Below are 72,089 nucleotides of genomic sequence, written 5' to 3'. Positions count from 1 at the left end.
AGACAGTCACCAGCAAAGATTTAGCTATTTTGAGTGAAGACATGCAACGCCACTTTTTCAGTTCACTTCAGTTCTCTTTTTATTTTTCCATCCAGCAAGGAGTTCAAGTTATTTTCATTTCCATTAAATAAACAGTAGAAATTATATTCAATGCATAAACAAAACAAATTTGTAGTAATTTCGATAAACGTACATCAACAAGATACATGTGAAACAAAGCAGGCGAAAAACAATCACATAGCTTGAATAATTCCAATCAAGGAAAAAAAGAAGTACAAAAAAGAGTGAATGGCATAGTATATAATAAGACATGATATAAATAGTATAACCAAGTACACCTCAGGTATGCTATAAAGGATAAGAATAAAGTAGGTGTAGAAAAAGAGTGATCCGCTCAAAAACTGAAGCGTGTAATACATGGATCACTCAAAAAAAAAAATGATAAATAAGTAATACATCATCGTTATTCAAACCTTGATTACAGTGCATTTCAAACTACAGAAATTACAATTATTTCAGGCAAATCTTCGCGTAAAATGTGTAGATCGAAGGTGCAGATGAGAAAGACTGGCCAAACTAAAATATTGTCCCATAAGCTGCGAGTGAAAACTAGCAATACTGAGAATAAGGGTTGCCGTAACCGCAGTAACTTATTTGGATCGACAAGAATTCACATGGCATCTCTATAACTGTCTGACAAAACTTGATTACTTTGCTGATCTCCTCTCACTCTCCAATAGAAACCCAGTGATGATAGCGGTTCAGAAGGAGAGAGCAGCTCAACAGGCGAGAGCAGCCACGAAGCAGGACAAGGTTGTGCTCAAGAACACTTAAAAGCTCCCGACGAATCTTAGACAAACGGCTATGGAAGTATGTTACTATTCGAGGAGTGGGTTTCTTGAGAGGACCAGGAAAAGAAAGGTCTCGTGAAAGAGGAAGAAGAGAACAAGCAAGAGAACAAAATAAATGCTGGAGAGGAGAACTAACTAAGACTGATCGTCATAGAGAAGAGTTACAAGGTTCTTAGACATTGATAGACAAGACGCCACAAATTTAACGCAAACCATTTCAATGGCAAATTACCCATTTGTATATATGTATTATCATGTTTCTTATTTCCTTTTTGAGATTCGGAGGCTGCCATCAATATCAAACATGTGCTTATAGACGGCAGGCTCCTGCATGGTTTTTCTTCCACTTTATTCTCAAACAAGTGTATCCTTGATTCCTTTGATCTCATTGTTGTGTTTATATTTTAAAGATTGTGACTATGATACTAAATGTAATATTGCTTTTCTTCCTATTCTATTGTCGGATACTCGTGTTGTTATTTTTCAATATATGTTTTCCTTGAAAAGAAATGCACAAATAACATCGAAGTCAACTGAAGAACCGAAGGGGGTTGGCAAAAAAATTAAGGGAAGGAAGTGAGGAAGGAAGAAAATGAGAACATGGACCAGTAGAACGAAAGGACACTAACCATGCTAACAGAAAGACATTAAAGCAACATTTGAATCAGGAAAGAAATCGAAAAGGGATAAGAATGAGTAAGAACGGGGACGGGACATAAAGTGAACATTACAAAAAGTCAAGTGAGGAATGCTGGACAACTTCACAACCAGGATTCCGAGAGCCTCAGTGAGCTGAACTGAAATTGTCGACTCCCGTTGTACCGAAGTCCTCATCCCGGCAGTTTTCTTTCGTTTTTTTTTTTTTTTTTTTTTTTTTGAAATTGTGTTATAATCTTACAAATAAACAGTTAAAAGAAAAAAAAAACATATAGGACAAATAGTGTTCGTTTTAAAGGCTTTTTACCGGAGGCATGTGCCTGTACACTGACCAAAGTTAAAAAAAACGCACATTCAGAAAACGCTAAAAACTTATTAAACACGACGGATACCGTCTTGAGTCCCTGCTCCAACATTATGACGGTAACTTGTGAAGACTTTCTTTTATGGCTGAAATATATACCTTGTTGACCGGTCTTGTTGATACAATAATTATTATTGTGTTCTGCTTCCAAAGACGTTGTATTTGACTCATGCACAATACATTTTATCGCCTCCTGAGGAGCAGGATTACGAACAGCTAGCAAGAGTGTAAGCATACATTATACTGAAAAAACAAAGACACACACACACACACAAAACAAAAAACGCATGCACTCATGCACACACGCTCACACATACACGGGCAACGTGCTTAACAATATTGTGAAGAAGAGCAATGAATTTGGAAGACTGTCTTGATTTCACTATGTTCACACGTGTCCACCTGTGGATACAAGATCCATAGTAAAACTTTCTACATTGACATCAAGAAGCGATATCAATACTCTCACAAAGTTGTAACAACGTTAACAAAGATTTAAATTACCATTGAGTCATGAATTTATAGTGCATTTTGCACAATAATTTGAGTTTGATTTTAAAGGAATCTTCAAATTATTTCTGATGAGATGAATATTGTGTTTAAAAAACAACAACCAAAAATTCAATACGTCATAGACCCTCGATGGAGATGAAGAACGAGGACGTGACGTAAAGATGATTATATTACATTGCACATGAAGTTTTAGCACAACATTCGTTTGGCACATAAAAAATAGGAATATAAAATCATCATTCCACTCCAGTCAAAGCCGACTCATGAATAGTATTCGTCTTACCAACATTAATGCATACCGGTAGATTATTTTGAAATTTGCTTATCACAATTGTCGCTCTCATAGTAAATGGATTGACATTGAACTAATGCGATTAATATTTAGTTACGATACATTTCGTGGCAAGACAGTTTTGATATTATAGAGGCATTTGTAATTGAGTTACATAATAATGCATGTACAGTGTGTATATATATATATAAAAATGTTGTTGTTTATAGAAGACCGAATACTGTTTGTACAGATTAATTACTATAACAGATGTTCATTGTAAGGATAAACACAGTTCTAGTGTCTTGCAACGTGACTCTTCATTATCACTCTGTAGCTTATAGGATATTGTCGCTTTTTGTCTACTTCCGCAATCATTAATTTTGTAATCAGTTAACCTACTTATATGTACTTACACTCACTATGTATTATTGAAGGAAATTGACAACGTTTTGGAGGGTCATAGGGATGGTTTCCGTGGTGATGAGCTGCCAGTCTTACTGCTTTGCGATTAGACTTGCTCTTGAGTTGGTTGACACTAACTATAATATTAAAAACTGTGACTTGAACTCGAATCGAATCGAATCAGCCCGACCATTGTTATCTACATGGTTCACGATTCACGGAACACTCCGGCATTGTGCAGTCTGCTCGAGCAGTGGAATTGGGGTTATACACACCCTCATCGAGAAATGATATTGAGCTGGCACCTTTCTCGCTTCATGAATTTAAGTTTCGGGCCTTGGCCGATTAATGAAATTAGGTTTGCACCCTGCTTGGAAAATGAAGTTGGGTTTGAGCCTTTATCGAATATGTAGATAATATCTAATCGTGAAATTTAATGCTAATACCCGTCAATCATATAAAAAAAAAGAATAGAATACACAATCTTAATCTCAGTGTTGCACTTATGGTTCACCATTCCGATCACATACAGTACTATATTCTACATTATGCGTCGTTGAATAAGCTTTGAATAACTTGTTCGAGAACGCCTGGGACGTCCACGTTTCTGGAATTTACCGTTGGTGCGATGGTAATACATGTAGTAAGTTTGTCTATTTTGTATAGTTTTGTTGTTTAAAATGTAGAGGAAATAAAAGTTCGTGTAGACATTTTATGTACGTGTGTATGTCTGTTATATAATGGGATTTGTATGATTTTCATGACAGCCTGTAAACTTTTATCACATGCAAAATTTACATTGTCCCTTATTTTGTCGCTACAATCTTATTTCCCGACGTAGCGTTATCTCTCTTCAATGTATTTCCGAAATTCCTTCATTTTCATTTTCTTCTGCATATCCAAAAGCACATTGCACAACTACTTCCTGATTAACATTAGCCTGTACATTTTTATCACATGCAAAATTTACAATGTCCCTTATTTTGTTGCTACAACCGTATTCCCGAATGCATAGCGTTGTCTCCCTTCAATGAATTTCCGAAATTCCTTGATTTTCCGTTTCTTCTACATATTCAAAAGCATATAGACTGCACAACTACTTCCCGATAAACATTTGCAGGTCACTGTTTCCATACCTACCCCTCCCCCTCCCCCGCTCTCCCTCCCTCATAAAATTGTTTCCACGTAAATACGCCATGCCTTTAATTTGACCAATAGCAAGCTATGTTAGATATTAATCTTTTGTCAAAATCGAAGTTGCGCCATATTACTAGAGCAGAATTTATCTAGTTATTGTTGCTTTTTATGAGATGCAAGACAATACCAAAAAGCTATCCATGAGTTATGAGAATGGTCGTGTGATAAATATTGTCAATTACTGTATTATACTTCCGATCCGAAAAGGCAGTAACAATCTTGTTGACCGAATGATTCCAAAAGGGACATGTGCCCTCTCGTGTTGACGATAGGAACACTGAAGAGTGGCAGGAAAACATAACAATTCTGCAACAAATTTTTGGCCTTATGGGTACGTACCAAAAATAAAGAAAGCTAGCAAAAAAAAAAGTGCATAGGACTGTGTGATTCATGCAAAGATGTTCCTATTATAGAATTGGTCGGTGTTTACAGTATTTTGATAAATTTTGATCGTGTGATCATTTACTAAAGCCCCTTTTACACTTTCACGGATTACTACACGGATGACCACGGATCGTCATCCGTGGTGATCCGGCATGCAAAATATCGATTTTCCTCTCAATGCTGGTGTGAATACGATGCCAACTGGATGTCTACACGGACAAGTACTGATGCTACAAGGACAAGTACGGTGCCTACACGGACAGACAAGGAACGAACGCGGACCACAGCGGAAACGATACGGAGCTAACACGGCCATATCAAGGAAGAGCACGGATGCAACTTGGTCCCTTCGCGGTCTTTACACGGATATCTAAAAAATGTTGACAGATAACATTTACTTTTGCTTTTGATACTTTATCATTCTCAGGCAACATGCCTCCAGCGCTAATAACAAGCACATCAGAAAATCTACAGCAGCCATGCCTCGGCTTGTCGACGTCAGGCAAATCTCTTTGTTGCAAACTCTCATTTTGCGGGAACATCATCACATAAACAAAGCAAAGCAAAGCAAAACAAAACAAAACAAAACAAATCAAAATGCACACATATACACACAAAAAAAAAAGGTCAAGGAAATGTGTGGGTCACTGAAGGTTTTCGTGCGACCATTATACGAACAGAGTATGAGGGGTTGCTGGCTGTACTGATGGGAGAAGATGTGAGCAAATTTAATGGACTTCATGAGCTTGTATTTACAAAATACACGAATTTTTCATCCCGGATGGAGCCGATGCTAGTACGGACGTCCCGATGTCTTCACGGATTGTCCCGGAATGAGTACGGAGGCAACACGGAATAGCCGGTGCCTGCAAGGAAGGAATACGGAAGCAACACGGAGTAGACGGTGCCAACAAGGAAGAGTTCGTATTGATTTTCGTCCATGATGTCCGGGATGAAAAATTAAGCAAGCTTAATTTTTTCCGCGGACATACCGGATGATCAAGGATAATGCCGGATGACTTCACGGAGTCAACACGGTCATGCCGGAAACAGTACGGATGATCCCGGATCGACGATCCGTGGTCATCCGTGATGCGATCCGTGAAAGTGTAAAAGGGGCTTTATCAGAATTGAAGATAACTATGGGGAAATCAAAATGATACCAAAAAAAAAATCGAAGTCAAGTTTTGATAAAGTGGACTCGGGCCATGGTACAAAAAAAAAAAAAAAATGTGGAAAGGCATTACTCTGTTAGATAATCCATAAAATATTTCATGATTATGTCTACTTCTTTCTCTTTTTCTTTTGAATTTGTATTGATTAGTATATTCTTTCTCTATTCATCTATTTTGTCTGAATTCAATCATTCAGTAACTTACCTACCTTTCTGTGTATTTATTCATTTGTCTACCTAATATCTATCTATCTGTTCTTTCATTCATTCATGTCCTGAAAAACAGACCTGTAAAACATTTGTGTTATCAAAAGATAACATTGTGTTACCTGCATGTTATGATATACAGCTGTACTATCATAACTCACATAATGTACGTGAAGCATCTACTGTTAAAACTGTGATTTTTCTTCTTTTTCTTCTTTCTGGTTCATCAGAATTCACTTTTGCTTTTGAAGCCATCTTGAGCATGGTACAACATCATTTCAGTTATCAATCAAAAGAAAAGAAAGGAAATGTAATTTAAGGGGGAAATTTATTGCATGAATTTTGCTCACTGTTGTTTTGCTTTGTTCTTGTTTCGTTTGTGTTTTGTTTTTCATTGCTTTACAGGGACAAGCTTACCTTCAGATAGGGCAGAGTGGGAAAAAGTGGGACAAAAATTGTGATTTCATGAATTTCCTCCTATAACTTTTCTGATATCAGAATGGGGCTCTCATGCCTCCGATCCAAATACTACTGATGCTAGGCCACATGATGGCTTGTTACTTCATAAAATATTCCTAAGAGTCTCATATTTATGCTATTATTGATTTTTTTTTTAAAGGCTTCTGATTGGAGTAAAATGGGACACCCTATGGGAGAAATGGGACAGTGGTCGGGGTGAAGTGGGACAAACAGTAGGCTAGACGATTATTACAAGCACTATCATAAAATGTGTGTGTGCGTGTGTGTATGTGTGTGTGCGTGTGTGCGTAGGCCCTATGTGTGTGTTTGAATATTCATACATGAAGAGTTTCATTGCAAAACATGAAATAATATCCATTATGGTCCATCAGAGACAGTTCCATTTAAAGCATCCAGGTTTTAAAGAAAATGATGACAAAATCTGTAATATTTTCTCATAACTTTGAATGCAGGAAGAAGTGGGAGGGTGATTCTGTCCCAGTTCACCAGTCCTCAGCACCCCAAAAAACTTAAAATGGCGGCCAACATCACAATTTTATCCAATTTTTTGCAAACGGATTCGAAAGTCATAATAGTGGGGGGCGCAAGGGATTTTTGGTTCAATTTTTTCCAAAAGCACCAACATTTGGCACACATGTAGCCCAAACCATACTATTTCGATTTTTGATGGGCGCCAAGAAGGGCGCCCTCTGGGGCGGCCATATTGGCAAAATCCAATATGGCCGCCATATAGGTTTAAAGGTCACCTGAATTTGAAAACATAAAAGGGTTACAATCAATTAAAAAGTCAGGTTAAGAGGTTTTCTGGGTCAAGGACTTCGAATCTGAAGTTGTTTTTGTGGTTGAAGTCAATTTTTTTCTTATAAGGTCACGTCAAGGTCATATCGGGGTCAAGCCAATGTATTCATAACAGTTTATTGAAAAAAATGGCTTGCCCATGGTCAATATTCCAGGAATGCCAGCCTGAGTAATAGAATTGCAGTTGTCGACGGCTGAAAAAAGGCGTATTTCTTGTGAAGGGCGCCCTCCAGGGCCGCATATTTGCAAAATCCAATATGGCTGCCACCTACGTTTAAGAGCCAGTATAACAATTAAAAACCTTTAAAGTGTTACAATAATTCGAAAAGTCAGCTCTAGCGGTTTTATGGGTCAAGGAATTCGATTCTGAAATTATTTTTATGGTCTGATGTCAACTTTTCCCTATAGGGTCTCCCTAAAGGTCATTTGGAGTCAAACCATTATATTCACAATAGGTGATTTAGAAAATGGCTTGCCTATAGTCAATATAGGAGGAATGCCAGCCCTGCTAATAGAATTGCAGTTGTTGAGGTCTGTGAGAGAGGGAGAGGTGGGCTTTCTCACGAGTAACATCAATATCAATTATCCGCTTTCGTGTTAAGATTTCAAACACTAGGTATACACTCATGAATTATAATAAGAACCCCTTTCTGAGAGTAATTAGGTTTAAGGGATCTTACTCAGATCCTTATTTCACAATTAAATTTGAAGACTTGGTAACCCTTCAATTTCATTTTTAATGATTACTTACGGTAATTTTTTTTTTCTGCATCATTTCAATTATGGCCTGTTATAATATGGCAACACAAGCTTTGAAGTAAGGTTCTGTCCAAAGCTATTGAATATCATAGTTCATGCCACAATCATTCCAATAATTATTTTTACATTACAGGCGCTGAGAAGAAATGTCCTCACCGACTGGTCATATTTGCGGAATTCAATATATTTGCATTTGCTTTGATGACAACCAAAAGAGCTAGTTAGAATTATGGGTAATGCCCTTTCAAAGAGTTTTCAAGATTTGGTTATTGGATTATTATTTCCATCTTCATCTGCAAGGAATGCAATAAAAACATACATATATGAGAAATAGATTCCTATTGCTACCTAATATATTAATAGTTTAGCAATAAGGGGAGGGGGCTACTTTCTATATTACCAGCGTTCTTGACGTTGCCACTAAAAAGAGAAGTGTTTTTATTTCTCTGTTGCAGTTCAGGGATCCTCAATCACAATAGATATTCATAATTCAGATTTAAATTCAGTGGAATAATAATTATGAAGATTACTCCTAATCTGGATGAAAAAAGAAAAACAAATTCTGTCGTGTTTAAGGGATTTTTAGTACATCAGGTAGGCATCAATTTGCTATTTTCGAACTTGTGTAAGAAAGTTCGACTCCAAAGTCCTTACAGGAAATTATATGTGCCTCCACAGCTAAATATGCCGTTCAGAGAACATGAAGGTTCTGGTGACGCCATGTAGGGAACAAGCATATTTCACAGGTGCCACAGTGACACCATTAACAGGGCACGGATTAGATATGCTATAGTACAACTTCATGACACCTTCTAGGGTCTATTGAGATTCGATCCAAAGTGCTTGGACGCAAATTGGTATGATATCACAAGACTTTATTAGTTGGTATCTCGTTGGTCTGAAGACTATAGGTTGCAACTCTACTCTCCGCAACATCTCTGCGACGCATTTGGAGACGAGCCCAATCTCCAGGAATTGCCGGAGAATCGAACATTTTCGAATTTTTGCAGAGACTATTTTCGTCTTCCAGCTTGTCTCCGAGACGTCTACGAGACGTCTCTGAGAAGTCTCCATTACTGTGGTCATGTCGTGGGGACTAAATTTGTCTGCAACATCTTCGAGATGTCCCCGCATATTGTGGAGGCCGTAATAACGTAATGGCGACGAGATGGAGAAGTCGCTGAGAAAAGACGTCTCTGATAAGTCCCTGCGACTGCAAAAGCCGTGCCAACATCCCCGTGACTTCCAAGCAAATAAGTTGTCCCTTTGTTTGAAGACGTCTTGGACATCGCCCTGTAAATCGGTTTAGTTGTGATAGCGAAAATAATTTCTTCGAGACGCTGGCATTGCGACAATGTATCCTCCCGTCAGATAGGCCCTCAATTCCCTCCCCCCATCCCCACTTTAAGTTTGCAGTAATATCAAACTACTGACCATGGCTCATCTGACAACTGCTCTACATTGTGCATTTTCACATTCATTCATTTATTCATTCATTTCATTTCATTTTTTTTTCCATTTCCATGTTTTCCACCTCCCAATGCATGACTTGAAACAGCTGTGGTGCAGAAGAATGAAATTTGGTACTGTAGCATTGCGGAGAGTGGCTGATAGTACTAGTAATTGCCATGTACCTGTGCCATCTTTCCTCCAACTCCACTCCCTGAAGTCAGGATCACATCATGACCCATGCTGTCATGATTCCAGTAGAAACTCACTTGCAGCAGCACTCATCTTCGAAATGTTGATATAGCGCCTCTTGAGCAGATAGGGTGGTTTCTGATGATCTGCTCCCACGTTATGACGAGATGATGCCTACCCTCGTTGACGCTGGCTGCCCCATAAACCTTGTTGCTCATCAGTCCTTGCTGGACATGAGCACGATTACTAAAGTAGTTAATGTGTCAGTGAGCTCTGGTTTCCTGACCCATACTACTTAGGCATTTTGCATTCCACATTAAAGCAAGTCTGAAGTAATGTCGCACCGTGTCAGTGCCTGGTGTTGTGCTGTGGAAGAGAGGTATGCTGTACAGGAATGACCACGACCCACCGGTAACTCCCTCAGATCAAAGGGATTAAAAAAAGCACACTACCGAAAATGTGATGTTATGCTCATCCGTGCGATTGTATACTGTTTTTTCAGAAAAGGCTTTCAGGAAACATGTCATCCTTTGTAAGGATATCTTTGCGTAGATCGCATCTAAGATGTTGGAAAGCTGAAGGGTTGTGAGATCACAATTCCTGTTGGATATTTCCGTCTCGAATCAGGTGCTCAGGATAAGTTGTCCGTCCAATTTATTCTTGGATATCTGTGCGCTGATAAATGAGGGCAGTTCTTCATTTTTCAATCGTAATTTTCAGGAAGACGCTACGCTCCTCCAATCATAACTTGAGATTTGAGTAGTGCCATCACCATCTCTTGTCAGAGGACTGCACAGTGTTGCTGCACAAAAATGTTAAGATTATTTTCTTCAGGATCAGTATTCCATACAACATCAATAAGTGTTCAGTTTCCCTAGTCATTTGCGCTTTCAGTAAAGAAACAGTTCCGTTTGATAAAAAAGATAAGAAAAAAAAAGATAAGAAAAAACCTTCAGCTGAATTGTCTTCACCTGCTCTGATAAGATACTGCCATTAAAGGACTTTAGTGATCGAATTTAGTTAACTGCCCTTAGAATACTGGTCTGACCTGGATTGAGGAGCCCCATTCCCTGGGAGCTTCGGCCATTGCTTCTTTCACTGAGGAAGCAGACGCTGTCTTGTCAAGAGAGTCTGTCTTGTCAATTTCAGCAGGAGGAGAATCATATCGCTTGCCAGCTGGAAACTTATGTAATTGACCATGAAAGGTGACGAGGTGGCTCAGTCGGTAGCGTATGGCTTGCGGTCTAAAGACTTGTGTTCCGGCGCAGGTTCGAATCCCACTTGTCTCAAGTCTAGCTGAGCAATGGTGTGTGTAGTAGAGGCACAATACTTTGCACCTCATCACTTGGATATAAAAAGTGGAAGTCCCTTGTGTGTAAGAATCACAAACCCAGACAGATGAAAAGATCCCGAATCGGCATTCCGTTATCGGAAAATTCAAGGTGCATAAATCGGTAAAGTGGTCCACCCCAAGTACATACAACTGACCAGCTAGATGTATACGGACTATCAAGCTATCTCGTCAGAAGGAAAACAGAAGACAAAATAAGATTAGGCGTGTTATTACCCTCTTTGCCATTGCACTCTGATTCGGCACCTTGGAATAGGATGGCGGCCGTATTTAAGCATGTATATTATAGACATATTTGTATATATATATATATATACATATATATATATATATGTATATATATATATATATATATATATATATATATATTGAAACAAAGAAAGGAAAAACTGACCAGAAACAATTGATAAGTAGTGAAAACTTTGAGCACAGAAAATGAGAAAAGAAAACGAAACCAATGGAAGCCCGTTTTCTGTGCTCAAAGATTTCAATATATATATATATATATAATATATATATATACATATATATATATATGTTTATTTATTTGTCATAATCATTATTGATATGTAGGGGGGATGGAACAGCTCTTGGCCCTAATTGACCATTGAAAGAGTATGGAAGAGGTGACAAATGGACAAATAGGGGTACCAGTGAATTGCAGTTGAATGCTCACAGACACCATTTCGAAAAATGCACAAAATGCCTGATTTGACCCTTATTTGACCTTGAAAGTGACCTTGAGAGGTGATAGTGACCTTGAATTGCAGAAATGATATTTAGAATCACATTCTCTAACCCCGTAAAATCTTCCACATGGGATTCATAACATTAATCAACCTTTTCAATTTGTAACTGCAGTTGACCTTTAACCCGGATGGCGGCCATATTGGATTTCACCAATATGGCGGCCCCAAGGCTTTTTAGTCTTGGCGCCCATCAAAAATCGAAAGAGTATGGTACAAGGGACCTATGAGCCAAATTTGGTGCTTTTGGAAGAATCTGAACCAAACCGCCCATTTTGAGCCCTTAGGCCCCCAACTATAAGGCTTACAGTCATATAACATGCTAAGTGCCTGCCAAAACAAGGGTTTTGGGGGTTGTTTTTTTTTTGTTTGTTTGTTTTGTTTTGTTTTTTTGTATTTGGGTTTTTTTTTTTTTTTTTTTTTACTCTGCCGACCTGATCATGCAAGATACTGGTTAGGCCCTATTCATAACCCATTGTCTCATTCTCCGTTTCAAAGAACTGCCAGATCACAGACGGCATGCGACATTTCGTACGCTGTCTGGCAACCCTCGATGAAGCGGGCTGCGGGCGGTAATTATTCAAGTCAGTCTTACGCGGTTTCGCTCGTCGCACCTTGAACACGACTCGGCAATGTCCCTTAGTTCAACATGCACGTAAAGGCCCGGTCCCACTGCACTTACGGATGCAAAGAGGATGTAAAGCGTACAAAAAATCTTGCCATCCGTTGGAAAACGCTACGAATCCGCTGTGTACCCATCGCATACGTGTTTCATCCGCTCTATCCATCGAGCATCCGTCCACTGTGATTTCATCCGCGCAAAAAGTTTTAAGCTGCTTAAAACTTTTAGAACGGATGAACTTTCCGCTGTGTACGATGTAAATCCGCGACATACGAGCAACAAACGTTGTATGTCCGTGCGGCATCCCTTAAACGTCCGCTGCATCCTCTCTGCATCCTCTGGGCATCCTCGCAACTCACATCCGCTGCAGCTAAAAAACGGAAAGAGGGAGGAAAGATATGGTACGTGGAACGTCTTTACATCGTTAAGAGCACGTTAATAGAAAGGATGTAAGCGTATGCATCTCGTATATAAAGCATTTCGAAAGCATCCCCTCTACATCCGCTCTGCATCCGCTCTGCTTCCACTCTGCATCCGCTTTTTCTGCTATGCGTCCGTTTCGCAATTATCTCCGGTAACCCCTTTGGAGCTGTCATCCCCTTCCATCCGCTTTCATCCGCTAGGCTTCCGATGAACATCCGTTTAACATCCCCGCTACATACTACCTACGTCCGTTCTATTTCCGTTCTGTTACCGCCAATTTTCGCCAATTTTGTCAATTTCTGGAGGGGATGAAAGCGGATGAAGCCATCCCCGAAATTTTGCTCGTCCGCTGTGTCCTTTCTGCATACGCTTTGTGTCCGTCGGCCAGTGGGACCGGGCCTTAAGGACACTAGATATGCTCCACTGGGTGTATATATATATATTTTTTTTTTTGTTAGGTTTTTCGAAGTGATTGTTTCTCTCCAGGCTCCAGCAGCAGCACTGTCAGCTGGAGAAAACTCCCGGGTCGGGGGAAACTTATCATTCTAGACAATACCAAAGTACTAGGAATCCATTATAAGTAAAAACAAATTTTACTTGGCCCAATACATATATCCGTTTGGTATATATCCGTCGGGAATATGTAGTTTGTTGAGGATTGAAAAGTGCTCAATGCTGTAAAGCAGAGGTCCGAGCTCATATCCAAATGCAGACACCGGAAAAGAAAAATCATCCATGCGTCAAACCGATCCACCGCGCCACATGAGCACAGAAACACACCACTTTGTCAGTCTGCCTGAAGATCGCGACAACGTGAAACCGCCGGTAGCAGACAAAGCACCAAAACACAGGTACGCCTATATATATATATATATATATATATATCAGTATATGAATATAAGAACGACCCAAGTCCATGAAAGACCATTTCGAGTAAACTAAAATAAAATAAAAAGCTTCATATCTTTTTTATTTGTCCAATAATAACTGTGATGGGAAGGCAACATTGTATATACAAATTAGAACATAATTATTATGACAATTAACATTTACATTAATTGTGGAGAGGCCATTTTGTGGGGTGGACTTGGGTCGTTCTTTGATTCATGGAGTTGGGCCGTTCTTTGATTCATATACATGATATTCTGCTATAGAGATGAGGGAAGGATGAGAGAGGGCGCTATAATATGAATGTAAGAATGACCCAAGTCCTTCATTCTTACATTAATACAAGATTTAACTCATTCATTTCAGGCACTTCCGGGGGTAATTAGGATTTGTCATTTATACACAAGATGAGTCCATGCATAAGCTACAATTTCCCATGTCAAACTGAATTTTGCCAAAAAATTGGACTTGCGTCGTTCTTATATTCAGGTCTTCATATTTGATATGTAATATGTATATCTATATATATATATATATATATATATATATATATATATATATATATATATATATATAATATCCATATTCCCATCATTTATATTCCATTTCCGCATTATGCAGAGCGATACATGTTACGTTTTGAAAGTGGAGGGGATGTCAAAATTGTCTGTAAACCAGAAAGAAAAAAGAAAAGAGAAACAAAAACAACAACAACAAATTCTTCATATTTTTGCTGCCACTTCCCTACGACCTACCACCATTTATTTTTTTTCGTGCCAAAAATAACGTGGGGGATGCAAACATTTGATCCCTGTAAAGTGTGTGTGTGGGGGGGGGGGCAGCCCTCCATCAAGCTCTTCCCCTTAACCCCCCCCCCCCCCACCCTTCCAAAAAAAAAAAAAAAAAAAAAAAAAAGGCTGCGTCGGTCCGGTTATAGGCTTGTAATCGCGATTGTGTGTATATTGTAATGGTGACCAGGCCGATCATCCGGTCATGGTAATTTGTCAGTGTTTATAAGAGACATGTTTACACATCATACATGCTAAGTGCTTATATATCAGACATACTTACAGTTACACAGCATACATTTATACATTGTAATTTCTAAGTGTTTACATGAGACATCTTACTCATCATACATGTTAACTCCCATGTGCTTATTAATGTAAAGTGGATTTTTTCCACTTCTGCATGGAATGAGATAAACGCATGACACTTAAATAATCACGTAAGTTCGAGATTTGTCGTCATCTCGGGAATTGTTTGGGGGGGGGGGGGAGACAATTAAATGACTTGTTTACCCCGGGCCCACATTTCTATGGGGGCGGGGCAAATGCCCCTTTACACCCCCCCCCCCCCCCGTAGGATCAACGCCCCGATCATCCCAGTGTATGCCCATGATGTATCCTGACTGAGTCATTTGTGTCATCATCGTTTGGTCAATGATTCAGAAAATGGGGGGGGGGGGGGGGTTCAATTATGATGGCAGTTTGTTTGTTTCCTTGCTTGTTTATATTTTTGTTTGTTTTCGTACGTAATTTCCAGAATATGATGGTCCCGAGTTTCGCGCGTCTTAACATGTGTACATGTAGGCTGGTACATACCACTACCAGCAACCCCCCCCCCCCCCCGATTTACGTCCATATTGTCAACAATAATGTCAAGAAATGTAAAGATTGATACACTTTCTAGTTTAAAACTGTCCTAAACTATGGTACAACTCAATACATCGACAGTGTTACTGAAAAATTTTGTGTTTGAACATTTAGTGATAATTTATTAGCCTTGACCAAATCAGTCGGACAAGAACATCAACATCATCATGAAAAAAAAAAAAAAAAACAGTCGTATCATCTGCAAATAATTGTATAAAGGAAATCACTTCAGAAACAAGAAACAGAAAAAAAAATCATTGATTATTTTGTTATGAATATTTTAACAACGGTCCTGAAAGACTAAAAGACACCAGACTTTACATCTCTTTCAACTGAATTATTGTCTTTGATTGTAAAAAAAAAAAAAAAAAAATGTTTTCTATTACCTAATTAACTCTCGAACCACTGCAAACCATTCCCACGTATTTCATAATGCGATATTTTGTTACGTAAAATTTCATGATTAATTGTATCGAAGGCCTTGGAATAGTTAAAAAAAAATACTAATTAGATGCGAGTAATTGTCAATTACACTAATAAACTACTTTGTGAACGAAAAAGTGAACTGCTTGAATAGTGCTATGATTTTCTGAGAAACTGAGAATTTGTAAACAATTATGCAGATTTAAAAAAATGTATATAATTCTAATCTAAATCATTTCTGCTAATACGTTAGACTCTTTCCCCATTTTTAAGTTCGATTAAGACAGAACTGAAATCCTTTCCGCTTGATTTTTTTTTTATTAAATGCTCCAAACCTGTGAACTATATGTAATAATATGGTATATCGTATTATGTAGTCACAATGTAGTAATGTATGTACCGTTCTATCTGTGTTTGTGTTATATTCTATTCTATTATCAGTCTCTGGTTGTGTGAAATTTTTGTGAACAGGGTCCCATGAAAGACTAGAAGTGACTATAATTGTCACTACTGATAATGGGCTACCCTCCGTATGTTTTTCTTTCCTTGACCTTTATGTATTGATTATGTTGATTTTATAGTATGAGAAAAAAACAAACAACAAACATACAAAAGAGACGATGGAGATAATAAAGAAATTGGACGATGATTAGATTAATAATTAGAATTAGTTTAGCCAGTTTCACTTTATCATGAAACATATACACCATTTGAAATTGATAAATTGAAAGTATGAGTCAACGGATCTGCAATAATGGATAAAACTCCTTTGAAAATTCCATTATCTACATAATCATAACCGTAACTTAACTTCTTTCTTTTTCACAGAGGAAATAATATCAATAATCCGGCAGCAGTTGAGCAGTTAACCACCTAACACGTTTAAGCCATTTGTCGTGATTGTCAGTACCATCTTGTATATAATGGGTCACACAGTGTCGTAAAACGAAGCGCAATATGATATTTTTTTTTTCACAAGAATCATTGGTATTACACTATTTTATTCAAGTAACAGAGGCCGTAAACAGCGCGAGTATAAAGCGGATTCATGAGAATTTCATTGTAGACATATACAATTTTGAACCTTCAACATTTCATTCATCACAACAATGTGTGCTGCAGTACCATGCCCTACATTGAGGACTGCACAAAATCCAATTCTAAAGGTAATATCACTAGTTTCGTTTCAGGTATGCCTTTGCGCGAGGGAAAAGAATGCGTACACATTTGTACTGCGTTGTATGAAGTTATTGTCATGCAAGTTATGAGCAGAAGGGTAAATCTATTCCACAATGAACTTGGACTATGTGTCCTGTGAACTGTGTCGACAATAATGCTCTATGTGATATAACGTGCGAATTGATAGCTAGCAAACGGCTGCGTCGCCATTATTTCCATGCGCCCACTCAACGAAAGAATTCCATTGGTCTCGGAAGGGTGCAAGGCATTGGGTGTGTGCGACTATCATATTTAAAAGATGTGATATTCATTTATCTAGATTACTTGACAGTCTTTCGGGACATACCTGGCAAAACGTGTATTCAACTTATTCCTGGTGAACTATCTCAGTCTTTGACTACATGTGATGGATAAAAGATACGACCTCGTTCTCTTATTAAGATTGGCCATTGCTTTGTTCTGTGGCCACGTTGGAGAAGGTAAGCCCAACTTTATTTTTCCGATCCTGCAGTCAGCATAGCGTTGTCAAGTCCCAGCCGAGTGATGCCAATAAATGCGTTCAAAACGACAAAACTACCAATAAATTACCGATTTTTATACCTGGAATTCCTGTGTACGAGGGAACTCTTTTTACTGGTCGTTATCTTCTTTGACACCATTTGAATATTGGTCTATAGTCAACACATGCCATTAGACAAAACCAAATTGTGTTTATCTCAGCTCAATGATCAAAAGTAGTATAAACATTGAGTGTGTTAACTTCGATTCTTTTCAATGGAAAAAAATTCACCCCTAGAGATGAGCTCAAAACCTTTTTCTTAATTCACATGTTCACTTCATTGGAACATCAGATTGCCTTTGATAAAAAAGAATTATTTGAAGCGTAGGCTGTATGAACGAATTGCCCCTGCCAATTCCAATATCCATGCCTGCTGGAAAGGACAATGTGTCCCTTAGTCCTGTTAGTGGAAAACAGAATGTTATGAAACACATCGTGAACAAGATGTGGAATCTCTTCACATTGTTAAATTCCAAAGATTTTAACATTGTGAACACATTGGGAATCACCAGGTTTAAGAATATCACTATATGTATACACTCTATGAAAAAGTACACCATAGTGTGAAAACAATTGACTATGTGAACATAATAGTATATTGTGAACACACTGTGGAATACTGTGCTCTTCCCAGCAGGGACATTAAAAAGCTATTTCTTTATTTCTTTCTTTCTTTTACTGGTCAGCACTCATTGTGTTGCTTCAAAGGAGAATCATGACGTCACTGATTTTCGTTGGGGCTACATGCCAATTACATTTTGTGCTCACGTACATTTTGCAAGCAATATAGATATATCACTCATTAAGGTTATTGTTGGTTCATTTCAATTGTGCAAGTGCAACATCCGTGTTTGTGATATAAATAAAATCCGTTCTACTGTGATGAACTTCGAAATATGGAGAAAAGTTTATAATAGAGTTTAAACTGGTGGTTGTTAAGTTAACATCACAAGTATTCGATTGCCAGTTATCTTGGATAAAAGTTATGCTGGACCGTCAATCTTAGACTAAACGTATCCAAAGCCTCGACCCACAAAATTCGTATGTGGAAGAACAATGCTACAACTCTTAATGAAAGCGTAACAAATAAATAGGGTATTCCACTGGTTATTCTAGAGAAAGGAAAGCACCAAGATCGGTACTTGCATGATTGCATCATAATCTTGAGGAGGTAACTCTGGGAAGACAATTTAGTGTATGTAGCTTGGTAACTCTTGCATGCAGGACATGAACCTACTTTGCTAATATTTTCATGTTGTAGCTTCAGTAGTAGGCACTGCCCCCAACGTTCAAGGATGGAAAGGAGAAGACATCCGATTGCTGTGTGACATCCAGGAGGAGCCTCTCGCTGTGGTCTGGGTCAAGGGGAGTATCTTAGATCCGGGAGAGAGGACGATCAAGGCTAATTTGTTTGATGGAAGGATACTGGACAGAGAGGAACGGTTCGACATCGACAAGAACTTTAGCCTCGTCATCAGAGACTTGGAGGTGGAAGATGAGGGTCTTTACTATTGTCAGGTGCTGCTGAAGAATACCCAAAGTTTTGAAAATACCACGGTCATCACAATTAGTTGTAAGTAAGGTTTCTTTTTCACCATGTCATATTAGTGGGGGACGATCCTTATAGACTGGACAAGATGAAAGTCCTCTCATTGATTTAGTTTAAATAGACAAAAACAAATATTTCGTACACACGCAAGGTAAATGAATCCAAGAGCGATAAAATAATGCCTTGTCAACATTATTCAAATCATCTGTCATTAACGGGGTCACAGGTAACTTATGATACAAGCAGTACAGCCACTTTCTATTGTAGCCGTGATTTTGGATAACTGAGACTTGATAGGTTTCTCATTAGCAACGGAACTGCCAAGGCAAATTTCTGACAGTTTCAACATTTGACACGACATTCACGGGAATCACGGCCTGTTACGTGTGTCCGTCCCGTCCCATCGTGTTGTCACGCATCCATCACATTTTGTCTCCGGTGGCAAGAAACCCGACTGTCGTCGGTGGGCACCGGGAACATGGTGTACTGTACTGTACAGGCATTAATAGTCAGTTATAATGTTTTAGTAAAGATATGCTCGATTTTTCCTCCTTAAGCAGCGATTTATAGAAATGTGTTAAAAAGCAGCAACAATATTTGGAAGGAACATTCGGAGGCATTTTCAGCATGTTTTTTACATTGTTTCATTCAGATATGATTGTTACTTTCGGTACATTCAGGAGTTCCAATGGAAATTACCAATATTCGAGCATTCCAGTGACCTCTAAATAAGCAGGAATTCAAATAAATTTGATTGCGTAACTTGAAATCCTTACATTGAGCCACTTAATATTGATATTTTGATAACGTGTGATTGAAAATATGTAATTAAAAAGGTAATGCGTTTTTCGCCTAACTTATCAAAAATATTTTCTTGGTATTTAGAATTAATTATCCTTGTTACTCTTTTATTTCTACCTTAATTATATGATATCTTTCTCTTTATCACTTTACCGATTTTCTAAGAGTGAACATTCTTAGGTTCTAGTTTCATTTTTGTAATTAAGCAAATCGCGTGGGAAAAATAGAAAAAGGTTTTGTTTTCCATGAAAAAAAAAATTGAAACTGCAAAAATATTTTTAGATATTTGGTAATGCTGAATGAAGTCTGGGTTGGAATACAAAATATAATGATATGTCAATTCAAAATATTTTTTGTTTTATTTCTGTAGCAATGGCAACCGGACATACAATCGAGGAATGCGTTGATAAGAGTCAATCTCGTCAAAGCCGATTCACATACCAATATCCCTCCAACACCCCTTCTTTTAATCTTACGTGTGTCGTGAGTGGATTCAAATCTAACGTTTCCATGTTATGGACGGAGGAATCGGGAAAGAGACTGGATTCCGTGGTTTCACAACAGAACACACTTTCTGACGGCACATACGAGAGGTTCGAGACAATCACTGTTTCAGCTAAACGTGGGACAGAGCAAACCTTCATGTGCATGGCTACCGGTGACTCGCTGAATGGAACGTCGACGGTAGAAATCACCGTTCTGCCTCCAACAGGTTTTGTGAAATGTTGTCAATTCTATGTTTCTAAATAGTCCCTGGTATACAAGTGATATTTCAAACAAATGTTTTGATCGAGATTGGTCACGGAGAAGTACAATTTGTTTATTCATATTTTGAGCAAAGTAACACTCCCCCCCCCCCCCCAAAAAAAAAAAAAAAAAAAAGATGCCCATTTTGATAGTCTCCAATTAACTAGTGAAAAAAGAAAGAATGTTAACCCATTTCAATTAATAAAAAAAAAGGAGAAAAAAAAAAAACACCTTATGACAATAACACGTCACAAGTACGACACCAACGCTCAGTTATACAGCCCACGAGTCATAGTACAGTCCGTGATATCGATACTTCTAGGCAAGTTAGGTCAATGAGTTTAGGTATTAAAAACGGCCCAACAGTCCACCACTCGCTTTGCTGAATACGTGCAGTGTCTGTCTCATGTTTGTTTTTGTTTTTATTTTTTTTTAGGAATAGTACCCGTTAGACTTGTAGGTCTTGTTTGCATAGTGGCGGACTCATGGACCCTTTTTTGCCTAACTAGCTGACAGACCGTATGACTCGTGAATGAACCATATATAACTCATGGCCCGGTTTTTTGTTTTTTGTTTTTTGTTTTTTGTTTTTTGGGGTTTTGGTTTTTTTTTTTTTACGTGCCGAGTTAGTTGGCCGTATGGCTCTTGGCTGTCGATCTCGTAGGATGACTCAATCAATACGAAGATATTAACGTTTATTTATATTCTTATGTAATATCTTGATAATGGAGTAATAAGTGAACGAGTGTTTCATTTGTGTCTTTATCAAATTTCAGGGAAACATAATAATTTGGGTCTCATCATCGGACTCACAATTGTTGTGCCTTTTGCCATAGTCATCCTATTTCTCCTTGTTGGAAAGTATCTTCAAATCAAACGTCCGGACTACCTACCGCGAAAAGGTATCTGTCTATTTTCTGTAAGGTTTTATATTTGTATTCATTTTTGAATGTGTGTGTGTGTTTATGTTTGCGTGTGTGTCTTTGTTTTTCCATTTTTCATCATTCTGATACAAAAATAGCATAAGTACAGACGACCGAATATCCCGTGTACACAGAACTTGCGAATCTATTACCAAGGATGATGTCATTAATCAATGTCAAATAAAAAGAAATATTCATAAAGGGAAAGATACATGAAACAGATTGTCATTTTACAAATGTATTCTTGACATGATGGTGGCCTGAAAATGTGGGCATGAAAAGAGGAAAAACGAGAAAAAAAAAAGTGTGGAAAATATTGCACCCAGAATATAATCTTATATGAAAACGATGATTGATAGTGATACTCTGTTGTTTTTAATGATATATTTCAGGATGTGGCTGGAACCCCTGCTGGCGAAGGCCAAACATTCCAGAAATATTTCACGAGGAAGAAGAATTAATGCTGGGTAAGAAAATATATGTAGATAACCACAGTCTTATTGGTTAGTAGTGCATAATTACATTATGCATAGTGACTTTTTATTTTCAAGATTACATCTCATCCTTTCTAACCACATCCGTCACTTCGTTTTACAATGATACAGTTGTATATGTAATGCATTTAGTACAAAGAAATAATTATATGATTTCGTAAATCTTTGTATAGGACTGAGTGCCTTGTAATGATATCCTCTATCAGCAATTATTGTTTACACTTTTGGATCAATCGTTTCATTATATTCCAGGCTCTATTTTTTTCTCTCTCTCTCCCACTCTCTCCCTCTCTGTCTATCTGTGTATGCATAATAGACTCTTTTTGTGTGTGCGGGTATTTATGTACATTCATAATAGTAATGATTTATGTGTCTTTACTTGTTCTATCTTTTTTGGTTTCTCTTCTAAGAACCATCATCGCTTACTAAGGAACAAGTACAGCAATGCAAGGAAGAGCTGAAGGCGTATTACCGTGTGTCACGACGTAAGGTCACGGTGGATCCACTCAACTTTATGGAGCGTGTTGAACTGGATGAAATTTATACGAATATAAGTATCGTAGACCGAAACAGCAAGCGTAAGACAACAGTAACATACGACGATCTTCTGACCAACGATGAAAATGGAAATCTTTCAAAGCGGCTTCTGATCCAGGGTGAGGGAGGTGTTGGGAAAACAACACTTTGTGCTAAGATTGCCTGGGACTGGTGCCAGGGACGGATTCTTCAGGATCTGGACATGGTGCTCCTAATACCTCTTCGAGATGTAACCAACAAAAAAAGTATTGGTAGTATTGTAAAAACATATCTCGCTGATACAAATACAGCAACAATGAACCAAATACATGATTACATTACAAGAAATCAAAATAGAGTCCTCATTATATTTGATGGGTTCGATGAGTTTAACGGGAAATTAAGTGAAATTAACAGCAGTGAGGTCATTCGCATTTTGGGAATAGAGCAATATAAGTCATGCAAAGTAATCGTGACAACACGACCATGGAGAATAGATGAGCTCATGATGGACGAGACTATTGCTGACGCTTACACTATTCTTAGCGTCGATGGATTTAACAAGGAGAATTTATCAACTTACATAAGGAGGTACTTTCGCATTGCGAAGAAAGACAATCTCGCAGAAAGCTTGATCAGTTTTATGGAGGAAAATAATGTCATCCAGTCAAATATGGCTCCCTTTCCTATCTATTGTGCGATGCTTTGTCTGATGTGGAAAGACTTCAGTGAAGAGAGACGAACAGAATTGCAAAATTTGCAAACTTTGTCCATGATATTTTTTGAGATGATATCTTTTCTGAAAGAACATTACGCATCAAAGGTCTGTGCAAATTTACAGAATCAGAACATTGTTGAGAAGTTGAATGAAGCTGGAATGGCAATTCAAGAAATAGGCGAGATAGCGCTAAACAGTTTATTGGACAGACGTTTTTCCTTTCTTGAAGACAAATTCAGTAAGTGTTTGAAAGCCATGAAAACATGCTGCAGAGTGGGAGTTCTGACTATAGAAAGAGATGTCATCACAAGTGAGCGTCGGCGCGATGACAACATTTCATCCTTCGTTTCGTTTCCCCACAAGCTGTTTCAAGAATACATCGCAGGGGTATATATCGGATATTTATTCACCAATGATCGCACCAAGTACGACGAGTTAAAAAACAAACTTCTTAGTCGACCTACAGAGTTCCGCTACGTACTCTACTTCACCTCAGCTTCAGAGAAAGAGCTTGGCCTTGATATCGTCAAAGGCTTGATATTCTGTGTAACCCATAACTTCTCATCTTATTCACCATTTGACAAAGAGGGTGGTAAACGTGATTTCTGTGTTGACGTTGCGTTTGAATGTCATACTGAGGAGGCAGCAAGGGCTGTGGGAGAACGATGGGGCGAATACAGACTAGACCATTCACCAGAACACACAGTGTCAGGAGTGGTGTTCATGGTGCAAAAGAACCAAGTGGTGAGTGACGCAGCTTGAACATTGATTTGAAATATTTCAAAAAAATATTGTATAGAACAATAACAAGAGTCCGTGCTTATGTGTGCGTCTTTCCCTGTCAAAAATGCCTGTGTGAAATTGAGTGTATAATCTACAACCTAAATAATCAGCTTTACCCGAAGTTGTTCTTTAAGACTTGATCAGGTCGTATTGATTGGGTAAGTCGTTCAGAAATACAAAAATAATGTAAGAGTGTAATATCAACTTGTAACTTGTAATATATTGTCTTTTTCCCATGATACAGCTAATTTTATGATGACTTGGTGTGTCGTGTTTTCGCTTAATTCATGCACTTGTATCAGGTAATTAATCGGAACAATTCTTTAGGTAAATTGTAAATAGTTTTTTTTTTCTTTTGTGACATTATTTTAGAAAAAAAAACAACAACGCAATAGTTGAGTCACGCAATATATGCTCTTTATTGTTCTTATAGCAAAATAAATGGACTTTGTTCTGAGTTTCAAATCTCCAATCAACTGTGTGTACTTTTATCAACCACATTCTTCTTTGGATAATTACTTTCCTTTACTGTCAATTCATGTTCGTTCTATCAGCAATCTCTAGATATGATGGATATGAAATGCGGAAGAACTGTGTCACGTGACTTGGCGGAGAGCATGTGTTCGAGAAGTGTATTGCGTAAAGTACGAATATGGGATTCACAATTTCACCCGGACTTCTACAAGATCCTAGGCGATGAGGCTTCGAACTGTCAGGTAGGAGCTTTTCACCACAGTTCAAAAAAAAAGTGTACTATTATGTACAGATTACAGATGGAATGTTGCTAAAGATATTTCAAAGAGGCAATGCATTAATGGATGATAGCATACTGAACAGTGAAACTTTTTTCTTTGCCTCTTTGATTTTAAGAGGCAAAAAAAAAAGTTTTTTTTTATTCTACGTGGAATTATAAAGACAAATATTCAAAAAAAAAAAACAGAAAAAACTGTTTCATTGCAGGGAAGGTTCTCAAACAGAGGATGAAAGATATATCTAAAAATACATTCAAATGAATGTGCACTGTCGTAGGTGTCTAAAACTACCTTTTTTGACCATCATTACTGTGAAATTAAGGTTTAAAAGGGAAGATCATTATCCCGGTTTTTATGCAGTCGTCACGGTGAATGTTATGTCATCTAAATCCAGTGCAAGTTTGAGTGAAACAAGCAGGTCAACTTGTACTTGATACGCTTCAGCATGATCTCTTATTTGAGATGATCATGTTACATATCTATTGTACAATGATAACTTCTTGGTTGGGCCTGTTTGGTAGTTATTATGAAAACTAGACTCGGAAAATTTTCAATTCTGACAAATCAGGTGATCCGATATATCCGGAAATAAATGTTTTTAGCTTTGAACCCGATGATAATTATATTTGGAAATCAATGATTTGAGTCCTGGGGGTGTTTCATCAACGTTTGTCAGCGCTGACAAGTTGTCATCGCTGACAGTCACCTTATTAACTGCCATTGGCCAGAGCATCTCGTCCAATCAAAACCAAGGATTTTGCTGAAATTGTCAGCGCTGACAAACGTTGATGAAACACCCCCCAGATCCCAATAGGCAATAAGCATGGCCATATCGGTTTCATCTGTGTTTATGGGCCTTTGGCTATACTATGTTTGGATTCTCATTTTCAAAAGGGAGTCGGACATGCCATCTTTGGTACCTAACTCTGTATACACAAACGAATATACGGAATGAAGTATATTTGACCTTTGACCCTACTTTGCACACCCAAAATGGCATCTGACCAAAAAAAAAAAAAGTTTACTTTATGAAATGATTCATGCGACATTGTCTATACGTGTACAAAATATGGCAAAGATAGGACAAGTATTTACCAAGATACACGACGTAACATTTATGACCTTTGACCCTAAATTACCTGCACAAGCCGGTGTCTGATGAAGTAGCTGTTACTTTATGAAATTTATGTGACATGGATTAAACATCTGCAAAATATGGGGGTGAAAGGGCTTGTTTTTTCTTGAGCTATTGCAAAAAAAAAAAGTCACAGGAAGAAAGAAATATCTCCCGACATTGAAGCCAAGCGTCAATTTCAATCACGTTATTCGACGTAATCCCGACGTCCAATGAAAAAACGGAGGGCACGTTACCGATAGCCGAACATGTCAGCTACAACTTATTGAAATCTTGGAGAAATTCACGGAAGGGTAAGCCACCTAGTCATATCAATTTTCATTTCAAGAAAAAAAAATGCACTCTCATAGAGATAACACGGAATTTGTCGAATTTGACAAGGTTCTTTTCAATTGATTTATATCGGGGTGATGACGTCGGTACAGTCAAAATTTTGAGATTACGTATCTAAAAGAACATTCAACATGCTACAACATACTGAAATCTGGGTGAAAATCGGCAAAGGATAAGTGAGATACGCTTCGAGAGAAGCCGAAATTTGATGACGTCATTTTGATTTTTTTTTTTTATTTCATTGAGTAGTTTGAAACTTTTTGATCATTTTGCCAGCATCGGGCTGCAAGTTGGACTGTTTCAAGTCGACAAAACAAGCAAAAACATGCACCAAATTGCACCATGTACAACATCAAAATGCAAAAAGTTCACACCACGTGGGAGGGGGAAACTCACTCCCACACCTCCCCCCCCCCCCATCGCTCTCTTCGTTCCCTCGCATCGAACCTCTCCCCCTAAGATCAAATATGGCTACGGCGCGCCGGTTATAGGCCCCACCATTTAGTAGGCCTTCACAGTGATGTCGCACAGCCGCGGAGCAAGAGCTGAGATGCCATGATGTAGTCATTCAATTATCTATGAATATCTATGGAAAAAAAAAAAAACATTTTACCGAAAGTGTGCACCAGATCGCTGAAGTTCAGGTCTGAAAATGTTACAAATTCCCCCTCCCACACCCTCCCCCCGCTCGGTCGCTCTGCTCCCTCATTAAATCAACATATATTTCAACATATATTTCTACTCCGAGCCCCTTCCCCACCCACCATCATTAAAATGGAATGATACCCCTGGGATGATTGCTTTATTGACTTATAATCAAGAAAAAAATACAATAGCTAGAGGTACGATATTACATACAAAGAAATGGAGATCCACATCACCATTTTACTGAATTTATTTGGAAATTATTTAGGACTACGCTTCGTTTTTGAAGGGGGGGGGGGGGGTGGTCAAAATCGCCTGTCAGTCAAGAAGAAGGAAAATCAAAAAGACAAGAAAAACAACAACAAAAGTCTTCATACTATCAAGGTCTAATTTTCCACTCAAAGTCGGCTGACAAGCAAAAAGAAAACAAACAACCAAAAAACAAAAGAACGAAGGTTTTCATCTTTATGCTGCAACTTCCCTCCCAAAAAGAGTACGAAATATCTATTCCTAAAACAGTGAGAGTAGACACAAATTCTGCATTTCTAAATTGTTGCACGTCCGTTTTGGGTGCAGTAGTGAACACAGTTGGACCAATTCATATCACTTTTGTTGTTGTTGCTCAACTGTTAATTCTGTTCAATACTTTTATTAATGTCTTCATACAATATCACTTGATTTTACTAAGTCGTCTTGTGATTGTGAAAGAAGATTTTGCACGACTATTTCGTTCCGTTGGGTCCTGCCCTTGTTGGTCCACTAGGGCCATCTTTACTCTTTGAACAATTTACTCTTTTCCATCCATGCTGTTTATATGACTCTGAACATATTGATGAGAACCTCACAAATAAATCAAAATGAAAAAAAAAAGTAAGGACTGTCATTAAATATAATGACAATGGAGGGGATAACGGGAGAAAAAGTGTAACGGGAACGTTTTTTTTTTTTTGAGCTACTAACTCATTTTCCACGCAAACACTTCACATTTGCAATTCTTTTCCTTTTTTTTTTTTTTGGTCCCTTCATTCTTCCCTCCCTCTCTCTTTTTTATCGCCACTCAGTGAGTGGTGACTTTTACAATTATTCTTACAATGTCGTATTGTTTAGACTATCATTTCTGAGGTCATTGTCCTCGTCAAGCGTTTGCTTACGGTGATGGTCTCCTGAATTTCTGTACATCAAGAGTTGCTCAAATTTTCTTTGAACGACAGGATACGGGATCCTATGTTTGCATATTAATATGCATAAAATGATGCTTGTTTGTTTGCATTTTACATTGTGTTACAAAAAAAAATGTTGGATATCTGAATTAACCATGTATTTGTTTTCACTGTCAGATTCAAATTATACTGTGATTAATCAGTTCAACTGACTTTGTATTTCATTTATGTATGAAAAAAATTCAGAAATCAAATCAAGACAATCAAAATTGACTGAGTCTGTACACTCCTTTTGCTCTATGTATAAAGGAGAGTACATATTTCTGGTACTTTCAATAACCAGTGTTATCGTAATATATAATCATGTGAGCATCGTACACTGCAAAAAGTCCGGTGTTAAATAGTGAACACCGAGCTGGTGTTTGATTTTCGGTGCTCATTTCTGGTGTTAAATTAACACCTCCGGGTGTCATTTCCAAATTTTAAACTGTTTTTTGAAGAGTTTCTTAGCAACTGCACTTCTTGTTGATTTTTAATTTAAACAAGACGATGAAGAATTTTACATTAAAATACTAGATTTTTGAAAAAAAAATGTGAAAATGAATTTACACCACAGTAACACTAGCTGGTGTGGTCTCTCATTGAAGCTGGACGGGTGTTAAACCATTGATATTAACAACAACAAATATCAAATCAACACCATGTCGTGTCATTTTTGAATTAACACCAGTACAGTGTCAAAATAACACCAGGTACAGTGTCAAATTAACATCACGAAGTGTCAGGTGAACACTTTTCAACACCATCACAGTGCATTTTCAACACCGGTGGGTGTGGTCCTTTATTGAAGTTTGATCGGTGTTAGATTTAACACCCGTGCTGTTAAATCTAACACCGATGTTTTTACAGTGTAGTATGATGATCAACAATGACCACGTGACTGCCACCATGCACCAATGTGAAAGAAGTCGGATAACCATTGTCACTGCCACGAGCATCCGTTCCTTTAGAATGGGATACATCAGCCTTCTATCCACCTTTACATTGGTCCCTTCGCTTTGTCTTCCATTGTTCCTTCCCATCATATTCACATGATGTCATCATTAATTTTCTTCGCCTTTAAGTCTTCACAATAATTTAATTCATTTTCCCCCTCAGATTGAAGATCTGACCTTAGGTTTTCCCAACCGTGATTTACTAAAGCAGTCCTCAATGGGAGGAGACTTGGCCCAGTGGGTGTTTGCTATGCCACGTCTTTCGAAGTTCCGCCTGGTCTGTTCCTACTTGCCAGATAATTTCCTCTCAACAGCTGTCGCGTCAGCATCATCGTACCAGGTAAGGTAGTCTTTGACTATAGTTGTTATGAGTCATTTAGTGTGTGAAGCATATATAATTTCTTCTTCGAAAATAGAAAAGAACCTGGTATGTGTGATTTATTTGTCGGTTGTATAATTCCTTTGCAGATTAACCTCATTGATTAAACAATGTTGGCAACTCTAGACCTCTTTAGCATTATAATAAGACACTCAATATATCAACAAAAGAATAGGTTTGGACACCTTTCATACAAGGGAAAATGTATTGAAAAATAAAGATAATCAATTACGAAATACAAACCTTACCCAGATGGGTTTTACACAGTCTTTACTTTTCTAATGAAACACACATTTTTCTACGAGAAGTTTGATTACCGGCATTAAATTTCTGCCATGACATGAAAACAGTGCGCAAGCGTGGAGAGAGAGAGAGAGAGAGAGAGAAAGACAGAGAGGGAGAGGGAGAGAGAGAAGAGAATGTGGGGGGTGGGGATAAGATCCCTAGATGCGGTGATGTGGTAGTGCCGCTGTACTTTTATTCCCAGAAAGTGAACATTTTACACATTTATTTATCTATTCATTTATCTATTTATTTATTTATTTATTCATTTATTTATTTATTTATTTATCTATCTATAATTCTATCTATCTCTCTCTCTATTTTTTTTCTTCTTCAAGAAGGGAGAAGAAAAAGGACTTCTAGGGCGTCGTAACACAACAGAGGCACCGACACATACGTGTGGCGGGCTAATAAACAATGCCTGAAAAATATAAAAATAAAACGATTAAAGGTTAATGATGACATATAAGTTTCGGCTCTAAAACACGAGCAAATGTAGGTAAATTAATTTACTAAAATTAACAACCTACCCAAGCAAAACGTCTATCTGAGTGGTAGAAAATCAAATGCAATTGTCTTCAGAGCTGTCAATGTTCGGATAATTTGGGCGATGACACATGCAGTGGAGGTACGTGAGAGCAAATACGTCGTTTCAATGTGCTATATACGTTCACAGATAGTGTTTTTTTGTTGTTGTTTTTTTTTTGGCTTTGCCCAAGTCGTGTGAACAAACGTATCTTATTACGAGCTAGTTTTGCATCCTTACAGTAAAATTAGTCGATTAAACAACTAGTGACGTCACTGGTTGTATCTCACCCCTTGAAGGGAGTGCACTTGGTGTCTCTTTGTTTCGTTGTTGTTTTCGTTGTTGTTTTCTAAATCACATAAACCGGCAAAACTCGTTAAAATGGGATGCTAGCGACCATGATATTTCTCTCGTATAGAGAAATCTTGGATGCCCAAACACTGCAAATTATTTCTACGTCTACACAGTGCTGCAGCACAGATGTCCCTTCTTACGATGTAATGGAATATATGCGTAATATATGTACAATTGTATATGCAACCAAAAGCGATAAGCTCCAAACATTTTCTGAATATCCATGGCGAAACATACACGAAATTTAGAGTAGGATTTGATCTCTGTTAAAAAAAAAAACAAAACATTGCAATCATCTCGCAAACTCTAGGAAGACCATGTCATGTCATAATGTGCTCGTTGCATTCATATTTATGACAAATCATGGGCGTACATACTCGAGCGGGATTCGAACCCACGACCTCCGGTGATCAGGAGGTCGCGGGTTCGAATCCCGCTCGAGTATGTACGCCCATGATTTTTTATCATGGCGACAACTAAAACACTAATCAATTCAGTGCTTGTTTATGTCAATGCAGGGCAATTTGTCAATCAGTTGCAATAGATATGTTTTATTGTTTTTTGTGTTTTTGTTTGTTTGTTTGTTTTTTCGTTACAAAGGGAAACGAAAGAGGACCGCTAGGAAGTCGTTACAAAACAAACGCAAAGACACATACTGTAATCAAACGAGGTCATCCCACGAGACCGACACCCACGAGTCATACGGTCCATGAGACCGACATCAATAATAAGTTCATCAGTCATACAGCCCACGAGTTATACGGCTCAGGAGTCCTACAGCCCATGAGTTCGACACTAAGCAATAAAGGCTCACGAGACCGACACTAAGCAAAGAAAGCCCACGAGACCGACAGTAGGCAAAGAAGGCCCACGAGACCGACAGGATAAACAACGCCATCTACATGTCAATTACCTGTACAGGGTGTTCCATTACCGGAAAAATAACATACTGGCGGGTGCAATTTCGTCACGCTATCAAGTGAAAGATGGTAACCGTTTACATATGAACGACATCAAATATGTATTTCTACATACTTCTAGGGGGGCAGGTCTGTCAGGGAGCGACATTGTTATCAATTAGAAAAAAAAAAGAATTGTATTCTTCATGCCCCTTCCCCCCCCCCCCTCAAAAAAAGACAAAAAACACAAATGAATTAATAAAAGACATGTTTAATACGAGTGGAAATAATGCAAATCGCAGAAGAAATTGCCTTCTAAACTTTTCCACTTGTTCATTCAGTTCTATAAGAGAGTTAAGTCTTAAATAAAAGAATACATGCAAAACAAGCAAAATGATATATTGATTTCGTATGATAGGACCTACATGAGAAATTGTCATTTTTTAATCATTTACTGCCATTACATTTCGTAATTTTTTTCTTGATAAGCCAATGCAGATTGACATCATAGTACAATAAAGTATCTCATGATAAGATCCCAAAATCCGTGAAGTAACTAAAACCATCTCTCATCCATTCAATGTATTGTATTTTCATTAAAAAAAAATGTATATGCTTTATTTTCTTCCTAATTCGTTGACTTGTATCAAATTCTTGTCTGCATCCCCCACCTTCTCATCATGTAATTTCAGTGATGTTAATTTGTCAGTTCTGTGACGAGTTTTTCACAAGCAACCGCCTACAAGAATAAAAACGTAATGATTTTGGTAGCCACTTTGTTTATGGAGATTATAGATGGAATTGCACTAAGAATTTTTCTTACCAGCCGTTTTTTTCTCTGTTCAACCCATAAGCATACTGGAATCATGCCAATTTTCACTCTATAAAATGCCTCCCGATGATCCCACTAGAATATAATAACAATCACCGAAGGCAGATCTCCCCCCCCCCCCCTCTCTCTCTCTCTCTCTCTCTTGGGGGAGTAGGAATATATAAAAGAGGTCAAAGGTTTAACATGCAAACGAGGGTGTCTTGGCATCTTTAAGTAAATGTGGAAAGATCTGTTGCACACGTGTACTGAATTTTGTTCACTTTTTTCACAAACACACACCCATGCAAACATAAGTATAGATCCTGATCATTTCAGGGCGGGGGGGGGGGGGACACCCTGGTAACTCTTCTTTTCCATCTCTTATATCTTCCTTATGCCATTATCACGACACCCTATACAATTAATTGGTCTATAGGTGACGCTATTCATCCTGTCGGTCTCGTGGACCTTCTTTGCTTAGTGTCGGTTTCATGAGCCTTTTGTGCGTATAGTGTCGGTCTCGCGAGCAGTATAACTCCTGGGCTTGTTTTACTTGATGTCGAACTCGTGGGCTTTATTTACTCAGTGTCGAACTCGTGGGCTGTATATCTAGTGGGCTGTATGACTTGTGAGCTGTATGACTCATGGGCTCTGACTTGTGAGCTGTATAACTTGTGGGCTGTCCGACTCGTGGTGTCGGTCTCGTGACGTGCACCCAATCAAACATTGACTTTGGTAAATTGAAGAAAATAATGACTAGTTGTTGGTTGACCTTATAAATTTCGTATATTGGTTTGAATAAAGAATTTTAATGTTATTTCATTCTGTTTCATTCAAATTAGCAAAGAAGTTAATGCGTTGAATGGAAATATATTACATTATTTTTTTTTTCCAGTGACTTCAACGATTGCAATAATTAACTATGATAATTGGTCGAAATCAAAGTGGGGTAGTACAAAGAGAGGTATGATGGTACTTACGTACATGAAAGCAAGCTTGTTTGGCTGTAAGCCCCGGATAGTCAGTGTCAGCGAAAGAGAAACGGAGAATGGATAAAAGTTCAGACGAGGTGATTGAATGGAACCAAACAAGGGAAGCGGGTATGCCTATATGTTTAAGAAATAAAAGAAAAAGAAAACTATAATGTAAACCATAATTTTGACCAAGCTCTCATTTGTTTCCAAAATATACAGGACATGTTTGATTGTAGACAGAAAAACACTTACACCTTTACATTACCATAAAGGCTACTAGGACGTCGAGTCATATACATACTCAATAGTAATGGAGAAAGCAATGTTGCACCTTACTTTTATCTATCAAGCGGTTTATTCTCTCCAGGTTTTACCGTAATGTTTGATGCTCTAGTCATTGACCAGTCATAGAGAATCACAGGTTACCTTTATCACAGCTATTTTGTCTAATATCCGGACTTCATTAAGTTACCCAATATCATAATGACGATATCATTATATTGATACATTTTTATTATGATAATATTTTTTGATGATATGTAATATAGCTATACATGTACAAATTGAAACATCACCCATGCTCAGAAAATTACGAAAACATCTAGAATCAGAAAAAGACAAAAGCAAATGAGTACTTACTGAGGCCTGTGTTTAAAAGTTCATAACTGATTATTATGTTGTCTCTTGCTGTTACAGATCAGCGAATTGAAAATATCATGTTCTTTAAGGTCAGAAGGGCGATTCGTCTCAGAGTCAGGAGCAGCAAATTTGGCTGAATTTCTTTGTCGTCTGCCCCATCTTACACGTGCCGATCTCCAATGGATGAACCTTCCAAGGACATTCTTTAAGACAATTGCCTCACAGGCTTCACGCTGTAAAGTAAGAATTAGTCATTTTCATCAATCCAGCACTGTCTTGTTCAAAACAGGGGGGGGGGAGGGACATCAAGACTTTGATGTCGTGAATTTATCATTGCAACAGTTATATGTCTTCGTGGTGGCAACAATTTTCGAAGTTCATCAATCCAGATAGAAGTAATCTAGTGGTATACCTCCCCAATGCCAATGGCAGATATAGTGAGATTTGAAGTAAATAAAATAAAAAATTGTAATCACGTGTATTCGCAATCCGTCCCGACAATCAATTGAAGTTTTTGTTAAAGAAAATTAAAATGAGAACTTTCTGCATTGAAGGTGGATGTGTCATTTCATAATTATCAACAACGCGTGATTAAATTCATATTCGGTATGCTATGAAACAATTTTGTTTAGAGGAAATCAAAATTGATTGTATTGATATAGAATATGTACCTTTCCATATCATTGTTCATCATGCTCTAGATGGAGTGCATCACCATCAATGACAAGCCTTTAAGCGAGTTTCTGGGTGACTATCAAGGAGGCAATGAGGTATACAATAATAATTGTGATTTTCATCTCATCAATTATAACGCATGTAATTGTAGTAAAGCATTGTAGCTAGCATAACCTAAACAGTAGGAAAACTGGTGGAAACAATAAAAAAGAAGTGGAAATCAAACGCCCCTTTGAAAACTGCACAAACTGGAAACAAATATATTGTATTCCACCATTAGCAGCACCCTTTACGTATTACAAATGAGACATTTTCCCCATTTTCAAAATCATATTTTCCGCAGCAAGGAGTTTGCATTATATCATCTTGTAATTGCAACATATTTTTTGTTTCTTACACTAAGTACGTCTTGAAGACCTCATAACTTCAGTTTCACTTGATGTACTTTACATCGTCTGCTTTTTTTGACGATCTTATTGTCAATAATGTCAACTTATCTTCAAAAGATATATACAATGAATTTGATTTTGAATACGACTCCCCTCAAGTTCCTTCTAAATATGTAACTGTTGACCAATTTAAAGATTACACAAAAAGTTTTTCACAAAGTATATTTTCCATGTTACATTTAAATATAAGGAGTATTAATAAACATTTTGATGAGTTACAGATATTATTAGATAATCAAAATAAACAACAAATTTCAGTAATAGGTTTAATTGAAACATGGTTATCATTTGACGTTAATTTGCCGTATGCATTAGATGGTTATGATTTTATTGTTAATAATAGAGTAAACAGGACGGGTGGTGGAGTCGCTTTTTATTTATCTAAAAAAATTGAATTTAGTGTTTGTGATGAATTAAATGTAATAAATGAAATTGTAGAGACTTTGTTTGTGGAAATTTGTATTCCGCAAAGTAAGAATATTATAATTGGTATTGTTTATAGACCCCCAAGTTCTAGTTCCAAAGATTTTTTGAATTGTATGACAAAATTTATTAAAAAGTCCTCTATTTATTAATAAAAGCACTTTCATAATGGGTGATTTTAATATTGATTTGATTAAGAATGATGATAACACATCTCAAGAATTTCTAGAAATGTTTTTGTCAGCCTCTTTCTTGCCATTAATTTCGAAGCCAACTCGTGTTACAAATCACTCCGCAACCCTCCTTGATAATATTTTTTCTAATTCTGTGCAGATTTTAAATTCTGCTATAATTTTATCTGATATAACTGATCATTTCCCTATTATAACATGTTTTGATCTTAAACATTTGGTTAATAGGTTTCAGTTTTCTTCATTTAGACGTAGAGCTTCACCGGAAAATTTGGCTAGTCTTGGTGCTTGCTTAGATAGGGCTGACTGGTCCAGTGTTTATGATAATGATGATGTAAATGCATCATTTGAAAATTTTTCAGGGATTATGAATAAATATTTAGATGAATATACAGTTAAACTCGCCTAAGTCGACATCGCATATGTGTGGCGCTCCGACAAAATGAGTCATAAGTCGCACGGGGACTTTTCCCGTAATGAGCCGAAAATGAAGGGGAAGCACTACTCGGGTCGAAAATTTTTTATGACGGATTTTGATTCCTTGACGTTTTATCTATTTGTACAGAAAATTTCAGCGTGTAAAAATGAGGACAAGTGTCCCAAATCACAGTTTTTCTGAAACAATTTTTTTCGGTTACATTTTTTTCGAACGCTCGCCTTTGCGCTGCGTTTCGCACCTATTGTTCTTGCCCGATTGAGACTCCGCCTCCGTTGCTAGGGCGTATGCTAATGAAGCATTGCTCTTGACCCCATTGAAGACAAAGCAAAGCATGGTGCGCGCGGCGGCGTCGGCGGCGGCGAGGGCTTAATTACGCAATAACAGTGAGCTGACCAAGGCTATCGATTGCATGACCAGCGAGTTGCGTTTGATACATGCACCACATTTCATGAAGTGGTGATTGATGTGACGCACAAATGGCGCTGAAAAAAAATTCCAACGAATGATCACGCAAAATTTATGATACTTTATCAATGAGCTAATACATGATCACATATCGAACTTGAAACCTCTCTCTATGTGTGTGTGTACTTTTACAACTTTTATTGGCCTCATTAATGAATTCATTCAAATAATTATGTATAACTGTCGTTCCCTGGTATGTGACTTGCTGTTTAAAGTTCATCTTTGGAGATATAGCATGGCATAAGTTGTCAATTATTCTCGTCTTTATAAAGTCGACAATTCGCATGATAATTTAAGCCAAATGTGTGTAATGCGTAATTTTATTTCCCCGGTTAATAAAACTTATTGCCCTATTTTCTTATGATGGTTTGAGCCGCAACGGCATGAAGAGAAATCGGACGACAAACATTATCAATGCCCAAATAGCTCGTGTTCCCTTTGGAGGATATTCTGACTCTTGTCATTTGTGTATTAGAAGTAGGACCTGATATGAGAAAGTGGCAGAAAGCTATGTCGCTACTCAAAAGTGTTTTTCTTCATCTTTTTTTAAATCAGAATGTGTGTAATGATAGTTGTTTGTCGTGTCTTACGTGTAGGTGACATGTGAGAGGTCAAGTCTGCAAAGAATTTGGCTAACAGCTTTGCGAAGTAGCAGCGCTAATTGCCTATTGAATTGTGTATTCTGAGGAATTCCGAATGAAAGAACTCGGACGACACTGTTCACGCCTTGTATCCGAGTAAACCCGGCATCAACGAAGCCTTGAACAATGAAAGGTAACTTCCTGCTATCACGGGGTGGATAATCACGCAACCAGTACAATTCTTTTTTTCGCTATTGATAGCAGAATTAGTGACGTAACGGAGCGACAGTGTTGGAGGATCGGCATTATGTCTGCTAATTTGTAAAAGATTTTTTTCAGTCCCCTTTTGTGTTCAGAACCACAGCCAGGGACGCCAACTTACTTTATCTCCTACAAGCTATCGTTACTATCTTAAAACGTGAATTTTATGAAAGGTTGAAAGTGATCGCGGAATCAGTTCTTCTGCGTGACACAAGGCTTTTATAATAGCATACCAAGCTTAAATCGTTTACCTGTATAGAAAGGGCGGGAATACACACTTATCGCAATCATCCGGATTTGAGAGTGATACACTCTACTATTTTTCTTCATCTTTCCCCCGACAAAGACCATGGTAATTCAAAACAAACAAGCAAACAAACAAACAAACAGACAAACAAGCAGTTGCATTATATCAGAACGTACAGAATTATTGTGGTTCATGCATAGGTCATCTTTTGATGTATAGTAGTCATTTGTTGTCGTTTTTATAGCGTGTCCTAATAAATGCCTTTAGCGAAAACCCAACATAACTTTTATCAAGGAGGGAAGGGAACTTGAATTTAAATATAACATAGTTTATAGAAATCAGACATGTAAATAAGGCAGTCATAATACATCCGCATGGCCGATTGTAATCTCTTACTTTGACTATTAAACATGATCGCCTGCATTTACGTGCTTTTTCTAATTTCTTGAACTTTGCCTTATTTTCTCTTTTTTCTTTAAAGAATTGCTCGCAACGTTTAAAAATCGTAACGCAGTCCGCTTTCCCACAATTAAATGTTCCATTTGATTCGTCACTTATTGTTGGTCGGGTGACGACAAATGTTGGAAACTCGAGCGATGGTACATGGCATTTTGTTTTGTTGGTTTTCGTCTCATTGCTCAAACGAATTTTGACTACGATTACAGAGGTATCATCTACGAGACTTATCTGATGGTTTTTAATACAGAAATGATCATCAATCAGCAAGGATTAATCAACAAGTCATGAATTCACTTTACCCATCATGTCTAATCGAACTACGACATTGTTGAGGTAACCGCGCCTTTTTATTTTCATAGTTCAAACTCATTCTTGGCATAATCCAAACAAATAATTCTTTATATAATTTCTCAAAATGCTCAAAAGATGGCCATAGTCAAAACTTTCTACAAGGATTGCACACGGCAATCTTTACTGGCCTAAACAAGTTTTCTAGAGCTATCAGTTCCCCCTATGACGATGATTTCGTTTGCGTTTCGAACTTGTACCGAACTACTTTCAAAACAGTTATTTCCTTTATGGGTCGATTAATGAACCAGTCTTTTGAATTCATAACCAACATTCGTAATCGTAACCATACAGTACCATAATACTGTCAATAACAGTTGGAAAATGTAAATGCTATCATAGCATGAAATAAATGAGTAACGATTATCTTCATACATTCTAATTCCTAAGTGATGCCGCTGCGATAATGACACATGGTTTGACTACTGCTTCAAGCAAATGAAAGGAAAAAGGAATGGGATATACTTCTAATGATGATACCACCCCGTACAATGCATTCCACTGTATTTGGTAACATTTGGTTACGTTTCTGTGCGCTTTACGTACGGAAAATAAAAGGCAGATTGATTCCATTAACATGGTAACACACAACGCATTCAAAATGTTTTTTGAAATACACCGTGTACAATGTAATGTTTTAGTATACGTTTTGAAACTTTGAATTTGCGAGTCCTTTGTAAAGTTATAAGGGTTGTTACATTATCAAGCAAAAATTAAAGTATATAGGGATTCGGATTTGCTCAGAAGACTAAAAATGCTTTATATGGCGATCGCTCGCAACAGAGACAATCCGTTTCAGTAGATATACAATGTAATTCTGTTTTCATAAAATGAAAGAGAAACGTAAAGAAGTCAACTTTTTAACTTCATTTAGCTTTCTCACCAATTGAACTTGATTTGATCTGCCACGCATGATATCGCTGTATGTTCTATTAATTCTATCAAATTATTTGATTGGCGTGCTTGTTTTTTATGCGGACTATTACAGGTAAGTATAGTCACTAATTCATTGAAGTTCATAATATTTGTACGATTATGGCGTGTTAGTTGTTTTGTATTTTCATTTTTATGATAATATCACGTGTGTATCTGATTCTGACCACGAAAATATGGCGACTATCTAAATGCGGAGTATGTACTGTAAAACTAATGTCTCCTGCCAGTATAGACAAACTAATTTCTAGTCTATCCCCGCTTGAAATGGAATTTAAAAAAAAACAAAACAAAACAAAAAACGAAGTTCGACTTTCAGCAGATTTCAACCGTTTTGTATAGTGCCTGATACAATAATGATTGTATCTCATGGAAGAAAACTAGTCTCCTTGCCTGAATTTTAGCTGCTTCCTTTTCAAGCTTGCGGGAAAGAAATAGCTGAACATCAATCGCAATCGTAAGGAGAGGCACATCCTTAAAAATAAACACAGGAGTACTGAGACATACTACTAAATAAAAACGGGCCTTTTATCACTATAGACAACACATGACATTGAAATGTTTGTTTGTTTGTTTGTTTGGTTTTTTTTTTGGGGGGGGGGGTAATACAATTCATTATTCTGAAGGTTCGTTAATCATACAATGAAATATGGTTCGCTATTAGCTTAGATTCGTTAAAAAACAACAACGAACAACACACACACATTAAATGCGGTTCCTTTTCCGGTGTTTCATTTACCCGAAAGTAATCAAGCAATCATTTATTTTAGTAAGGTTTGTGAATACAAAACGAAATGAGGAAGGCCTAACTATCAATTTAGAATGTATGTCATTATAATTATCTATACTCAACTTCACAAATGCAGAAAGATTGTAACTGTAAATGTGATGTTTAAAAAAAAAAGATAAGCTTAAGCTACAAGTTAACGAGTCTTTATATGCTATGGTATTACAAAAGTGACCGAGAATAAGAAGCATATTCATGATACAGTCATAATTATAAACCCAACGTGAAGCTGTCAGGCCTACATCAACCTTTGCTTCTGATACGTATAGTACGTGCAACATTGGCAAGCTTGATAAGCGATAATTCTGTGGACGCAACGCCGATGTGCCTAATATGGCGGGAATTCAGAATGTTACGGCTGTATGAGCTGCAGCAGAACAGACGCGAAAGCAGTCTTTGATGTTCTGCAACATTACGACCATGTGCGTAATTTAAGGGTTTTTAGTACACGCAAAGAATACGATCTCAAAAGACGACTATCGTTAATTAACTTCATTTTGAACCCCGCCTACAATGGGTTCTCAGGTTCTATCTAGGTATTGGTACTTGCTAAACGCATCCTCTTTAGTTTCCATTGACAACAACTACATGGGAGGAGAATGGAAGCAATCAACGCCCTCGCTAAAAGACGCTTCTCGTAAGACGCATTGCGTGCCCGCCTATGCTACAATAGGTACTCCGGTTCGATTTAGGTATTGGTACTTGCTAAACGCATCCTCTATAGTTTCCATTGAGAACAACATGGGAGGAGAATGGAAGCGATCAACGCTCTCGCTATAGACGCTTTTCGTAATACGCATTGCGTGCCTTTTTTCTTTCTACTGTTTCCTATTGTTTGTGAGTTAAAAACTTGTGGCAAACTACACCGCAGCCGACACACAACGCGTACCGACTCATTCATGCGGCGGCAGCGGCACGGACACAAACGCACCGAAGTTTACATCGGACGACCGTATTGGTCAGAATCGTTAATGATAGACCTGTCCTGCGATTGGTTAATTATCTTACACACCCAAGCTATCGCCTTATACGGTAGTGCGTGCGATGGAGCGTAAACGCCGTCGTTAAGCAGGACTGTTGTATTGTTTCGTCCCGCGAAAGAAACAGGTTGTGAGCTTGTATGTGTGCGCCTGCGTGTCCATGTCTGTGGATCCGTGTCCATGCCTGTGTGCCTGCAAGCGATCGCGAGAAGACGATACGATGTACACACTGTACAATGTTCAATGAAAGCCCTTACAAGTTTGTGCAACTGCGTATTACATGTAAACACTCATGCCTGTCCAAAAATGGACGATTTTCTACATTGCAGAGATCACTTGCAATCTTTCTAAGAATATGGAGTACCATCACCGTGTGTACATGTATCTCTCCTTGCAAAGAAATTAGAAAAATTGTGTGGTTGTATGTGTGTCTTTATCACTCGATAACTTGAACAGTGTAGAAATAATCATGGTAATAATGACAATTAACAACAACAGAGAAAAGCTATTGTATAATTACATCAAGGGAACCATTTGTTGATGATGATGATGATGATGTTGATGATCACTCAAAAGGTAATAATAAATGTACATTGTAGATGTTCCATATTGTTACATTATCAGTATGGTGTATTAGTATTTTTACTATTTTTGCCTCTCTTAAAAAAAAAACACACACACACATTCTTTGTCCTTTCTGATATTCCCCGAAAGCTTTGAAATATAATGTAGAGCTTACACATTGTCGTAAGCAGGAGATAAAAAAAAAACATCGTCGCTGCAGGATAGGTCGGTATATTAACAGTTTCCGTCTCGATAGGTTTGTAATCTTGGCAAAATATATATATACATATACATAGATTAAGAAATATAAATATACATTTATATATATATATATATATATATATATATATATATATATATATATATATATATATTATATACATATACACAAATATATATAGATATTGATTGAATCGTTTCTTTATTCAAGAAAATGTTTTACATTACACCACCGGTCTAGTTATCCCAAGGTTTCTTTGAAAATGCTGCAAGCATCAAAATATCAAACATCGTAATTTTTATATACAACTTCCCGTGAATGCTAAGCGTATGAGAGAAAGAGATAGAAAAGAACAAAAAACTTCTGCCATATGTCTTGTTTCTCGCTTTATTGCAGCGTATGTCATTGTCGAAGTATAAATGCTATGATAAATGTTGGTAACAACCACATGAGAACTTGCACATTCGATTCCCAACAACCATTAAATCATTGGGGTCCGTAAAAAAGGTTACATAATACATACGAAGCACCTCATTATAATGTATTCGATGGACCGGTGCAGAAAAACTGGCTGTCTGTAATCGGCCTTTGAACATCTCTATTATGCTCATAATCCCCGACTTTTCAGATGGCGGCTACGAGCGCGTCCAGGGATGTTTTTGTATCAACATTCTGACTATTCATGGAGGTACAATGTAACCTGATACTCTGGCCACCTGGTCTATTCAAAGTATTCTTGCGTAATACAAGCGCGTAATTATGTTAGGCTGTGTTTCACCATGATGAATATATAGGACCCCGTAGTAGCAATATCGGCTCTTGCGTTGTATGAATGCTATACAGGGATCCTCCATTTGGTTCGTTGGTCAAGTATATAGATTCTTTTAACGATCTTATAAGCAGGCTGTCATTCATAAGTATGACAGAAAAACAAACAACAACTTCAAGCAACATCGAAGTTGAGTTTCGCGAACTAATCTTCCATTTGATTTGGTTTCTCGGTTTTGTTTCAACAATTTTTATAATGTTGACAAAAGCCTGATGGGATGTTCAATATTCAATTAAATCATTGCACCTTTCTCGCAATCTTTGACAACTAATGATGACTAAACCTGTGAAATCCACGATTTATTTATTCATTTATCTATTTTTTTTTTTTTTTTTTTGTATAGAGACGTTTTCTTTTTGAATTTATCTATCATGACTGCCTCCAGATTTCGACCATAATTATATGTCTTAGGTTTCCATGGGATCAATAAAGGAGATCAACGAGCGCATTTGTAGGTTTCCTGTCGGGTTTAATGTTGCAAAGTTTATGTGCAATCACGATTCACTTACAACCCTATATGCACCGTAATGTCGGGATGAGATATTGTTCACTACACATCAAGTGAGATTAAATCTTACACAGTGTACTGTGATATGATATATATGATAAAAGTCATCAGCAAACGGGATAGATTATTGTTTTGTCTATGTGTGTGTGTGTGTGTGTGTGCGTGTGTGTGAGAGAGAGAGAGAGAGAGAGAGACATGAGAAAGGGTGGAGAATATATATATGTATATATATATATATATATATATATATATAATTATATATTCACTTACAACTATATGATCTTATAAAACACATGTTCAAGTCAGTTGACGGAACATTTATAAGCTCTTCCGGTCTGCCTATGAAACATTGGAGTCTATGCGATAAGAAGAAAGATTGAGAGATAGAGAGAGAAAAATAAAATAGGCTGGTCTTCTAAATTTTGTTCGATGAATGGTAATCTTAACACTTTTGCAAACGAAATGAAATATTATACACGGCTAGGTTTGCCTATAATCTGTGTTATGGTGATATCTAATTAGATTATACATAATAATACGGGCAAAGTATCTTGGATAAGTGATCGCCACCATCGATGAGGATATTCAATCTAGACGACTAATTGAAGATGATGAGAATAAAGAAGGCATAGTGGATAGCTGGAAAGGAAAGTAATGTGATGCAATGAGATAAAAATGAAGGAGCACGAATCGAGGCAAATGTATTACAAAGGAAGAGAAAATGGCATATTCGAGTGTTCAAAATGGTTTAACATTATGCGAAGATTTCATAGTCATTTTTTTTTCTGTGTGTGTGTGTGTGTGTACGTTTGTTTTCTAATTTTACAGTTATGTAATTCAAACTCGTCGACAAAATAAAAGAAAAAAAAAAGATAGCGCCATGAATATGTTCATAATTCAATCTCAGTTTCCTCTCACTATCACTTCAAAAAAACGTATTCAAATTAGAATGCCCGTAGACAATTCAAATTCGTCTCCATGTGAGAGAGCGTCTTTTCAAACAGGGTCGCAGGTGACCATTCCCGAATTCGACGCAGAAGTTAATTCAATTTAGCAACAACAAAAAAAGGCTGGCCATCGCGTATACTCCAGCAGCTGTAGAAGAAGCCGACATGATCATAGAAGTATGACAAGCACAAGCCACACAGGCTTGAAGGCCTAAAATTATTACATCACTTGAGAAAATAAGGAAAAGGCAATATCTTTGTTGAAATAAACAACATTTCTCCTGGCATTCTTCAATCTCTCATAACAGACTGCTAATTTTGCTGAATTGTTCTTCTCTTATGTCAGGAGTGTAAATCAATATTTGTTTAATTGTTTATACAGTACCAGTCATCCCCCGATAAACGACAAGAAAGAAATGAAGAACTAATCTCATTCAATAAGCATAATGTATAAAGGAAATGAGCATTTGCTGCCATCGTTTATGAATATGAAAATGCTGCAATGTGCATGAGTGCGCGAAGTCTAATGGAATGAAAAAATGTAGTCCTACCTAAATGCATATATATCCTTATATATATATATATATATATATGTTACGCTGGCACGATAAGTGAATAAACCACTTCAATAGCAGCATGAAAACATTTGATTTCATCGATACATGAGATAAGACAAGAACATTTCATGCTTTTATTGCCCAAAATACCTTGCTCCTAAACAAAGTGTTCAATTGAAGCGATGGGTTATCACAGGTCCATCTCTCACAAAATTAATCACTCTTCACAAATTTGGAGCGCTTTCTACGAAGGCAAATGCATTCTATGGACCGGTGCAGAAAAAAAGAGACCGTCTGTAATCGGCCTTTGAACTTCTCTATTATGCTCATAATCCCCGACTTTTCTACGAGCGCGTCCAGGAATGTCTTTATATCAACATCCTGTCTATTCAATAAGGTACAATGTAACCTGATACTCTGGCCACCTGGTCTATTCAAAGTATTCTTGCGTAAAACATTCGCATATGTTAGGCTGTGTTTCACCATGATGAAATATATAGGACCCCATAAAGGCAATAACCATCGGATCTTGCGTTGCATGAATGTTATACAGAATATCCTCTATTTGGTTTGTTGCCCAAGTAGATTATTTGAACGACCTGTAAATGACATAATCAGACTGTCATTCATAGGTATGAGAGAAAGAAAAAAAAAAAACAACTTCAAGCAACATCGAAGTTGAGTTTCGCAGACCAATCTTTCATTTGAGTTAGTTTCTCGGTTTTGTTTCAGCAATTATCCCTTTCATAAATGTTGACAAGAGCCTGATGGGATTTTCAATATTCAAATAAATCATTGCATCTTTCTTGCTTTCTTTGACAACTTATGATAACTAAATCTGAAAAAATCCATGCTATTGCGGTACCTGCCATCCACACAGAAGTTTCTTCTCTTTTTTTTGTATAAGAAGTTTGCTTTCTGGAATTATCCATTATGTCTGCCTACAGATATGACTTAAGGTTTCCATGGGATTTAATAAAAGAGATCAACGAGCACATTTGTGATTCAACAGTAGGGGTTAAATGCTGCCAATTGTATGTACAATGTTATAATTGACTTAAAACTCTACTGCCAAGAAGTATTGCTCATTACGAATCACATGAAATAAGATTTCACATAGTGATAAGACAAAAGTTATTTGTTATAATATTATTATGATGAAAACTCATCACTAACCGGAAAGACTATTGTTTTGTGGAATTTGTATATTTGATAGAACATTTATGAGGTCTTCCGGTCTTCAGGCGAAACACTGGAATCTATAGCGATGAGAAGAAAGATTGAAAGGGAGAGAAAGAGAGAGGGAGAAAAATAGGCTGGTCTTCTAAATGTTGTTTGATGAATGTACATATATTAGATATTGTTGTATATATATATATATATATATATATATATATATATATATATATATAATACAGGCAAAGCATCATCGAGAAGTGATCTTCACTAATGATATTATTCAATCAAAGAATTGGATAACTGGAAAGAGAGGGAGAGAGATCAAAGAGGGTGGGGGGGGGAGAAATATGATGGTCTTCTAAATTCTTTTTGATGGATGGTAATCCGATCACACTTTAGCAATCGAAATGTAATGTTACATCCGGTCAGGTTTGCCTATCTATGTTATGGCAATATCTTTTGAGATTGTATATACGGGCAAAATATCTGTATACGTTTGTAGGCGGGAATGAAGTGGATAGCCGGAAAGGAAAGTGATGAAATGTAATGGGAAAGAATAAAGGAGCAATAATCGAAGGAAATGTATCATAAAAGAAAAGTAATGGAAACTTGATTATAAATAATGGCACATTATGCAAAGATTTTGCAGTCGTTTTTCTGTATGTTTTTATTTCAATTTCATAGTTAAGTAATTCATAATCGCCAACAAAAAATAGCTTCCTGAAGATGGCCATTCAGGTTTGTTTTCCCTTCGCTATATGCTATCCCTTCAAATGTAGCATGAACACACTTCAATTTATAGTCCATGGGCCAAGACCCGAAAAATGGGTTGTTGGTACCACCTGAGGTGGCAAAACCTTTTTGGTGTCAGTTTGTTTGTCGGGCAGAGATATGCTTATTAAGCTATGATAGCATTTTCAAATGAGTAGCTTAGTCATAGAAAATGTGTGTTTTTTTTTTAAACCAATTTGGTCTCGTTTTTATATCCCTATACTTCTGAATCGAAACTAACCGCTATAAAAAGAAGAGCACTGTCTTCCGTACGTCCACAGGTGTTCTGTTGTAAACGCGATGCGCTTAGTCTTTATTCAAGGCAGCGAAGGGAATATCCAAAGGGTTATGATGTCCACAGCTGTCACGCGGTGCGCTTATATAGTCTTCATCTGGACCAATGTACCGTTATCATATCTAAAGTTCCTCATATAAGGGATTATCTATACTATTTTTATACCACCCTCTAAACAAATAAATCAATTTTAAACAAAAATCACTCTGTTTATTTACAATATTATTCATTATAATGTATTGTAGTGTACCGGTCCATTGTTTTTGCATTATCCTTTTTTGTTGGATGAAAATAAAGCGACATCGGCGTGGTGTTAGCGTTTTCACACTAGCGTTTTTGCCGGAAAATGATAGATAATTGCAAAATACGGTAAAATTCAAGAGGAATATCTTTTTTTGGTTGTTGTTGTTGTTGTTTTAAGATAAAAGGATATACACTGTATCATAAGCTTTGGATATTCCCTTCGCCGTCTAGAATAAAGACTAAGCGCACCGCGTTTACAACAGAATACCTGTGAACATACCATAGAGCTGCATTTTACAGTTCTACGGAACATACAGAAAACAGTACTCCTGTGCTTATTTTTAAGGATGTGCCTCTCTTAATGATTGCGATTGATGTTCAACTATTTCTTTCACGCAAGCTTGAACAGGAAGAAGCTAAAATTCAGGCAAGGAGACGAGTTTTCTTCCATGAGATACAATCATTAAGACATACATCTATTCCCGAAAGTTGTGTGATTGCTTATGTGCTAAAGAATTGTGTCCATTACATGAATCAGGCACTATACAAAACGGTTGAAATCTACTGAAAGTCGAACTTGTTTCTTTTTTTTTTTCCATTTCCATTTAAAGCGGGGATAGACTAGAAATTTGTTTGTCTATACTGACAGGAGACATTACATTTTTCCAGTACATGCTCCGCATTTAAACAGTCACCATATTTTCGTGGTCAGAATCAGATAATGGACAAATGATATATTATAAAAATGAAAATACGAAACTACGAACACGCCATATGTACAAATATTATGAACTTCAATGAATTAAACTTACTTGTGATATTCTGCATAAAAAACAAGCACGCCGATTAGATAATTTAATAGAATTAATAGAACACACAGCAATATCATGCATGGCGGATCAAATCAAGTTCAATTGGTGAGAAAGCTACATGAAGTTAAAAAGTTGACTTCTTTTCGTTTCTCTTTCAATTCATGAAGACAGAATTACATTGTATATCTAATGAAGAGGATTGTCTCTGTTGCGAACGATCGCTATATATAGCACTGTTAGTCGTCTGCGCAAATCCTAATCCCTAAATACTTAAATTTTTGCTTGATAATGTAATAACCCTGCTTATAACTTTATAAAGGACTCGCAAATTCAAAGTTTCAAAACGTATACTAAAATATTATATTGCACACGGTGTATTTCAAAAAACATTTTGAATGCGTTGTGTGTAAGCATGTTAATAGCATCAATCTGCCTTTTATTTTCCGTACGTAAAGCGCACAGAAACGTAACCAAACGTTACCAAATACAGTGAAATGCATTGTACGGCGTGGTACTATCATTAGAAGTATATCCCATTCCTTTTTACTTTTATTTGCTAGAAGCAGTCGTCAAACCATGCGTCATTTTCGTAGCGACATCATTTAGGAATTAGAATGTATGAAGATAATCGGTACTCATTTATTTTGCGCTACTGACATAGCATTTACATTTTCCAACTTTTATTGACATGCAGTATTATGTTACTGTATGGTTACGATTACGAATGTTGGTTATGAATTCAAAAGACTGGTTTATTAATCGAAATATAAAGGTAATAGCTGTTTTGAAAGTAGTTCGATGCAAATTCAAAACGCAATCGAAATCATCGTCATAGGGGGAACTGATAGCTCTAGAAAACTTGTTGAGGCTAGTAAAGATTGCCGTATGCAATCTTTGTAGAAAGTTTTGACTTAGGCCATCTTTCGAATATTTTGAGAAATTATAAAGAAAATTATTTGTTTTGATTATGTCAAGAATTAGTTTGAACTATGAGAACAAAAAGGCGCGGTTACCCAAACAATGTCGTAGTTCGAAAAGACATGATGGGTAAAGTGAATTCATGACTTGACTAATCCTTACTGAATTGATGATCACTACTGTAAACTATCAGTTATGTCTTGTAGATGATACCTCTGTAATCGTAGTGAAAATTCTTTTGAGCGATGAGACGAAAACCAACAAACAAAATGCCGTGTATCATCGCTCGAGATTCCAACATTTGGCGTCACCCGACCAACAATAAGTGACGAATCAAATGGAATATCATGTCGTGGGTTAGCAGACTGTGTTACGATTTTTAAATGTTTCGAGCAGTTGTTTAAAAAAAAAGAGAAAATGAGGCAAAGTTCAAAAAATTAGAAAAAAGCACGTAAATGCCGGCGATCATGTTTGATAATCAAAGTAAGAGATTATAATCGGCCGTGCGGATGTATATGATTGCCTTATTTACATGTCTGATTTCTGTAAACTATGTTATATTTAAATGTAAGTTCCCTTTCCTCCTTGATAAAAGTTGTGTTGGGTTTTCGCTATAGGCATTTATTAGGAAACACTGTAAAAACGACAACAAATGCGTACTATACATCAAGAGATGACCTATACATACATGAAACACAAAAATTTGTGTACGTTCTGATACAATGCAACTGCTTGTTTGTTAGTTAGTTAGTTAGTTTGTTTGTTTGTTTTGAATTACCATGGTCTTTGTTGAGGGAAAGATGAAGAAAAGTAGTAGAGTGTATTACTCTCAAATCCGGATAATTGCGATAAGTGTGTATCCCCGCCCTTTCTATACAGGTAAACGATTTAAGCTTGGTATGCTATTATAAAAGCCTGCATGTGTCACGCAGAAGAACTGATTCCGCGATCACTTTTAACCTTTCATAAAATTCACGTTTTAAGATAGTAACGACAGCTTGTAGGAGATAGAGTAACTTAGCGTCCCTGACTGTGGTTCTGAAGACAAAAGGGGACTGAAAAATTCTTTTACAAATTAGCAGACGTAATGCCGATCCTCCAACACTGTTGCTCCATTCAGTCACTGATTCTGCTATCAATGGCGAAGAAAGAATACTGGTTGCGTCTTTATCCACCCCTTGATAGCAGGAAGTTTACCTTTCATTGTTTAAGGCTTCGTTGATGCGGGGTTTACTCGGATACAAGGCGTGAACAGTGTCGTCCGAGTTCTTTCATTTGAAATTCCTCAGAATACGCAATTCAATGGGCAATTAGCGCTGCTACTTCGCAAAGCTGTTAGCCAAATTCTTTGCAGACTTGACCTCTCACATGTCAGCTACACGCAATACACGACAAACAGCTATCATTACAAACATTCTGATAAAAAAACTAAACAAAATGAAGAAGCACACTTTTGAGTAGCGACACAGCTTTCTGTCCCTTTCTCAGATAGGTCCTACCTCTAAAAAAATACACAGATGACAAGAGTCAGAATATCCTCAAAAGGGAACACGACCTACATTGTATTTGGGCATTAATAATGTTTATCTTCCGATTTCTCTCCATGCCGTCGCAGCCCAAACCATCATAAGAAATAGGGCAATAAGTTTTATTAACCAGGGAAACAATAGTATGCATTACATAAATTTGGCGAATTATCACACGAATTGTCGACTTAATAAAAACGAGAATACATGTAATTGACAACTTATAGGCCCTACTATATCTCCAGAGATGAACTTTAAACAGCAAGGCACATACCAGGGAAAGAAAGTTATGATTATTTGAATGAATTCATTAATGAGGCCAATTAATAACCGTTGTAAAAGTACACACTCGCATACAGAGGTTTCAAGTTCGATTATTATGATCATTGTATTAGCTCATAGATAAAGTATTATAAATTCTGCGTGATCGTTCGTTGGAATTATTTTTTTCAGCGCGATTTGTGCGTCACATCAATCACCACTTCATGAAATGGAGGGCATGTATCAAACGAAACTCGCTGGTCATGCAATCGATAGCCTTGGTCAGCTCACTATTATTGCGTAATTCTAAAGCCCTCACCGCTTGACCGCCGCGCGCACCATGCTTTGTTTTGTCTTCAATGGGGTCAAGAGCAATGCCTCATTAGCATACACCCTAGAAACGGAGGTGGAGTCTCAATCGGGCAAGAACAATAGGTGCGAAACGCAACGCAAAGGCGAGCGTTCGAAAAAAATGTAACCGAAAAAATTGTCTCAGAAAAACTGTGATTTGGAACACTACCTTGTACTCATTTTTACACGCTGAAATTTTCTGTACAAACAGATAAAACATCACGGAATCAATATCCGTATAAAAAAAAATTCGACCCGAGCACTGCTTCCCCTTCATTTGCGGCTCATTACGGGAAAACTCGCCGTGCGACTTATCACTCATTTTGTCGGAGCGCCACACACGTGATGCGCTCCGTCGGAATGAGTCAAAAGTCGCAAAAAATGAGATCGTAGTTATGCCTATATGTGAATTCTACAGACACTAAGCTTTACACTGATATGTAATACAACTCATTTGGACATCCCTATGGATCATAGAAACGAATATATCTACGCTTATGATGTCAGTCCATTTTCTAAATAACGGAGAAAATCGCTCTTAAAGTTCGGGCTATGTTCAAGCTAACAACCTGTTTCTTTCACTATAGACGAAACAATACAACAGTCCTGCTTAGCGACGGCGTTTACGCTCAATCGCACGCACTACCGTATACGGCATAGCTTGGATGTGTAAGATGGCAAATGACCCAATCGCAGGACAGGTCTATCATTAACTATTCTAACCAATACGGCAGCCCGAATGTAAACTGTAGTGCGTTTGTGTCCGTGCCGCTGCCGCCGCATGAATGAGTCGGTAAGCGTTGTGTGTCGGCTGCGGTGACTTAGTTGCCGCAAGTTTTTAACTCACAAACAATAGGAAACAGTAGAAAGAAAGAAAGAAAGGCACGCAATGCGTATTACAACAAGCGTCTTTTAGCGAGGGCCTTGATCGCTTCCATTCTCCTCCCATATTGTTGTCAGTGGAAACTAAAGGAGATGCGTTTAGCAAGTACCAATACCTATAGTCCATGGGCCAAGACCCGAAAAATGGGTTGTTGGTACCACTCGAGGTGGCAAAACCTTTTTGGTGTCATTTTGTTTGTCGGACATAGATACGCTTATCAAGCTATGATAGCATTTCCAAATGAGTAGCTTAGTCATAATAAATGAATTTTTAACCAATTTGGTTTCGTTTTTATATCCCTATACTTCTGAATCGAAACTAACCGCTATACAAAGAAGAGCACTGCCTTCTGTATGTCCACAGGTGTTCTGTTGTAAACGCAATGCGCTTAGTCTTTATTCAAGGCAGCGAAGGGAATATCCAAAGGGTTATGATGTCCACAGCTGTCACGCGGTGCAATGCGCTTAGTCTTTATCTAGAACAATGTACCGTTATCATATCTAAAGTTCCTAATAAAAGGGATTATCTATACTGTTTTTATACCACCCTCTCAACAAATACATCAATTATAAACAAAAATCACTCTGTTCATTTACAACATTATCAATTATAATGTATTGTAGTGTACCGGTACATTGTTTTTGCATAATATTTCATTGTTTGAATGGAAATAAAGCGACATTGGCATGGTATTAGCGTTTTCACCGTAGCGTTTTCAGCGGAAAATGATAAATAATTGCTTTGTTGTTGTTGTTGTTTTTAGATAAAGGGATATACACTGTTTTATAAGCTTTGGATATTCCCTTCGCCGTCTTGAATATTAGACTAAGCGCCGTGGCTATCATAACCCTTGGATATTCCCTTCGCTGCCTTGAATAAAGACTAAGCGCACCGCGTTTACAACAGAACACCTGTGAACATACAGAAGACAGTACTCTTCTTTGTATAGCGGTTGGTCTCGATTCAGAAGTAGAGGGATATAACAACGAGACCAAATTGGTTTAAAATTAATTTACTATGACTAAGCTACTCATTTGGAAATGCTATCATAGCTTGATAGGCATATCTATGCCCGACAAACAAAATGACACCAAAAAGGTATTGCCACCTCAGATGGTACCAATATCTGGCCTGGCCCATGGACTACTAGAGTGAATAGAACCTGAGAACCCATTGTAGGCGGGGATACAAAAGACAGCATCAATAGAGGAAGTTAATGAAGTTAATTAACGATAGTCGTCTTTTCAGATCGTGTTCTTTGCGTGTACTAAAAACCCTCTAATAATGCACATGGTCGTAATGTTGCAGAGCATCAACGACTGCTTTCGTGCCTGCTCTGCTGCAGCTGTATACAGCCGTAACATTCTGAATTCCCGCCATATTAGGCACATTTCCCTTATAGGCGTTGCGTCCACATTATCTATCGCTTTTATCGCGCTTGCCAAAGCTGCACATAATTTATACTATACGTATCAGAAGCAAATGTTGATGTATAGGCCTAACAGCTTCATGTTGTTGTTTTTTTTTATAATTATGATTGTATCATATTAATTTGAAATTATAGTGCTTCTTATTCTCGGTCACTTTTATGATACCATAGCATATAAAGAACCATTAACTTGTAGCTTAAACCTATTTTAATTTTTGTTTGTTATTTATTTTTTTTTTTTACAGAACACCACATTTACAGTTGCAATCTTTCTGCATTTGAGAAGTTGAGTATAGACCGATAGTCATATTTACAATTATATTCGGAATTAATGCTTTAAAGGCCGTCGTTGTATCGTTTTGTATTCACAAATCTTATACTGAAATAAGTGACTGCTTGATTACTTTCGGGTAAAGGAACCACCGGAAAAGGAACGCATTTATCTGTTTATTTTTTTTTCTTAACGAACCTAAGCTAATAGCGAACCATATGAATTGTGTGATCTATGAACCTTCAGAATAATCAATAACCCCCCCCCCCAACAAAAGGAAGCATTTCGTAGTGCGTCTCAGTACTCCTGTGTTTGTTTTTAAGGATGTGGCTTCTCTTTATGATTGCGATTGATGTTCAACTATTTCTTTCCCGCAAGCTTGAAAAAGAAGAAGCTAAAATTCAGGCAAGGAGACGAGTTTTCTTCCATAAGATACAATCATTAAGACATACATTTATTCCCAAAAGTTGTGTGATTGCTTATGCGCTAAAGAATTTTGCCCATTATATGTATCAGACACTAAACAAAACAGTTGAAATCTACTGAAAATTGAACTTCGTTTCCTTTCTTTTTTTTTTTTTTTTTTTGGTGTGTAATTTCATTTCCATTTCAAGCGGGGATAGACGACTAGAAATTAGTTTGTCTATACTGGTGGGAGACATTAGTGTTCCAGTACATACTCCGCATTTAAACAGTTGTCATATTTTCGTAGTCATAATCAGATAATGGACACGTGATATATTATAAAAATGAAAATACAAAACAACGAACACGTCATATGTACAAACATTATTAGCTTCAATGAATTATACTTACCTGAAATATTCTGCACAAAAAAAAAAAAAACACGTGTGCCAATTAAACAATATCAAATTAAACAATATCATAGAATTAATAGAACACACAGCGATATCATGCACGGCAGATCAAATCAAGTTCAGTTGGTGAGAAAGCTCATATAAGTTATAAAGTTGACTTATTTACGTTTTCCTTTCTATTTATGAAAACAGAATTACATTGTATATCTATTGAAGCGGATTGTCTCTGTTGCAAACTATTGCCAAAGATAGCATTGTTAATCTTCTGAGCAAATCCGAATCCTTAAAGTACTGTAATTTTTGCTTGAATTGATAATGTAATAACCCATATGACTTTATAAAGGACTCGCAAATTTAAAGTTTCAAACCGAATACTAAAACACTACATTGTACACGGTCTATTTCAAAAAATCATTTGAATGCGTTGTGTTAGCATTTAATAGCATCAATCTGCCTTTTATTTTCCGTACGTAAAGCGCACAAAAACGTAACCGACATTACCAAATACAGTGGAATGCCTTGTACGGCGTGATATTATCATTAGAAGTATATCCCATTCCTTTTACTTTTCTTTGCTTGAAGCAGTAGTCAAACCATGTGTCATTTTCGAAGCGACATCACTTGGGAATTAGAATGTATGAAGATGATCGTTACTCGTGTATTTCGCGCTATTATTATAGCATTTGCATTTTCCAACTGTTATTGACAGTATTTTGTTACTGTATGCTTACGATTACGAATGTCGGTTATCAATTCAAAAGACTAGTTCATCAATCGAACTATAAAGGTAATAGTTGTGTTGAAAGTAGTTCGGTACAAGTTCAAAACGCAATCGAAGTCATCGTCACAGGGTGAACTAATAGCTCTCTAAAAAACTTGTTTAGGCCGTAAAGATTGGCGTATGCCATCTTTGTAGAAAGTTTTGACTGAGGCCATCTTTTGAGTATTTTGAGAAATTATATGAAGATTTTTTTTTGAATTATGTAAAGAATTAGTTTGATTTTGACTATGAGAATAAAAAGGCGCGGTTACCTCAATCATGTCGTAGTTCGATTAGGCATGATGGGTAAAGTGAATTCATGACTTGTTGAGAGAGAGAGAGAGAAGAGAGAGAGAGAGAAAGAGAGAGAGGCCAAGCAAGAGGCAATAGGCTACTTGTTCATAATGCCCACCGACAGACACAAACAAGGTATATCACAGCTAGTAGACGCTTATAATTGACCATGTCAGTTACGCCGGGGTCGCTCATAACACACAAAGGGCCTCCATGGAACACGTCAATTTCTATATGTGGGACAGTACAATATTTTCGCGATTTCGTGCCGAGTAAAGGAATGATATCCTTATGATTTCTGCTGGCGCGCGCTGCTGACCCATCAAATCATCACGTTACACCTTAGGTATCATCTTATAGCTGGATAATAATTTTCCTTTTACATGGTATGCGTTCGTTAGTGCCCTACAATGAAAAAGAAGACTCTTTAGGGAATTTTAGACGAGTATGTGAACCCATTATTTCCGGGACATCGGTAATGAATTAGCCATGCACGAAGTCGATGACCTTTCATGTCGCTCTTGGAAAATTTAAACAATATTGCATTCAGGTTTTAACCCTAACCTGTCAAATTTAAAAAAAAAAATCATGTGAAAACGTAATTCAGTGATCATGATCTGCGGGGTCAACTCGAGGTCACCCGTGCGAGAACTTGGATATTCTAGACGGGGTTTTTCGGCTTGCCGACTGACTGGCAATAAGCAAGCAAGGGTTTGAAGCTCCTTGGCGCAAGTAACAAGCCTTTCGTATTGTCGGGAATCGTCTCATTTCACGCTTGCGCTGAAACTGTCGGCCGGGGAATGGCGCATGGACTCGCACGCGGTATACACCTGATACACACGTATCGTGTAAGCACTGCGGGAACCAGGGAGGTAAGATGGGATCATGCGGGAATCAAGCACTGGCGGCACGGGGCCGTGCGAAATCGCACCCAATAGCCGCACGGGTCCGTGCGCCCGACCCGCACGGGACCGTGCGCCAGACCCGCACGGGTCCGTGCGACAGCGTGCGAGGGAGTATGGATCCGCACGCAGGCGTGCGGATCTGCACGGGGGCGTGCAGATCCGCACGGAGGTGCACGACTACGCACGGGTGCGTACAGGGGCGCACGGAGCCATACGCTCCCGTGCGAGATCGCACGAACCTGCACGCAGCCGCACGAAGCGACCCCGTGCGCAGTGCGTGCGGGAGTAACATAACATAATGGTCTGACTGTACCCTGAACTTTGAGAGCGATTTTCTCCGTTATTTAGAAAAAGGACTGACATCGTAAGCGTAGTTAATATTCGTTTTTATGATCTACAGGGATGTCGAAATGAGTTGTATTACATATCAGTGTAAAGCTTAGAGTCTGTAGAATTCACATATAGGCATAACTACGATTTCATTTTTTGCGACTTTTGACTCATTCCGACGGAGCGCCACACATATGTCGAATAATCGCGCAAGTCGATAATTTTAAAAAGTCCCGATTTTTCCCCATTGACTTACCTGTATTAATTCACTCATAAGTCGAATTTTTAAAGTCGAATACTCGCTTAAGTCGATGAAATTCCAAGAACACTTTCACGGAAAAACCATTGAATTCACTGTGCCTAAGTCGAATAAGATTTTATTGTGTAATAAATCACTGTCAAAATCACGAGACGCCAGTTTTTGTTTACATACAGTATATACCAAAAGAAACTGCGTAAATAAACATTAACGTTTCATTAACGCAAGCGGTTTCACCTGAATCGTTAGTAACGCAAACTAACGATCGGGAAAATTAACGTTTGTAAGAAAGGATGAGTAACGATCCCTAGCGCAAATCAACGATGTTTCGTTAACATTAACGATAGGTAACGCAAGAACTCACGCGAGATTTTGGTTTTGTAACGAGACCTGGTGAAAGGACGACGTAGCCCCCGCCGAGTGTAGCGATCTATGCCTTATTTTAGCGGAGTCTTTTCGCGAATCGAATCACGATTTCGCGAATGGTTAATTTGCGACCGGGGTCACCAAAAACGCACGCCGGGCCACCAAAAAAGCAGAATGTTTGCCTTCAGTTTTTGAAATGAAGCGGTAACAATCGGTTCCATAAGATGCTGAATAAATGTCAGATGTTTGCTCTTTTAATTTTGAAAATGAATAACGGTAATATTCGATTCCGTATAATACTAAAATAAATGTCGGATGTTTGCTTATACTTTTGGAATGTCAGAGATTTGATTTTGCGTTCGGAAATGAATAAGGATAAAAAAAAAAAGTATCCGGAAGATGCTGAAATAAATGTCGAATGTTTGCTTTGACGTTCGGATATGAAAAATAATGATATTCAACTCCATACGATGATAAAATAAATGCCGGATGTTTACTTTTACGTTCGAAAGTAAATAACAATTACATTCAGCTCCGGAAAATGCTAAAGTAAATGTCGAATTATCCCTTTGACGTTCGGAAATGAATAACAATAATAATCAACTTCGTACGATGATGAAATAAATGTCGGATGTTTACTTTTACGTTCGAAAGTAAATAACATTAACATTCAGCTCCGGAAGATGCTAAAGTAAATGTCGAATTATCCTTTGACGTTCGGAAATGAATAACAATAATAATCAACTTCGTACGATGATGAAATAAATGTCGGATGTTTACTTTTACGTTCGAAAGTAAATAACATTAACATTCAGCTCCGGAAGATGCTAAAGTAAATGTCGAATTATCCCTTTGACGTTCGGAAATGAATAACAATAATAATCAACTTCGTACGACGACGAGATAAATGTCGGGTGTTTGCTTTTACTTTCGAAAGTAAATAGCAATAACATTCGGCTCCAGAAGATGCTAAAATAAATGTCAGATGATTGTTTTTACGTTCGGAAGTGAATAGCAGTAATATTCTTCTCCATACGATGCTAAATAACTGTCGGATGTTTGCTTTTCAATTTCGAAATGAATAACAGTAACATTTAGCTGCGTTTGATGGTTAAGTTAATGTTTGATATTTGCTTTAACGTTCGGAAATGAATAACAATAGTATTCAACTCCGTCCGATGATAAAATGAATGTCTTATGTTTGCTTTTATGTTCGAAAGTAAATAGCAATAACATTCAGCTCCGGAAGATGCTAAAATAAATGTTGAATGTTTGCTTTGGCGTTCAGAAATGAATAACTATGGTATTCAACTTAGTACGATGATGAAATAATTGCCGAAAGTTCGCTTTTACGTTCGAAAGTAAATAGCATGTAACATTCGACTCCTGAAGATGCCAAAATAAATGTCAGATGATTCATTACACTTTCGGAAGTGGACAGCAGTAACATTCGGCTCCTTGCGATCATAAAATAAATGTCGGGTGTTTGCTTTTGAATTTGGAGATCGAATAACGGTAATATTCTGCTCCGTACGATGCTAAAATAAGTAACAGATTGTTTCTTTTACATTTGGAAATGATTAACGGTATCAATCGGCTCATTTAGATGATGAAATAAAAAGCGGATGTTTGCTTTAACGTTCGGAAATGAATAAGGATGATATTCAGCTCCGTAAGATCCTAGAATGAATGTCGGTTGCTTGTTTTTACATTTGAAAATGATTAACGGCAACATTCGGCTCCGGAAGGTGTTAAAATACTTGTAAATGGTGGATGATTGCTTTTACAATCAGAAATAAATAATGGTAACTTTCGGACCGAACGTAGGACCGATTTAGTTTTGCTTCTTTTTTTTTTTTTTTTCGGGCCACTAAAAAATAAAAATCAATCATTTTGGGGCCACCAAAATAAAAGTTAGTGTGGAGCCCTGGCTTGCATCAATGTGGATAAAGTGTCTTGGTGAAGGGCAAATATCGGGCACACCGCTCCAGCTCTCGGCTCCAGAGTAGACAACATACATGTACATTATACATATGTACGTGTGGTGTAACTTTAAGTCGATTTTTTTCGACTTACGTACAAGTCGAAACTCGCCTAAGTCGATGTGTTTTGCTCAGTCCCGAGAAGATCGACTTATGCGAGTTTAACTGTATTCCTAAATTAAAAGATAAGTCAGTTAATTATAAAACGTCTCCTAAACTTCCATGGATTTCAAAATCTGTTCTTCGTGCAATAAATAGGAAAAATAGGTTATACTATAAATTCAAAATGAAAAAAAAAAATGAGGAGTCAAAAAATAAATACACTTCGTATAAAAACATTTTAACGAAGATTATACGGTTGGAAAAGAGGAAATATTATATGATTCAGTTAGAAAAATATAAACACGATATAAAGAATACATGGAAGGTTTTGAAGCAGGCTATGAATATATCAAAAAAGAAATTAAATATTACAAAGTTAAAATATGATAATAGAATTGTTGAAGATCCTAATGATATAGTTAATATTTTTAACTCTTATTTTTCAATAATTGGGGAAAATCTGGCAGAAAAAGTACCACAGTCAAATACGCATTTTTCTACATTCTTAGGGCAACCTAATTCTAATTCTATTTTTTTTTTGTTCCAACAACCAAATATGAAATAATAGATATTGTTACTGCAATGAATAATAAGCGAAGTGCTGGTTATGATGATATAAGTAATTTTATTTTAAAGGGAATTATATCATCAATTGCTGACCCACTTTCACATATTTTCAATAAATCTATATTAAGTGGTGTTTTTCCTGAATTTATGAAAATAGCTAAGGTTTTTCCGTTATTTAAAAAAGGAGATGAATTTGATGTACGTAATTATAGACCCATTTCATTGCTTTCATCCTTATCTAAAATTTTGGAAAAATTGGTGTTTGTAAGAACAATTAATTTTCTTAATTTTCATAATGTTTTTACAAATTCTCAATTTGGGTTCCGTCAGAAACACAGTACCATTCATGCCCTTTTGAAAATTATTGACCATGCCGCGAATACTATTGATAATCATTCTCATCTTATTGGTATCTTCCTGGACTTCTCCAAGGCCTTCGATATGATAAATCATGAAATTTTATTATATAAATTGTCTCATTATGGAATACGGGGGAAGGCCTTGGAGTGGTTCAGGAGTTACCTACAAAATCGAAAACAATATGTATCTCTGAACGGGAATGACTCAAATCTAGAATTTATTAAATGTGGCGTCCCACAGGGTAGCTTATTAGGACCTTTACTTTTTATCATTTATATTAATGACTTTTGTAGATCATCTGATATACTCTCATTTATACTTTTTGCTGATGATTCCAACGTTTTCTTTTCTCACCGAAATCCAGATACTCTCGTACGCATTGTTAATTCCGAATTGAAAAAAGTTACTCAGTGGATAAGAGCTAATAAATTATCACTTAATCTCCAGAAAACTAAGTATATGCTTTTTAGCAATTCCGTAGAAGCTTTGCGCACAAATATCATTTTTGATGACACTCTGCTAGAACGTGTATCTCATATAAAATTCCTTGGTATCACAGTGGACGATAAACTTTCATGGAGACCGCACATTATTAACATTAGTACCATAATTTCTCGTAATATTGGTATCATAAATAGACTCAAGTCTCATATTCCAATGTCCTCTTTGTTGACCTTGTATTTTTCTCTAATTTTACCGTATCTTAATTACGGACTCCTAGCATGGGGTAGTGCCCATCAAACTTTGCTAGATAAATTACTGTTACTGCAAAAAAAGGCACTTCGTATTATTTGTGGCGTCCCACCACGTTCCCATTCAGAGCCACTGTTTAATAAATATAAGATTTTGAAAATTAAAGATTTGTATTTTTTACAGCTTGGTCAGTTTATGTTTAATTACAATGCAAATGCACTTCCCAGTATTTTCAATTCAATGTTTCCACGGAACCAGTTTTTTCATAATTATCCCACTAGGCAATCTAATGAGTTTCATTTGCCCCTCCTGAGAACTTTATTAGCCCAGAGTACATTTATATACACCGGTCCTAGATTTTGGAATTCATTAAGCTGTGAAATAAAAAATTCACCTTCTTTGTATTCTTTTAAGCGCAAGTTGAAATCATTTCTCTTAAATCCTCTCTGATATATTCTTTATTAGTTAGATCTCATCAACCTCAGGGTTCATCATCCATCCACCAATCTTTCGATCACTGGCTTCATTATTGCGTAATTGATTACGTGTTTTATTATGTAATAGCCATCAAATCCTTGCACAGCTGCGTCCAGTACCAGCCCTCTGAAGCACATTTTCAATCACCCCCTGTTCCATTTCCCTAGTTCAGCGTGTAGGCATTCTCTCTTTTTTCTTTTCCTTTCTCTCTCTCCATTCTTTCCGTCTTTTTTGTCAAGTCGTGTCATGTCTTTTGTATTTCTCCTGTCTTGTTCTGTTCTGTCGTAGTGTGATAAGTATTTGTAAATAAGTAATTCATAAGTTTGTTCATTTTTTCAGTGGTTCACAACATACAAGCTTGCTTTTTAGTGGACCTCTCAGTTCTTTTTTTTCTCAACTGAAGCATAACTTTGTACTTTTTTCCAGTATGTGTTCTTTCGTTTATCTGTATCATTTATCTTTTGCAAAGTCGAATGTTTATGTTTATGATGTAATTCCAAATTTATTATGTGTTATGTTTTGTTGGAAAAAGAAGAATGAAAAATAAATGAATTGAATTGAATTGAATTACTGTCACAATAAGAGCCCGCTCTCTTTCGTTCACAACTTTATAAGTTTATACATTTATGTCTGCCATTACATAAGGGCACGAAGGCAGTAACTAGACTTGGCCGGTGGCTATTTATGCACCTGTGAGATTTTCATGTCAGGGCACTCCCTGCTTATACTCTCCAGGCCACTTATGCTAGAGTCCCACACGGCCAGGTCACAAAACGGATTTGATCCGGGTGAAAATGACCTTGATTAGTCACGGAATGGGGGGTAATTTTTGCTATCAGTCACACATGGCCCGATTTCGAACCGGGTCCATAAGGAATTATAACCGTATCGGCGGGTATTAACCCCTATCAACCCAGCAACCCATTCGATCTGTAACGACCTGGATGTAAGGTAAACCTTGTCATCATAGTCTAGTGGGATTTGGAGAAAATATGACTGTTAGAGGCATTTTTTAGTAAAAGTTGGAAACCGGTCTATTTTATATAATTTGAGTACGCTGAATCCAAAAATTCCGGTTCCCAAGCGGAATTTTGAGTCTAAGAGCATCTAATTTGCATAAACAAAATGGCCGCCAATCCATCGCTTTTTAAGGTATTTCGATGATCTAATTTTCATGAAATCTCCTTAGTCATGCAGAAATAGTAATAATTTTAGAAATTAAGGTGCGGAGACAATAGCTAGGTCGTTATTGTTCATAACTATCACTTATATATGCAAATTAAGAAGTGAAATATGCAAATTAGGAGTTGCCGCTGATACAGCAATGCATTACCGCATATATATGTATAGTAGCCCTACCTATACTTATTCACTTCTGTTTTTAATCATTTTAACCAGTTATCGGGCAAACAAAAAGCACGTGGTGTCGTCAGAGTCCAATCAAGTCCTGCAATCAATCAATTCATAAGAGTTGAATGACACTTATGCAAATATCTATACAAATTGGTATACAAGAGGATACATAACTGGCAGGGTTCTGGATTCTACAACGCATCGCCGCAATAAATTATATGAATCTGTATCATAATTCTGATGATAGTTATCATTGTATCACGACCGGTTCACGATTCCTAGTCTGATAAAGAGATACAAGAACCAACTTCAAGTATTAAAATAAAACACGCATCTCATTTGCATAATAGATTACGCAATTTTTTTTCCATTTTCTCAACATATTTTCCCCTAAAACAAAGTTTTGCTATCAAAATGTACCTTGGCGTAGTGAAATGTGATATGCTATCGGTCAAACATAGTGTACATGGTGTCATCAGAGTCCGAGGAAAATTAAGCACTAGAATCAACCAATTCAGAAAAAAAAATATAACAATAAATTTGCAATTACGTATGCAAATTGGTATGCAAGAGGCTATACTACGACAGGCTTCGTGATTCCCCAACACATGCATTGCCGCGATATAGGAATCTCAATCATTATAGTGATCATATCAAGACCTAAGTTGATGATTCTTTTGTGACAAAGAGATACAAGAAAAAACAGCTATTAAAAATGCCATTATAATCTAATTTGCATAATGAATTATACAAATTGTTGGTCATTTCTATGAATATATTCCCTAAAACAAAGTCTTGCTATCAAAATGTACCTTGGCGTACTGAAATACAGCTAAGTTATCGGGCAAACAAGTTGCACATCATAGTGTCGTCAGAGTCCGGGGTAAATCAAGTACTGGAATCAATCAATAAAGAAGAACTGAATAACACTTACGGAAATATGTTTGCAAATTGGTATTGAAGAGGCCGTAGACCAGGCAGGTTTCAAGATTCTTCAACGCACGCCGCAATATATGAATATGTTTCATAACAGTTATTACATCAAGGCCTGTTAATGATTCCTGGTGTGATTAAGAGATACAAAAATTAACTGCAACTACTAACCAACACACCTCTATTATCTCATTCGCATAAAAAATTAAGCAAATATTTACCCATTTTCTGTCCATATTTACCAAAAAACAAGTTTTTGCTATCTTAGTTATCGGGCAATCACATCACTATACATTACCCTATAGATTAGTGCAAGGTCACTTTATCCTTCCCTGTACTTTGTCGTTTTCATTGGATGAATTGGTTTATAATTATTTTCAATCTGCAGTTTCAATCTGCAAGTCTGGCAACTTTCATAAATCTCGTCTGCGAACATAATTCATGGCTTTTTTATCTATCTCTTCACCCATTCTTCAGGGTAAAAAAAAAAAAAAAAAATCCTGGTATCTCCGGACAGTGTCGGAAACAGAAAATAAGGATGACTTTGTAATTCTTCAGTCATCAACACCTTTACATTTTGGCTGTCGAAGAAACATAATCTGAGTCGAAAAGTCTATTTCTCAATCGAGCTTAATTGATCTATACATTCATGCAAAGTTTGCATCATCACACTGTTGCTAACATGCACACGCTGCTGAACATTGTAGGCCTGATTTGTGACATTTGCATCGAAACGTTCTGCATTGCTTTCGCATGTAAATGAAATCATCTCAAGGCAACTTTGCAGGATTGGAGCTAGATACATCAGTTGTACAGGCTGTAGGCCAGATCAAAACGTTCCCACCCATTATCTAAAGGTGAAGAAAGATCAGGTCTGGCACAGTGAGCAGGTTTTCTTCTTTCTTTCTTTTTTTATTCAGGAGTATTGTCGTTGATCTGCTTCCGCGAGCATTCAGTTTACTTTTGTCGGTAAAATGGCGGAACATAATTTGTTTTTGTGCCAAACGAGCTTGTGTGATGCATCTTTTGAATAGAATATAAGTTTATTCTTATAAAGACGACTGATAACAACCATGTCTTGGAATCCTTTAGTTTTCTTCTCGTACAAGCAGCATCCTTGATGATTTTGAGTCCTTGATCACTTGCTTTACTAAGAGTGCTACTGTCAGTATCAGTCTGACTGAAAAAACACAACTCCATCTCAGCATCTACGGAAGAAAGGCCTCTTTGAGGTAGCTATCGGATCGATGTTATCTCTCCAGGGAACAAAAGTAACTCCATGTTCGCAAGGTGGTGGAAAACCCAGGTCCTCCATAAAAAAGATCAATATCTTAATTCTTGGGCAGAAATTCAAGTGACAACATGGATATTCAAAAACTATACTTGATAAAGCATATAATGAGAGGCGAAATGGCGACCATTTACGTCTGATACGAAGTGGAATCTTTTGTATGTAACATGGTTCCTAATGAGTATTCAGTATTCATTAGTTTTCACAAACCACTGGTCCTTAAAGCTAGAGGCCTATTTGCTAAGAATGTCATTTCTATGATCTGAATCACGCCTCGTGAGATATATCAGAAGTCAGACACACAAGGGAACGTGGCGTCGTCCAGTTAAGAATAAATTGAAATGCATCAATACCTAGTGGTTATCACTGGCGGTATGTTATCCACGCATATTGAAAACAAAATAAAAAAGGACCAGGAAGGTGTAAACCCCTTATTTCGCAGATTTCACTGGCCGAGGCAATTTCAGAGTTCAAACTGTCTTGAAGTTGACTAAGTTACATTCTTTGAACAGATGTAGAAGGATCAAATCTAGGTAGATGTATGCCACACGTCTTTTTTTTTTTTCATTTCCTCTCCCTCACTGCTATGGTAACATCGTTATTTAAGATTATCATGACAAGGCGCGGTCAGAGTGGCAAAAGATCGCAAAGTTCGCGATCTTTTGTTGTCCGGTCACACTGGCAAGAGACCGAGAAGTTTGGCGGGGATGGCATTATAAAATGAAATATCCCTGTAGTGGGAAGTTTCGCGGAAAGTTTGCAGTCACACGCACTTGAAAAACTTTAAGATCTTAAAGATTGCGATCTTAAACTTTTCGATATTTTGCCAATCTGACCGCGTTTTTTGAGATCTTGGAGATCGCGATCTTTAATCTTTTGCCAGTGTGTGATCGCGGCTATTCTACAAGCTTAACTTCCCAATGGATCCTTCTCCAGTCTTAAAAAAAAAAAAAAAAAAAAAAAAAGATATATGATTTCATCTAACGCACTTACAACATAATTTTGTTTATTCTTTGGGGCATCAGTAATGCTTGTTGTGATAATAAAGATGTTTTTCTTCGACTTGCAAGAAAAAAAAAAACGCCTCAAGAGAAAATACTATAAAACCACCTATCCCATTTCAACCTATAGACGAATGCTTGCTATGTATAATCATATGCTATCATATATGAGAGTACCATGCTCTGGCTAACTGGGAAATAGAATTTCTGTGCTGATGCTACAGATTTGCATATTGGAACAATACAATAATGAATGTTGCATATGAACAAGATGGCATTGATCAATGACATTTTTCCACCCCCTCCATAAAAAGTTGAGTCATGATCCGCGTAGAGAGAGTTTTCATGAATTTTTTTTTGCGATTATCGATGTACTACGCAATATTGCGGCTATTTTGTATGTATTATGCAAATTAGATGTTAAAGTTAATTCTCTTGAACAAGACCCTTTTTTGTTTGTTTCGTTTTTTTGTTTTTGTTTTTTTTTGCCCTAGCGCAATCAATTTTGGTTAAGAATCGGGTTCCTAACTTGAATTCTAAAAAAAAAAAAAAAAAATCCAAAAGGACATTTTTACAGGATTTGAAAAATAAAATCCCACCAGGGTATATAGGCTATTGAATTAACTGCATGCACAAATTAAACACTCATGAAGCATACGTTATGATGTGCATATCAATTACAATATTTGCAATTTATTTTGATACCACTGAGAAGGGATTCTGGTATTTATCTAACCCTTAAAACCTGAAAGTCTACATCTAACCCTCTACTCTCCCGCCCCAGCTCACCACCCTGGGCTGGGGCTACCAGCGGCAGGGGATGGCTGGGCTCGCGCCCGGTCTGTAAGACGCGAGGGGATTTGGTTAGTGCACTCGGACTTATCGACACACCTGCCACATCATCAACAATATTAATTAGATTTATTTAAAGACAAAAATTAAACAAAAGTTACATCAAATTCATAAATTTACTTTGGTATTTATTTAAGGGGAAAATCTCCTCTTGTTAAATCACTTTAAACCCACAGTTGCTTGGCAATTCAACATTTTGATACAATATAACCAAGCATGCGCATAATTCAATCTCGGTTATTTTTTACTTACATGGCCTCGGGTGCAAGTGCAAAAAGGGGGGGGGGGGTTAATAGGGAGAGGGAAATTGTCCGCGGAATACTGCAGTTGTTATGGAAGCCCTTCCTTCTCTCAGTCCTAGTCGCCGACGTTACCCGGAGCTCCGTCGGTGGCTGCCTTCGTTGCTTCGGCCCGAATCGCGTCCGTCGCACCGGCGGCTGGTCTCCGGCTGCGCCTCACTTCCTTCTGGGTCTCCTCAAAACATTAGTGGGCCTCAGGGGTGGGGTTTGTGCACAATTCACAATCTTTTTTTTTTTTCTCTTGTTACACGGCAACTCTTCGGACAGTAGCACGGACGGCGTTCCCCACGTCAGAAGTAAAGTTCGGCCCACGGCTCTCTCTCCATTAACAACATTCAACGTTCACCAACGTTCAAAAAAGAAATTGATGCCAACGGGCTACATTTTCACTAAGATTTAATCTATCTGGCAAAGTTCTCTCCACATTGTGACCAGAAATCTCTCTCTAAGTGTGTACCAAATTCTCCTGAAATCTCTCGATGAAATCTCTCTATGAAATCTCTCGATGAAAAATCTCTCGATGAAGAATCTCTCGATGAAAAATCTCTAGAGATGTGCAAGAAAGTCTCATGTAGCCTCTCTCCTGAAATCTGTCTTCTCCCTACAATACATGCCCTTTTAAACTAACCCTTAAATCCCTCCTACAATTCCATTATCCAATCATTTTAATTAATTTCCCACACCTGAATTATTGACAACCCTCTTTCGACCAATCCGCTTACCTGTCCCCGACTTGACCCTCTCCTCTCACCTGCGTAACCTACCTGCGTCTCGAACCCAACCTGACACTCTCCCTTCCTCCTAATATTTATAAAACAAAACCCAGCTTCGCTACGAGCCCTTTAACTTACTCCTCCAGCAGGATTCCCGATTTAACTCACACTACCACAATATTCTCGTTAAACACCTCAACTCCTTGTCAAACATATACTCCTAACATCCTGCCGGTCCTATCTATTTCTTTGTCCTTTAAAAATCACCTGATGTCTATCAAATATCTTTCTTCTTTATTCCCTTTGTCTGATTCCCTACACTGTCCTACCATGCCCTAAACCCGCTGTCTGAACCTTATTCCTTCCCTTTTATTCCCTTTATTCTTTCACCCTGTGCTTTGCCCTATCTACTTCATGACCCCCTAATTTCTTATTATTCCCTTTATAATGCCCATCCTATTCGGGAGCCCCCCATTTTTCAGCTCGTTACATACATATCTAATGTTTTTAATTTCCCTCTCACAAAAAATGTAAAAATTACTCTTTAGTGTTAATAATTATATATTCATCTGCATATTTCAGTCCTAATTTGCATAATTTTGAAAGAAATATAGGCCTACTATTTACCACCTGAAAAACGTTTATCCTTCAAGTTGCTAATTATTCTATGTACAAAGATTTCAAATCACTTTTTTCCAGCTCATTTGCAAAAAAACAAAAAACAAAATCTAGAAAATGCTTGCCTGAAATTGACAATTTCTGTGGCTGGGTAGCCATTTTGTTCATGCAAATTAGATGGTCAAGATTGGTGAATTTTGCTTGGGAACTGGAGTTTTCCTCACCCTCAAAACCTGAAAGTCTACATATTTAGTGTTTGACTTGCCATTCAAGAAAAAATTGTAACAATTAATCTTTCAGTGTTATTATATACTTATATATCTGCATATTTCAGTCCTTATTTGCATAATTATGAATAAAATATACAATTTACCACCTGAGAAACGTTTATCCCTCAAATTGCTTATTCAATTCTCTGTACAAAGATTTCAAATCACTTTTTTTCAAGCTCGTTTGCAAAGAATTTCTAGAAAATGCGTGTCCGAAACTGACAATTTCTGTGGCTGGGCAGCCAATTTGTTTATGCAAATTAGATGGTCAAGATCAGTGAATTTCGCTTGGGAACCAGAGTTTTCCTAACCCTCAAAACATTAAAGTCTACATATTTAGTGCCTAACTTGCCTCTCAAGGAAAAGGAAAATGTAAAAATTACTCTTCCAGTGTTAATATATATATATATATATATATATATATATATATATATATATAATTTATATATGCATATTTCAGTCCTAATTTGCATGATTATGAAAGAAATATACCATTTACCACCTGGGAAACGTTTATCACTCAAATTGCTAATTCCATTATCTGTACAAAGATTTCAAATCACTTTTTTTCAAGCTTCTTTGCAAAGAATTTCTAGAAAATGCGTGTCTGAAACTGACAATTTCTGTGGATGGGCAGCCATTTTGTTTATGCAAATTAGATGGTCAAGATCAATGAATTTCGCTTGGGAACCGGATTTTTCGGATTCAGCATACTCAAATTAGGTAAAATAGACCGGTTCCCAACTTTTACTCAAAAATGCCTCTAACACCTTTTTAGAGAGCCCTTTTTCAGAAATCCCACTAGACTATCATCCATTGCATTGAAGGCAGTGCGGTTGTGCGGTAAGTTTCCATACGGTTTTACGCTTAGGGTTGCAACGGGTCGATGCGAGTCAGTGCGGTTCGGACCGGGCAGGTCAATTCAGATATCAATATGGAATTGAAATCCGTGAGAAAATTTTGAACATGACCAAAAATTGTTCACTGCCGTATCGGATCCCCCGGAAATTCGTCAAGAATTGACACGGGTTACGATGCAGGTCAATGCGAGTCTCTACGGCTCGAACCTGGTCGAAACGGTTTTAATTCCTTATGGACCCGGTACGAAATCCCGCCGAGAATGACTCTAGCATTACACATTATAACTTGACATAGAGGGGGCAAAGCACCTAAATCACTGATGCAATAACTATGATTTGGCGTAGGCTATTGGGAAATGCTGATACCGACGTCCACTTACATGTCGTCGCTCAAAAAAAAAAAAAAAATACTTTTCGCAACGCACGCTGCTGCTTGCACAATATGTAAAGTTAGCTTTCTACTCTTGGTGCTCTCAGATTTTTGCTTACTCCAGTTAAAGATTTTCTAGACAGTCACGTGCACGGCGCAAAGATTTAGCTATTTTGAGTGAAGACATGCAACGCCATTTTTTCAGGTTAGTTCAGTTCTCTTTTTATTTTTCCATCAAGCAAGAGGTAAAACAAAGCAGGCGGAAAACACAAACTTTATTGATTCCAATCAAGGGTAAAACAGTACAAAACGAAAAGTGAATGGCACAGTATAATATAATAAGATATGATATAAATAGTATAACCCAAAACACCTCAGGTACAGCTGTATGCTTTGAAGGATAACAATGAAGTACATGAATTTCTTCCGTCGAGATGTTTTCATTGCAACTGATTGACAAATTGCCCTACATCGACGTCGATGTAGGGCAATTTGTCAATCAGTTGCAATGAAAACATCTCGACGGAAGAAATTCATGAATTTGAATAACAAAGCAGTACCCGCTGCATGCTATAAGGATTAGAACCAACACTTGCTGTCGGGCGAAAGCTCGGTGGTCTAGTGGAGATGACGCCTGTCCGGTGATCAGGAGGTCGTAGGTTCGAATCCTGCTCGAGTATGTACGCCCATGATTTTTTATCATGGCTACTACTAAAAAAACACTGATCAATTCAGTGCTTATTTACGTCGATGTAGGGCAATTTGTCAATCAGTTGCAACAATGAAGTAGGCATGGAAAAAGAGTGGTCCACTAAAAAAAACTAAAGCGTGTAATACATGCATGACCACTCAAAAAATGATAAATAAGCATACATCATCGTCATTCAGATCGTTATTACAGTGTATTTCAAAGTACAGAAAATACAATTCCAGGCAAATGTTCGCGTAAAATGTGTAGATCGAAGGTGCAGAGGAGAAAGACTGGCCAAACTAAAATATTGTCCCATATAAAGCTGCGAGTGAAAACTAGCAATACTGACAATAAGGGTTGGCGTAACCGCAGTAACTTATTTGGATCCGACAAGAATTCACATGGCATCTCTTTAACTATCTGACAAAACTTGACTATTTTGCTGATCTCCTCTCACTCTCCAATAGACACCCAGTGATGACAGCGGTTCAGAAGGAGAGAGCAGCTCAACAGGCGGGAGCTACTACGAAACAGAATAAGGTTGTGCTCAAGCTCCTGGTGACGAATCCTTGAAAAACGGCTATGGAAGTATGTTACTATTCGAGGAGAAAGTGAACAAGCAAGGGAACAAAATAAATAGTGGAGAGGAGAACTAACCAAGGCTAAACGTCAAAGAGAAGAGTCACAAGATTCTTAGACATTGATAGACAAGACGCCACAAAATTAGCACAAAACATTTCAATAGGAAATTGCCCATTTTATATAATTATGTATTGTCATGTTTCTTATTTCCTTTTTGAGATTCTGGGGCTGCCGTCTCTATATCAAGCATGTGCTTAAAGACGGCAGGCTCCTGCATGTTTGTTCTTCCTCTTTATTCTGAAACAAGTGTATCCTCAATTCCTTTGATCTCATTGTTATGTTTATACTTTAAAGACTGTGATTATGGTACTATGAATGCAATATTGTTTTTTCCTATTCTATTGTCACTACGTCAGATACACGTGTTGTTATTTTTCAATATATGATTTCCTTGAAAAAAGTGCAGAAATAAAGTCGAACTGAACTGAAGAACCGAAGGGTGGGGGTGTGGTGGGGGGGGGGGGGGGGCAAAAAAGTAAAGAAAGGAAGTGAGGGAAGGAAGAGAATGAGAACATGAACC

General features: G+C 37.3%; 1 protein-coding gene across 1 annotated transcript; it reads left to right on the top strand.

Moving 5' to 3' along the window:
* Nucleotides 1–17,394: 17,394 nt before the first annotated feature.
* Nucleotides 17,395–71,500, top strand: LOC140227838 (uncharacterized). Its single transcript, XM_072308232.1, has 11 exons — nt 17,395–17,467; nt 18,809–19,120; nt 20,268–20,609; nt 21,391–21,546; nt 21,960–22,034; nt 22,472–24,039; nt 24,633–24,794; nt 29,262–29,438; nt 34,664–34,732; nt 67,040–67,098; nt 71,395–71,500. Exons 1-11 carry the CDS (start codon nt 17,395–17,397, stop codon nt 71,498–71,500), a joined length of 3,099 nt encoding a protein of 1,032 aa, XP_072164333.1.
* The last annotated feature ends 589 nt before the right edge of the window (nt 71,501–72,089 follow it).

The sequence above is a fragment of the Diadema setosum genome, chromosome 4 (assembly GCF_964275005.1).
Source record: "Diadema setosum chromosome 4, eeDiaSeto1, whole genome shotgun sequence".
Lineage (NCBI taxonomy): Eukaryota > Metazoa > Echinodermata > Echinoidea > Diadematoida > Diadematidae > Diadema > Diadema setosum.
The sequence above is the reverse complement of the archived record's forward strand: the minus strand, read 5'-3'. Positions and strand labels throughout refer to the sequence as shown.

Excerpts from the sequence above, each read along its gene's own strand:
- LOC140227838 (XM_072308232.1), top strand. The coding sequence starts at position 17,395 with ATGGATAAAAGATACGACCTCGTTCTCTTATTAAGATTGGCCATTGCT. Across the intron at positions 17,468-18,808 it reads CTGTGGCCACGTTGGAGAAG|CTTCAGTAGTAGGCACTGCC; the intron begins GTAAGCCCAACT and ends TTCATGTTGTAG. Across the intron at positions 21,547-21,959 it reads GGACTACCTACCGCGAAAAG|GATGTGGCTGGAACCCCTGC; the intron begins GTATCTGTCTAT and ends GATATATTTCAG.